Source organism: Rattus norvegicus, chromosome 11 (assembly GCF_021556685.1).
Source record: "Rattus norvegicus strain SHRSP/BbbUtx chromosome 11, alternate assembly SHRSP_T2T, whole genome shotgun sequence".
Lineage (NCBI taxonomy): Eukaryota > Metazoa > Chordata > Mammalia > Rodentia > Muridae > Rattus > Rattus norvegicus.
The window spans coordinates 30,858,486-30,927,774 of NC_141544.1; the positions used below are offsets into that span (position 1 = coordinate 30,858,486).

The 69,289-nt window shown below is 43.8% G+C and overlaps 1 protein-coding gene across 9 annotated transcripts; it reads right to left on the minus strand.

Moving 5' to 3' along the window:
* Nucleotides 1–27,669: 27,669 nt before the first annotated feature.
* C11h21orf91 (similar to human chromosome 21 open reading frame 91) lies at nucleotides 27,670–60,746 on the minus strand. 9 transcript variants are annotated; one of them, XM_087576490.1, is made up of 6 exons: nucleotides 60,700–60,746; nucleotides 59,994–60,127; nucleotides 55,225–55,364; nucleotides 34,832–35,347; nucleotides 33,785–33,847; nucleotides 28,553–32,534 (listed from the first exon to the last, which is right to left on the minus strand). In XM_087576490.1, exons 3-6 carry the CDS (start codon nucleotides 55,259–55,261, stop codon nucleotides 32,368–32,370), a joined length of 783 nt encoding a protein of 260 aa, XP_087432616.1. In that variant the 5' UTR covers nucleotides 55,262–55,364; nucleotides 59,994–60,127; nucleotides 60,700–60,746; the 3' UTR covers nucleotides 28,553–32,367.
* Nucleotides 60,747–69,289: the final 8,543 nt, after the last annotated feature.

The following is a 69,289-nucleotide window of genomic DNA, read 5'->3' on the forward strand; positions in this document are numbered from 1 at the left end:
GCATGGTGAAGGGCCATCCAATGGTGCATAGGCAACTACAGTCTTACTTAGGGTTTTACTGCTGTGAACAAACATCATGACCAAGGCAACTCTTATAAGGAAAATGTTTAACTGGTGCTGGCTTACAGGTTCAAAGGTTCAGTCCATTATCATCGAGGTGTGAACATGGCAGCATCCAAGTAGGCATGGTGCAGGAGGAGTTGAGAGTTCTACATCTTCATCTGAAGACTGCTCAGAGAAGACAGGCTTCCAGGCAGCTAGGAGGAGGGTCTTAAAGCCCACACCAAACAGTGACACACCTACTCCAAAAGGCCACACCCACTCCCGAAAGGCCACACCCACTCCAAAAAGGCCACACCTCCAAACAGTATCACTCCCTGGGCAAACATACTCAAATCACTACACTGACTTACAAGAAGCACAGTCTTAAAGAAAACTGACTACCTCTCCCAGCAGCCACATACCTCACTTAGGGCTCCTACAGTGTGGCAAACACTTTACTGACTGAACCATCTTTCTAGACCTGTATTTATTTTTAAAATAAATGAATACATGCATTAAACTAAGTGCCCACAAGATGACAAGCTGATTTGGAGCTAGGATCTGCTTCATCTGTCTTTGTTTTCCAGCACAAAGCCATGAATATTGACAGAGTGCAGTGGTGTGTGTGTGTGTGTGTGTGTGTGTGTGTGTGTGTGTGTGTGTATGTGTGTATTGAAACTGATGCCAAATGTTGTTAGCACTTGAACCAAGGCTTCAAATTCTCTTTATACCATTTAGCTGTGCTATAAATTCTAAAAGAAATAATAATTTCAAGCACACATTTGTGTTATGAAAATGTCTTGTCTAATTTTAGTATAGTTTCCTTTTTAAAATTTTTGGCTGGATTATGTACCCCTCACTTTAATATGTCCTTGGATTCTTTGTCTCTATGTATGCCTGTCAAGTCCAGAAAAGAAAAGTGGATCCCAAAGAACTGGAGTTATTAACAGTTGTGAGGTGTTATGGAATGGTTGGGAATCGAACTTGGATCCTTTGGAAGAGCAGCTGGTGTTCTTACTGAGCTGTCTCTCTAGTCCCCATATCTACATATTTCGGAAGTCCTTTGTGGATGTGGGTTGGGTGGGGGAGATTTACTTTCTATGAAGGGGCAGTGTGGTCTGGGTAATTTTAATTTGCTCACATTTTTATCACTTAATTGAACAGTCAATGAAGCATCACTTATTTATTGAGTCAGTTAAAGCAAAGGACCATCCTCCCATAGATAATTTGTTATAAACAGCAACATTTATTTTTCACAGTTCTAGAGAAGAGAAACTGAGATCAGAATGGTAAGATAGTCAAGTTCTAAGAGTCCTTTTCACAGTTGCTAGGGAGTTCTCAGAAGTGTGCTTTAAGATCACTGCTGCCACTCATGGGGCTTGCTCCATCATGTGACCCCTTCCTAAATGCCATCGCATGTCTTCTGGGCATGTCAAGGAAACAGGAAGAGCCTACAAGACTAAGGTCTTACAGAGCTAGTGAAAAGGTCAGGGCTGAAGGAAGGAAGTGGCTGATCTGATGAGTAAGCAGGACATGTTCTTCTTGCCCTATTTTCTTCCCTGAGACATCTGGCTCTCTCCTACCATAAGCCATATCTGTTTTGACCAATAGCTCTACCTGTATGAGCAACATACTGCCTTTAATATTTTAATTAAGTATAATTTCGGCACTCACACGTTCACTGGTTTATTTTTACTACTTGGTCATTTTTCTATGTTTGGAAAAGCCTTGCTCCATTGGATTCTCAAACAGGAGGCAATAGATTTATTTGGTAAGGTAAAACACAAACTGTCTTTGAAGTTACTATACCGCTACTGACCCTGCTTTCTCGAGTTTCCAGTAGGCTTCCCTCATCTCTTGATGAAAGCATCTGCTGATGAGAGTCTCGAGTATGACTAGCTTTCCTCGCCATCTCTCTAGGGTTTCTAAAGTCAGGCAGCACCAGTAGCTAAGGAAATGAGAACCTGAACTGGGACTCCAGCTCACCCATAAGGGAAATGCAGATGTGGTGGTCTACTTCTGCAGGATGGGGCCTGGATAAAGGCTGGCAGGTATATTTCTGGAGCTTACCATTGATGAAGCTTAGTTGAATCAGTGAGCTTCAGGTTTAGTGAGAGACCCTGTCTCAAAATATAAGATGGAGAGCAATTAAGAAAAACACCTAATATTGACCACTGGTCTCCACATACATGTGCACACATGCATACACCTGAACAAACACTTATGTACATCATAGATACTCTCACACAAAATGATCATGTAGTACTGAAAACTTTCATGGAAATTTTAATTTTGGGAGACAACTTCAAGGCTTTCATCCTTCGGGTACGTCAGTCTGAGAACTTGTTGCAGCTGGACATTCTTTAAGATCTAAACTTTGTGCAATGGGTAGTCTAAATTTCAGGTGGGAATCCTCTCAGTAAGTACCATAGAAATTCTGAAGAAGGTGGGCTGACAGAGATAAGGAACCTCGTAGCATGGGTTACATTGAGACGTGTAAGCATTTCTGAGCTCAACACCCCCAAGTTCTGTGTCCCCCCCTCCCCACTTTATCTTTTTAAACGTTTAGAAAAGGCATGCTTTAGAGAATTCTTAAATAGGAGGCAATTTATTTACTCAGCAAAATAAAAGAAAAACCATCCTTGAAACTGCCACACCTTTGCCCACCTCTGTTTCCGAGTGTCTACAAAGATTCCCTCATCTTCAGATGAATATAGCTGCTGACGGTTAGCATCTGTTAGTGACGCCTTGGCTCACTGAAGAAAGGCAGAGCATCTACTAAGTCCTTTTCTCTTAGACAGAGAGGTTTGAACTCTTACCTGTCAACTTCTTCTCCAGCAATGGGGACTGTTAAACTGTACAAATACGGTAATGAGCAGAGGAACTCCTACTGGTCTTCAGGTGGTATTCACACTACCTGTGTATCCTGGGTCTGTCTTATGGCATAAATGTGATTCTCTCTGTTTCCACCTCCTTCCGTAGAAAAATCTGAACTGTGACTCTTAGCAGTTCCAGGAACTCAGAGAGGATGGAAGTCTTTGAGTTTTATTCTTTCCCCTGCGTGCTTGCTCATCAATTAGAAAACACCAACATCCTAAGGAGTTAGAGAAATGGTATTTGAGGGTAGTCATTATAGCTGTTAGAGCACTCTTTTTTTCCAGGTTCCTTCCCCAAGTAGAAACACTTTCTCTCAAACATTGTTTCAGTTGCCAAACTAAAGGCAAAATAAAGATGAATTACAGTGACAAATCCCTAAGAGATCTTCCACTCTTTGCTAATTCAGACTAAGATGTGGCCATTCGCTTAAAAAAAAAAAATCACTCACTCAGCAGAATTCGCTCCAGTTTTCACCCTGTAATTTACTGCCTGTTATGGTTTAATAGCACAATATACTCTAGTTCACTGTCCTCGTAAAACCCTGCAGTCAGGAAATGGCTACACTTAGATACATCCTCATTCTGGGTGGAGAAATGAAATCTTGAAGTCAGGTCATGGCAGTGGAGCTGTGAAATTACAAAGGGAATTGCGTTTGCTGGGCATCTTTGCTGAGGTCAGGATGCTAGGATACAGGCTGGGCCTGCATAACTTCTGAGATCGTGGCTCACTGCTCTCAGTTTTCTGTTGGAACATCATCCATTTGTGTCAACTGTGCATGTCAATTCATACAATATCACAAGACTTACAATGAACCGGAAGAGTGTTTCCAGGGCTTTCCCAAAGAGAACAATTCTCAATAACAGAAGTGTTAAATCCACAACAGCGTTTGTTTTCAGTTTACAAAACAAACATTCGTCACATTAGCAGTAGTAGAAGGGCTGGTACAGAATCATTGACGTGTGGTTCAGGTGCTAGTTAATACATGGGAGTTTTAGTGATGTAGGTGTAGATTTGTGACTAGGTACTGCTGATAGCTGGGAATACAGCACTTCTGATTAGCTCCTGCTTTTTAAAATTAAAAAAAATCATTTATGGCCTGGGTCATTTAATTTCCCTTGACTGTACTGTCTAATTTCTTTAACAAGAGACATTCTAGTAGGAATGTTATTTAGGAAGCAAATTTGATGTTTAAAATCCTAAGCAATTGGACGATATAAGAGATTATGAGAATTGTATGTTTAATAAAGTACTACTATCCCTAAATATTAGGGTAAGTGACTAAGAATCTAAATCTCAGGTCTAGGGATGTTTCTCAGCGGCAGAACACTTCCTAGTATGCATAAAGCAACTTCAGATTCCCTCACTCCCACTAATACAAGTCCTGGTATCTGGGGTCCGGTCTCCTCTCCCGCTCTATTGGTTGTGGTTGCATGATGTGGACAACTCAGCACTGTGTTCTAGTTTCCCCTCTGTAGTAGCACTGACCTCTTATGATTGCTAACAAGACTAACTTATTCAGTAGTGTACAAAGCAACCCCATGATACTTTGTGATTACTTTACAGTTTATTTTGTTTTTTTTTTTTCTCAAAACAGAGTTTCAGTGTGTCATAGCCCTGGCTGTCCTGGAACTCCCTTTATAGACCAGGCTGGCCTCAAACTCACAGAGATATACCTGCCTCAAGGATTAAAAGAATGTACTACCACACCCATCAGTATTACCTCATAATTTTTATTATCATTAATTACAAAGTCCTCTTAGAAGTTTAGTCCAATGATCTTTCTTTAATAATTTCTTTAATTCTGCAACTCAGAAAAACATACAAGAACCTATCTTATATATTCAAATATATTATTGTGATTACAAATTTGTGTGTCTTTAAGTATCTTTAAATATACCAGTTTGTGGTTTAGATAAGGACAGAATAGCACCTTAGAGAAATCTGTCTCCATCTATTTTGGCTTGACATTTAGATCTTTCGGATTTTTCCTTAGGAGCGATCTTAGCTCAATCTGCTACTTGGTCAACTGGATACGAGCTAAAATCATCTGGGAAGAAGAAACCCCAACTAAGAAAATTAAGAAAATACCTTTAGCATATTGTCCTTCAGGCAAATCTGTGGCACATCTTCTTGATTGATTGATCGATTGATTGATTGATATAGGAGAGCCTAGCCTACCACAGGTTACTGTATCAAGGTTGACCTACATAGCAGATCACCCACCTGGATGGCCTTTCGTACAAGAGCTAGGGTCTGTCCTACTTTGATTTTTATTGCTATGGTAAATATCACAGTCTATCGTTGAGAAAAGTCAAAGCAAAAACTCAAGGCAAGAACCTGTTGGCAGGAGCTAAAACAGAAGACACAGAGGAATGCTAGTCACTGGCACACTCCCAGGATGGCATTCAGCTACCTTCCTTGTTTCCTAAGACCACCTGTCCAGGAGGGCACTGCCCGTAGTGGGCTAGGCCCTCCTACATCAATCAGTCAAGAAGATGCCTCACAGACTGAACTAATATGACAAATGCATTTTTCTTAGTGGAGGTTCTATCTTCCCAAGATTGTATTACATTGACCAAAAACTAGCCAAGACAGAGTCCCTTCTTAGGGCTTTCTCAGGTTACCAATGATGCTGCCAGAAGTTGAAGACTTCTCAAAAATGTGTATCAGGAAGACAGCTTATTGAACACTGCATACAAATCACTGATAGAATTTATATCTGACAGCTCTTTATAGCAATAATGGTCATAAACATCAGGCATAAGTTCAGAATAACACGCTCAGATGCTGTGTGCTTTTGCAAGTGACTAACTAGGTTTTAATAATGCACACTTAGCATGGGGTTTATTAATTTCGTGAATTTTACCCTGTTCTGGAAACCAAAAGGAACCTTTACCTAAAGGCCAAAATGTAAATGTGTGATTTTCCCTCAGGCAAGTGACTTGCTGAAAGTGCTGTGACAAGCTGTCTTCGGTTTGATCAGTGGCCGGGAAGTGGAGCTGCAGCAAATTTATAATGTAAGAAAATTGGATAAGCAAGATTATTTCTAAAATAAAACTATTTTAAATGAGCCACTACTCTAGCTAAAGTTAATAGTTATCAAAAATTGGAAAGAGTATAATTCATAAATTCAAGTCTTTCAACATTAATTTAATGGTATCTCCCATCATCCCTCTGTAGGGATGGAGGATAGAAAGGCAGGAGGTGTCCCCATGCTTAGGGCATTTTCAGTCTTTAGGTGAGCCCTAAACAAATGCTTTCCAAAGTAGTTATAGGTAAAGTATGACAGGATCACAGAAATTCAGAGAAGCTTCTTTTTTCAGAAAATTAGACTGTTAATATGGACCATACAAGAAAAAGACAGTATTCCAGAAACATCCATAGAGTTTACTTAAGGTTATAAAGAAATTGTTGCATAGGATGTTGCTGTAGTTCGAATGTGCCTTCTGAAAGTTCAAGTATTGGAGACAATGTCAGTGAATGTATATATTAGTGGCCTTTGAAGTTGGGGTCTTCTCAAAGTTATTAGATTGGTTGAGGTCATGGGTGGAAGTCCTTATGATGACATTAGTGTCTTGATACGAGAAGAAGAGTCAGGAACTTGTTTGCCTGCCTTGTCTTACCAGGTGTTGTTGTATAAATGTGCAATGTCTGATGAGTTTAAATACTTGATATAGTTAGTAGCGTGATTGGTAAAGAGTGTGGGACTTTGAAGATGTGGAGACTTGTTGGAGGAACTACATGACTTGGGGGTAGACCTTGAGGTTGTCAATAGCCTGGCTCCTCTTTCTATTCTGGCCTGGCTTCCTGAGGGGATACAGTGAGACCACTTACTCTGCTGCCCATGCTACTATGCCTTCCCTTGATTGCTGCCATGCCTTCTTTAAAATGATGAATTATATCCACCTTGAAATGTAAGGCAAAATAAATCCTTCTCCCTCAAGTTTTTTTGGCCAGTATCACAGCAGCCAGAAAGTAACCAAGAGAACAAGTAATGACCTTTGCTGCAGGTCATGGCATGCATAGTAAGAGGACCTCCGGAGAGGCTACTGCCATACTCTTAGACCTCTTAGCTCCCAGAACTATGATCCATTAAGCTTCCTCATAAGTTATCTGGTACATTTTGTGTAGCAATGGAATAAGAACTTAAGAGAGATATTTTTTCAGAGAAATGGTTGGAGGAAGTATTACAAAGGAAAATGTCACAATTGGACCCTGTGGTATTGAGCTTCAAATACTTTTCTAATAGAGAATGTATCCTGTCAACTAAATCTTCACCCCTATGTTTTCTTTTTCTCATCATTATGGTGCTGGCAATGCAGCCTGGAATCTTGCATGTGAGAAATGCTTCCTGAGTAGTCACAACTCTTAACTATCGATCCTTAATCTATGTGGGGAGCGGGTGTAGCAGCAATCCCAAAATGGCGCCCGGGACTGCTGCTGAGTCTTACGACTAGCACCTGAAAGTAAGCCACGCCCCGTCGTGAGAGCTGCGCAGGCGCACCATGTCAATAGATCAGGCCATGTGATGTGGATCTATGAATGGAGGTTACGCAGACTGGACGGTTGAGGCGGAGTTGAGGGAAGTTATAAGGGAGTGCGCTGGGGGCTGGAGGGAGATTGTTGCTGCTTGCATGCTAAAAGGTTCCTGAATAAACTGCTTTGAGAAGAATGTTGTGGTGTCCCTCCTTTCCTGCTGGTCGGGGTTGGAAGTGACAAATCTACTTGCAGACTGTGTGGACTCTTTATTCTTGGGGGCTGCATTTAGCATTTCAATACACAGTAAAAGACGAAACCTCAAATGGAGGGCACATTTGTGATCTAGATGATCTGAATCTTGGGACATATTAGTTGTGAAAAGCTTAGGCCCAGACATGGTGTTACATGCTTTTAAGCCCAGGAGACAGAGGCCAGTCTGATACACAGCAAGTTCCAAGTAAAGAAAAGCTAAGGTCCAGGCATGTTGGTATGTGCCTCTAGTCCCAGAACTCAGGAAACAGAGGCATGGAGAGCTCTGAGTTCAAGGTCAGTCTACAGAGAAAGTTCCAGGACAGCCAAGTTTAGGCAGTGAAGTTGGAAAACAGAAAGCCGATGATAACGTAATAGAACAAGGGGGTCATAGTCCAGCTCCGACAAGCTGCAGAACTCATCAGCTTCAGCCACGTGAAGCTTTAGAGTCAGGAATAGACTCTTTTGGACAATTGATGCTGGTCAGCTGGAGCTACAAAATTAGTGGTGATTAAGAAGACATCAGCATCACTGAGGTGAAATTTTCTGGGAAGAAGTGTTTTCTGAGAACACAACCAAGTTGTGTTCCAGAGATAGCCAAGGTTGTGCCTTGTGCTTCAGCTGGACCTGGTAATGTGTAAGAATCACTCAGGTGCTACTGGTTTTGAAGGCGTGAAGAAGTCACGGTGAGCAGCTGAGGTTTGGCATTGTGAGAGGCCAGGGAATGCTGTTGGTAGAAGTACAGCCTCGGTTGCAGTTGATGGCCCAGGACTGAAGAGGTCATGCAAAGAAGTTGAGGCTTGGCACCAGGAAGAGAATCTATGAGAGGCTATTGGTGAAACCTAGTTGCTGCAGAAGACACTAGTGTGTTGGAAATGCCAGTCCTAGGAATGACCACCCAGAACAGCAGCAGCAGAGCAGTGGAGTTAATCAGAGCCTAGAGTGCTACAGGGGGTGGGGCTGGAGGTGTGACCCAAGCTCTTTGGAGGAGCCCTGAAGATCATGTGTGGATCCCAGACACTGGAACAAGGAGCTATAATGCTGAAGTTTCCTTGGACACCCCAAGATGTTAGAAATGCTAGAGCCATGGGATAACTGCTGAGGAAAGCTACTATCATGAGTAGGAACAACCAAAGAGAAAGAATTGTGTTGATTATAGTCAACAAAACAGAAAGGAGTTGGAGATGGGAGGAGCACTTTGACATCAGTCATAGAGATGTGGAGTTTGGAGTTTGCCTCGCTGGTTTTTAGTCTTGTTTTGGTCCAGCATTTCTCCACTATGGCATTTACGAATGGTAATGTATCTTGTGATGTTTGAGGTATGTGATCTGCTTTTTGATTTTGAGTTTGATTTTATAGGGGATTACAGTTAAGTGATTAGATGAATCTCAGAAGAGATTTTGAACTTTCAATTTTTAAGCTTTGTTGAGACTGTGTTAAGTTCATGGGGACTTTTGAAGATGGACTAAATGCATTTTGCATTATGCTATGGTTTGGGATGGCCCCCAGAGACTCACGTGTTTGAACAAGCCTATGGCTGCCAGAGAGTGGAATGTGGTGGTTTGAGTATGCTTGGCCCAGGGCGTTGTACTATTAGGAGTTGTGGCCTTGTTGGAACAGATGTGGCCTTGTTGGAAGAAGTTTGCCACTGTGGTTGTGGGCTCTGAGACGCTGCTTCCTAACTGCCTAGAAGTAACTCCTCTTCTGGCTGCAGTTGAATCAAGATGCAGAGCTCTTTGCTCCTTCCCCAGCACCATGTCTGCCTGAAAGCTCCCCGGCTTCCTAACATGAAAATAATGTACTGAACTTATGGTACTGTAAGTCAGCACCAATGAAATGTTGTCCCAATATGAGTGTGCCTTGGTCATGGTGTCTCTTCACCGCAATGGAAACCATAACTAAGACAGTGAGTTACAGCATGGCCCTTCATACAACAGTTAGTGTCCCTTTTCATTGTGGACTTTTCAGGTCGTTAATGGTATACCCAGAATTTGAAACCTTTTCAAAACATATAAAGAAGTTGGCTTCTCACGGTTCTGTGATTAGATAGATGGACTTTAGATCTGACATTTCCTTGGTAGTAAAAATGGTCACAAATATCAGAGCTATCACAAATATAACCAGAAAAAAGATGTTCCAGACTTACCTGCTTGTACCAGTTCCCAAGGAGCTCTGATTCATGTATAGTTTTAAGAAACCTAGAGCTAGTGATCCCAGCACTGAATAGATGGAGTCAGGAAGTTTGGGAGTTTAAGGTAATTCTCACCTACACAGCAAGTCTGAGGTCTACACACAACCCTCTTTCAAAAGAGCAAAACGGGTTGGGGAGATGGCTCACTTGGTAAACTGCTTGCTATGCAATAATGAAGACTAGATGTAAACATCTGTATTGCGGCAGTGCTCCTGTTATCCTAGAACTGGGGAGGCAGAGGCAAGGAGATTCCTGGGTCATGCTGGTCAGAAAGTCTACAAGTTGGTGAGTTCCAGGTTCAGTGAGAGACTGTCTCAAAAATATTCGGTGGGGCAGTGAAATGCAAAGATACCCAGTGTTGAACATGAGCTACTGCTTTGGTAAAAATAAAAACTTTGGAACCAGTTCTTGCGTGTACCCTGGCAGTCACTAGTTCTGACTCCAATGGGCCATTGGAACTAGCACTAATCCATCTCAGATTAGTATCTCTCCCGGTGGCTCTCTGCTAGCTGCAAACTCTCTGGTTCCAGCCACTTGGTAAAGCAAGACTCAACAAACTGCAACCCAACAATCAGATTTACACATTAAATTCTCGAACTACAATACATCCACACAATAAACTTACGACCAATTGATAAGGAGATAAACACCTACCTAGATAAGATAGAATTGCCCATTTAGACAACACAAAATCCTGTACACATCCATCCCTTAAGAATAGTCATAACAACCTATAATATGTGGAGAGAGGAATCTTAACATCCGCTGTCATGTTCTCTCAGCTCTCTCTCTTTCGCTCTAGCCTCCTCTGCCTCTTTAAAAGTTTTCTCCCATCCATCCTTCCTTCTCGTCTGATGACGGGCCTCATTTTATCCTGTACCTGCCTTCACCTGCATAATGACATCAACCTACAGGCTATACATATCTATGCACATTTATACACACGAGTGATCTGCCCATATATACTCTCTACATACAAATATATTTAAAATAAGTCCATGTACAATCACAACAAAAACCAAAATAAAATAAAAAGGAGAAAATAAGGTAAGACTTGGGTTCTAGGTGATACTTGTTGGCTTCTCTTGGAGCCAGTTTCCCTGGCTCTCAGTGGAGAGGCACACAGGTGAGTCATGTCACGTATGTAGGCATTTCCATTATGTTTCATTTATTTAGGCGTTTACCTCATTGTTTCCTTTTTAGACACATAGGTTCATTTTAATTCCCCTTATGATCAAGATGCCAGATTCTATTATCCTTAATGTTTCCTTACTGACCAGCTTCTTATATGCAATCTACCTTCCTTTGGCTCCTCTGCCTCTTCTGTAGATGTTTTCTGGGACACTGACTTCCTATCGGCAGATCCCACCTCTCTCTGCTGCCTCCCCGCATGGGTACCCTCCTCAAAACACTCGAGAGCTGGCAGTCTGTGCCAAGGCTTCCCAGGTAAGACTTCCTGTTTGCACCAGACCTCTCCAAGACCCTGTGGACACCTATCTTGCTTACAATAAATAGTAGTTCTAGAATGGAATAGTTCTAGGAAAAAAGAAAGAGAGAGAGAGAGAGAGAGAGAGAGAGAGAGAGAGAGAGAGAGAGAGAGAGAGAAGCCCCATGGCCATCTGGGGTTGTCTCTGGGTATTTTTCTGATACTATCTCTAGTATTTTTACTGTTAGGTTGACAGATCAGAACACTCAGAGATGGGACCAAATCACAGGTCACTTGCAGATGATAATTCTTGCTCAGCAGAACTGTTTGTTCTCTTCTGTTCTTTGGCACTACAGGAAACCAAGCAGAGGGTAATTGGATAGAGCCTCCATTTCCTTCTAATTGGCATCCGGTTAGTGGTAATGACTCAGAAGAGGGCTACTTATGCCGAGGGTTTCAGATCATCTTCAGTTGTCTAACAGGGCTCCCATTTCAAATTCATTAACATGTGAAGATCAAATTTGGCTTTTCTCTTAACTTGCTTCTTGCTCAGCCTGTTCAGCCCTCTCATTGGTTCCAGCATGCAGTATAGAAATGTCTGATCTCTCGCATGAAAAATACTTGGACAGTGAGGGGCTCAGGCTTTTGCACACAGCATTCCACTTTTGTGCTGTGATAGGAATCTTAAACACATCACACACAAAACTTCAAATATCCAATTAGTAACTATATCTCCTCTACTTTAAGGAACCAGTCAGAATCAACAGTCAGAATCAAAGTCAGAATCGACAGTCAGAATCAACACGCCATCACCAGGGAACAGCTACAGATGTTATACAGGTTGAAATTTCACAGCAATGCATTTTTCTGGAAATGGAGTTTTGAGGTAAGGAGGATACATATTTATTTATGCTATACTCCTGTGAACTCAGTCGATCCTGATTGTCTTCCAAATTAAAAGAATGTTTAAGATACCCCCTTGATTCACTAAAAAGTTTGCCTTGTGTATTCCTTTCCCAATTACCTGTTCTCTGCTGGCTTGTTCTGTGATCCATCAGAGTGCAGAGAAATTTAATCAGAAATGGCTCTTGTGAGACAAAAGCAGCAAGAAAAGGAGAGGAAGAAAAGAAGATAGGAAGGAGCAAAAGAAGGAGCAGAAAAACGAGTAGTAGTAGTGGTAGAAGAGGAGGAGAAGGGGAGGAGGAGGGAGAGGAGGAGGAGGAGCAGCAGCAGCTGTCTAGGTGTCCCGGTAAAGGCAGCATATGCCATGAAAGCTATAGGGGAAAATCAGGGAACTGGGGGTGTGGGCCATGTCTGTGACTAACAAAATGTAGACTGCACGAGTATTTGTAAGTACCTGAGGAATCAGTTCATTGGCTTCAGGTCTCTCAGCATTGTCTCAGGGAATCTTGGTAGCAGATGAGGGAGAATTGCTGAGGTAGACTTGAAGGAGACTTTGCCCAATTGGTGTGACCTCTTTCAGATCAATCCACAGCAATTCTGCTCTTACATATGTTCTGTTATTCTTGAAAGGGTTTGTTATATGATTATTGTTTGTTTAAAACCTCAGTGACTTCCTAATAATAATGCTTTGTAAAAACTTTTTGATTCCTTGTTAATTTCCCATCATGCTCTCCAATCCCATCCATTTTCCCATCCCTCCATATTTGCCCTCTGCCCTTGCAACCTCCCCCACACAAAAAATAAAAATAAAAATGAAATCTTCCCATGGAAGCTATGATGTGGCACTGTGTGTCGCACAGTTTATTCCCTTTCCCAAGCAGTTTTACTTTCAAATATGGGTCCTTTCAGCCCCGATTAGGTGGCTCTGAAACTAGGAAAGGCCGAATTTGACTAAGAATGCTAAGTTTCTGTCAGCTGTTACTGCCAATCCACTTCACACAAAACCAGAAAGAAGGGTGGAGGAGGTGCGTGTGTCTGCCATAGATGGAAACACATGAAAGATGAAAAGCAGTGTGTCGATGGTCTTGAAGCAGTGAGGTCCCTGGCTTCTGCTACACTAACAGCCCTCCTCCTCGACTCCCTCTTGATATCCTGTTGGTACCCTGTGTCATGGAGATCCTGTAGCTTTGGTTCTACAGGACTGGCTTCTTCATGTGGTCTAGCAGTTCATAGATAGAACAGATGTTGGGGCGAGCAAACTCAAAACCCTGGATCTGGGCTTGGGAGGTAGCTGAGTTGGTCAACCCATCAGTGCTCTTGTGCCTGCCCACACCATACCTGGCTAGCTCTCTCATTTGCCCAGGTGAAGGACAGGGCCAGATCTCTTGCCTGTGGCAGCCAGCAAGAGGCAAGACCAGCTCTCCCACACCCATGCCATTGGGGCCAGCTGTCCTGTACCCACACCATCAGGGCCAACTCTCCAGCGCTGCCCCAGCAAGGGGAGGGGCCACCTTCCCAGAGTGCCACGGCTGGCCAGGGGCAGGACCAGCTCTGCACTCTAATGTTCTTGGGGTCAATTCATCCCCATCCATGCTACCAGGGCCAGCTCTACCTTCATTCTGAGGTGAGGAGCAGGTGGTGTGATGGTGATGGTGATGGTGGTGGTGGTAGTTTGTGTGAGTGTGTGTGTGTGTGTGTGTGTGTGTGTGTGTGTGTGTGTGTGTGTGTGTGATCTCTTCCACACCTATGCTGTTGAACAGCCAAAGATGGATGAGGCTACCTATCCTGACTGCCGCAGGCTTCAAAGAGCAGGGCTAGGTTCTGCAAAGTCCTTGTACATCAACATGGCCCCAGGTGGTAGCCCAGAACAGAGACATCTGTATGGCCTTTGGTGGTAACATGGACCACAGACATCCACACAGACTCCTGCTGGTCCAGGACCAGGGAAGCAGACACAGTGCTCATTAGCAGCATGGGCTGAGCCATTATCATGGTCTCAGGTGGCACTGCAGACTACTCAGATCAGGCCGTTCCTCACCACCCTCTCGTCATCTCCAGTTCCGCCTCTCTTCATAGTGCACAAACCGGTCTGACTCTCTCTCTCTCTCTCTCCTTTCTCTCTCTCTCTCTCTCTCTCTCTCTCTCTCTCTCTCTCTCTCTCTCCTCTCTCTCTCTTCTTCCTCTCTCTCTTTCTCTCTCTTCTTCCTCTCTCTCTTTCTCTCTCTTCTTCCTCTCTCTCCTCTCTCTCTTCTTCCTCTCTCTTTCCTTCCTCTCTCTCTCTCTCTCTCTCTCTCTCTCATCTCATCTCTCTCATCTCATCTCTCAACCACATACTTTGCTTGTCATAGCATAGCATCGTCTGCACCACATGTGCCCAGTTTACGATTATTGTAACTAAATGTCTCTGCTAGAAAACAAGATCAAATTAATTCTTAGCTCTTGAGACTCTAGAAAGTCTTTCTCCATATCAAACTGCCAGCTCTGGTAGTCAGACCCACACACTGGCTTATTTTGTCTTCTGAGAAAAGATCCCTCTGGAAGGGAATCCTTTCGGAAGTGGACGAAGTGCACAATCATCCTGAAGGCTGTGGGTCTCCGGCCTCTCAGTTTGTCCACACAAGTACGGAGCCAAAGAGGAAACAGAAGCTCGGGGCTTACATTTCTCTAGCTCGGCTGCTCCTCTGCACATGTGTGTAAGTGCAGGAAGCTTTTCAGTCTATGGCAGACACACATCCTCAACCCGTTTTTCTGTTTTCGTGTGAGGCAGAATGGCTGTAACAGCTGACAGAAACTTAACAGGAGGCCCAGATGCTGCCTTTCCTAGTTTCAGAGCCACCTAAAGAGGGCTGAAAGGAATAACAATTACCCCCACATCGAGAGAGCCAGCAATACAGTTTTTTTTATCTTGTCAGTCTTGAGGACCACTAGTGGTCTTCCAACACCCAGGACTATGTGAATTAGTTCAGATTCCCCATCCCCATCCACATCTAGAGCTTGCATGGAACTCCTACCCTACCTCGTCTTCCTGCTAAATTCCTGCCATGCTGTTTCTCCCATGTCAAGTCACACAAAAACAGCCTACCAGAGGTGGCTCTGCCTGTCTAGAGCTGGGCAAACAACTCTAGAAATGCCTTTACAGACTCGGCCAGCATTGTGCTTTACAGATCTCTCAGTTATCTTTCAATTCAACCATTCAACGAAACTAGTAAAACTAATCATCATAAAGATTCGAAACAAATAAAAAATAGCCAATAAACTAAAGGAAAATCCAAGCACCTTCCTGCCATCATCCTCTCCAGACAGAGCAGATGGTAGACAGTAGAGATGGTATTAGCCTAGAAGAAAAGACAATTGTTCTAAACCTGACCAAGTGCCTTTGCACTGCTGAGATGAAAGTGAATCCGCCTTTAGGGGATGTGCTCGTAGTGAATCAACTTCTTGAATAGTTACTCCACAATTGGTCCCACGAAAACATTCTTTTTCATTTGTTCTGCCAGACAGAGAAATGTGGAAGACTCACAAGGTGTTCAAGTCACAGACATTTTTTCTGTCTTTAACTTAAATGCTTTCAAATCATGCATAGAGAATCGCATAGCCGCTTACAAAGTAGCTTAATCTGGCCATCTTTTGCTTGCTTCCTTATAAAGGCTCCAGTTTCTTCTTGAATGACAGCACACTTCCTTTGTGGGTGCTCAGCTCCATTCTGCTGTGCACGCAGGGCCTGGGATGGTTTGCCATTTGTACTTAACATTCATCACAGCTGTAGGACACTGCATCCTTAAGGATCAAATTCACTCCCACTTTTGACAGGTGAGAAGACAAAAGCTCAAGAGAGGCTGATGGTTGCCCAGTAGTGGCAAAGGGGGCTTATCGACGAGCTTCTGAATGTCAGGTAGCAACCCCTCAAAACTCGAGCCCACGGGAACTTCCTCTTACTCCCTTATCACAGTTCAGTTCAGCTACCTTCTCCTATGAACTGCCTGTTCTTTGCTTTGAAACTACAGATATGAGACTTTGTGACATATGAGTTCCGTCTTGGTTATCTTTCACATCCTCTATGCTGACTTTTCTTATAAACCTACTTCATTCTAGGCCTAAAGCTACTGCATTCTAGGCCACAGACTCCCCAAATTTGAGAGAGAGAGAGAGAGAGCGAGTGAGAGAGAGAGAGAGACAGAGAGAGACAGAGAGAGACAGAGAGAGACACAGAGAATGGGTGCACACATGCATCCAAGGAGACAAGAGACAGAGAGAGAAGAAAGAAAAGAAAACTGGGCTGGCAACATGGCTTGGTTGGTAGTGTGGATTCTGCTGATTTTGTCTACTTAGCCCCCGATACAAAATCAAGAGTCTAGCTGTTGAGTCTAGCCAAGCAGTGAGCTCCAGGCTCAGTGAGAGACACTGTCTCAAAAAACAAGGTGAGACGGTAGACATTAACTGAGGAAAATATCTGAGGCCAACCCTGGCCTCCATGTGCACCCTGACACACATATGCATTCACATGAACAAACACACAAGTGCATATCCGTGAAAAAAAATAAGGGATGGAGAGATGGCTCAGAAGGAAGTTAAGAGTACTTGCTGCTCTTGCAGAAGACCTGAGTTCAGTTCCCAGCACCCACATGAAGGCTCATGACTGTCCACGTTCCAAGGGATCAGTGCTCTCTTCTGTTCTCTGTGGCACTGCTACAATGTGGTCTACACAAGCAAACACTAATACACATAAAAATAAATCCATCTGCAGAAAAGAATAAATTAAAGAACTCTCATTCCTCCCATATGGCATTTGCAGTAGCTTTAAAAGTTATTTTTTTTTATCCCACACTTGAAATTTCATCTGTTGAATAAGAGTTTTGTGAATTTTCTTCTTGAGAGACAGATGTATCAAATTTCAGATTTGTTCCAGTGGAGCTCAATTTAATCAGTTTACTTTACTTAATTATAAAAAAAACCCAAACCACCTTATGTGGTGAGAATCAGAGATCTACCTTACAGACTCCGGGCTATTTATTTGAACCCTCAGTCTCCTTGGCACTGTTTAGGGAAGTTGTGGAACCTTTAGGAGGCAGACCACTGTTGGAAGAAGTCCAGCAATGAGGGTTCGCTCTAAGCTTATATAGCCTTCTGGACTTCCAGTTCAAACTCTATCGAGCCTGTCAAATCCCACACTCCTTCGTTGGGATTGAACCCAGGGTCCTGTGCATACTAAGCGAGTATTCTGCCACTGACCTACATCTGCAGCATCGTGACCTATTTCTTTGATTGAAATAATTGAAATGGGAAACACGTGGATGTCAGATGAAGGCTTCACATGATCAAACCTAAGGGCCTTTGTTCTGCAGGCAACGTTAAGTAATCTTTCTCAAAGATCTTTGAGCTGAGAAGCAGCGTTATCAGTTATCACATTCCTTTGGGGAGAGAACTCTGGGACGGTGGAAAGCGTCTGACAGTAAGAAGCTCCGTGCAGCATCAGTGTCACATGGGAATTTGATAGGTGAAAAAAAAAAAAACCCTCCAGTTTCTCAAATGATTGAGAAACGATGGGGATGAGGCCTCACTTTGACAAAACTTGAAATTAAGAGAACCACCGATTTAGAGAATCAGTTTCCAGAGGCCCAAGATAGTCAGGGAGCTAGAGTGGAGAAGCCCTGTGGAAATAATGGTAGTGTGAGTGGCTACTATTGATTGTCAGCTAGACAGGATATGCAATTCCCTGTGCACAACTGAGAAAGGGTTTACCCAGACGAGGTTAACTGAGGCAGGAAGACACACCCTACTGGAGGGGGTCACCATGCCTTGGTCTTAAATCCTGAACTTAATCGCTACCAAATCCCACACTCCTTTACTGAGGATTAAACCCAGGGTCCTGTGCATGCTAACAAGTATTCTGCCACTGACCTACATCTCCAGCATGGTGACCTAATTCTTTGATGAAAGGGGAGAGGTAGCTGCATATAGAAGTTCATCACGTCCTGCTTCTTGGCTGTCGTGCACTGTGACCAACTTCCTCCTGCCTCCATGATTGTCTCACCACAGAGGACTGTATCTCTCAATCTGTAAGGTGCAATAAACCCTTCCTTCATTGAATTGTTTTTGAAAGGATGGGTAATTTATTACTGCAGCAGGAAAGGAAGCTAATTCATGTATTAAGCAGTCAGCTGAAGAGTGGCTTAGGCATTTTGCGTCTACACTTTTAGAAGACACTCAATCCTGGTTGTCTCTGAAATTTTTCTCTTATTCCACAGATACTCTACAAACTGGGAGCCATTTAGTTGTACCAAGGAGAACATAGGCCAATCTCTCCACGACCATTACTGGTTTTATTGAATCAGCCCTTTCCTGAGCTCAGAATGTAGAAACTGAATGCCTTTAGTTACTAGTGGATGTTGGTTTGTGTCATCTTGACACAAGCTACTCAGGTGGTAAGAGGGAACCTCAATTGAAAAAATGCCTCGGTAAGATTGGCTTGTAGTGGTGCATTTGTAAGATTAGTGATTGATGTGGGAGGGCCCAGACCATTGTGGTGGTGCCACCCCTGGGCTGGTGGTCCTGTGTTTTCTAAGAAGGCAGGCTGAGCAAGGCAGTAAGCAGCCCTCCTCTACAGCCTCTGAATCAGTTCCTGCCCCCAGGTTCCTGCTTTCCATAAGTGATAAAATGTAAGCTGAGACAAACCCTGTCCTCCCCAACTTGCTTTCGGTCATAGTGTCTTATCACAGAAGTAGAAAGCCTAACTGAGGAGCAGCTCTCTGCTCCCAGACCCGGCGAGAGAGAGACCCAACCGCCTGGTCAGGTGGGCACTCCTGAGGCTGCAGAGCAGAAGAGACCACCAACACTGCTCACCCCTGCCCACATCCCTGGCCCAAGAAGAAACTGTATAAGGCCTCTGGGCTCCCGTGGGGGAGGGCCCAGGAGCGGCAGGACCCCGCCGGACCCTGAAGGAAACAGACCGGATAAACAGTTCTCTGCACCCAAATCCCGTGGGAGGGAGAGCTAAACCTTCAGAGAGGCGGACAAGCCTGGGAAACCAAAAGAGACTGCTCCCTGCACACACATCTCGGACACCAGAGGAAAAAGCCAAAGACCATCTGGAACCCTGGTGCACTGAAGCTCCCGGAAACGGCGGCACAGGTCTTCCTGGTTGCTGCCGCTGCAGAGAGCCCCTGGGCAGAACCCCACGAGCGAACCTGAGCCTCGGGACCACAGGTAAGACCAAATTTTCTGCTGCAAGAAAGCTGCCTGGTGAACTCAAGACACAGGCCCACAGGAACAGCTGAAGACCTGTAGAGAGGAAAAACTACACGCCAAAAAGCAGAACACTCTGTCCCCATAACTGACTGAAAGAGAGGAAAACAGGTCTACAGCACTCCTGACACACAGGCTTATAGGACAGTCTAGCCACTGTCAGAAACAGCAGAACAAAGTAACACTAGAGATAATCTGATGGCGAGAGGCAAGCGCAGGAACCCAAGCAACAGAAACCAAGACTACATGCCATCATCGGAGCCCAATTCTCCCACCAAAACAAACATGGAATATCCAAACACACCAGAAAAGCAAGATCTAGTTTCAAAATCATATTTGATCATGATGCTGGAGGACTTCAAGAAAGACATGAACACACTTAGGGAAGCACAGGAAAACATTAATAAACAAGTAAAAGCCTACAGAGAGGAATCGCAAAAATCCCTGAAAGAATTCCAGGAAAACACAATCAAACAGTTGAAGGAATTAAAAGTGGAAATAGAAGCAATCAAGAAAGAACACATGGAAACAACCCTGGATATAGAAAATAAAAAGAAGAGACAAGGAGCTGTAGATAGAAGCCTCACCAACAGAATACAAGAGATGGAAGAGAGAATCTCAGGAGCAGAAGATTCCCTAGAAATCATTGACTCAACTGTCAAAGATAATGTAAAGCGGAAAAAGCTACTGGTCCAAAACATACAGGAAATCCAGGACTCAATGAGAAGATCAAACCTAAGGATAATAGGTATAGAAGAGAGTGAAGACTCCCAGCTCAAAGGACCAGTAAATATCTTCAACAAAATCATAGAAGAAAACTTCCCTAACCTAAAAAAAGAGATACCCATAGACATACAAGAAGCCTACAGAACTCCAAATAGATTGGACCAGAAAAGAAACACCTCCCGTCACATAATTGTCAAAACACCAAACGCACAAAATAAAGAAAGAATATTAAAAGCAGTAAGGGAAAAAGGTCAAGTAACATATAAAGGGAGACCTATCAGAATCACACCAGACTTCTCGCCAGAAACTATGAAGGCCAGAAGATCCTGGACTGATGTCATACAGACCCTAAGAGAACACAAATGCCAGCCCAGGTTACTGTATCCAGCAAAACTCTCAATTAACATTGATGGAGAAACCAAGATATTCCATGACAAAACCAAATTTACACAATATCTTTCTACAAATCCAGCACTACAAAGGATAATAAATGGTAAAGCCCAACATAAGGAGGCAAGCTATACCCTAGAAGAAGCAAGAAACTAATCGTCTTGGCAACAAAACAAAGAGAATGAAAGCACACAAACATAACCTCACATCCAAATATGAATATAACGGGAAGCAATAATCACTATTCCTTAATATCTCTCAATATCAATGGCCTCAACTCCCCAATAAAAAGACATAGATTAACAAACTGGATACGCAACGAGGACCCTACATTCTGCTGCCTACAGGAAACACACCTCAGACACAAAGACAGACACTACCTCAGAGTGAAAGGCTGGAAAACAACTTTCCAAGCAAATGGTCAGAAGAAGCAAGCTGGAGTAGCCATTCTAATATCAAATAAAATCAATTTCCAACTAAAAGTCATCAAAAAAGATAAGGAAGGACACTTCATATTCATCAAAGGAAAAATCAACCAAGATGAACTCTCAATCCTAAATATCTATGCCCCAAATACAAGGGCACCTACATACGTAAAAGAAACCTTACTAAAGCTCAAAACACACATTGCACCTCACACAATAATAGTGGGAGATTTCAACACCCCACTCTCATCAATGGACAGATCATGGAAACAGAAATTAAACAGTGATGTAGACAGACTAAGAGAAGTCATGAGCCAAATGGACTTAACGGATATTTATAGAACATTCTATCCTAAAGCAAAAGGATATACCTTCTTCTCAGCTCCTCATGGTACTTTCTCCAAAATTGACCATATAATTGGTCAAAAAACGGGCCTCAACAGGTACAGAAAGATAGAAATAATCCCATGCGTGCTATCGGACCACCACGGCCTAAAACTGGTCTTCAATAACAATAAGGGAAGAATGCCCACATATACGTGGAAATTGAACAATGCTCTACTCAATGATAACCTGGTCAAGGAAGAAATAAAGAAAGAAATTAAAAACTTTTTAGAATTTAATGAAAATAAAGATACAACATACTCAAACTTATGGGACACAATGAAAGTTGTGCTAAGAGGAAAACTCATAGCGCTGAGTGCCTGCAGAAAGAAACAGGAAAGAGCATATGTCAGCAGCTTGACAGCACACCTAAAAGCTCTAGAACAAAAAGAAGCAAATACACCCAGGAGGAGTAGAAGGCAGGAAATAATCAAACTCAGAGCTGAAATCAACCAAGTAGAAACAAAAAGGACCATAGAAAGAATCAACAGAACCAAAAGTTGGTTCTTTGAGAAAATCAACAAGATAGATAAACCCTTAGCCAGACTAACGAGAGGACACAGAGAGTGTGTCCAAATTAACAAAATCAGAAATGAAAAGGGAGACATAACTACAGATTCGGAGGAAATTCAAAAAATCATCAGATCTTACTATAAAAACCTATATTCAACAAAATTTGAAAATCTTCAGGAAATGGACAATTTCCTAGACAGATACCAGGTATCGAAGTTAAATCAGGAACAGATAAACCAGTTAAACAACCCCATAACTCCTAAGGAAATAGAAGCAGTCATTAAAGGTCTCCCAACCAAAAAGAGCCCAGGTCCAGACGGGTTTAGTGCAGAATTCTATCAAACCTTCATAGAAGACCTCATACCAATATTATCCAAACTATTCCACAAAATTGAAACAGATGGAGCCCTACCGAATTCCTTCTACGAAGCCACAATTACTCTTATACCTAAACCACACAAAGACCCAACAAAGAAAGAGAACTTCAGACCAATTTCCCTTATGAATATCGACGCAAAAATACTCAATAAAATTCTGGCAAACCGAATTCAAGAGCACATCAAAACAATCATCCACCATGATCAAGTAGGCTTCATCCCAGGCATGCAGGGATGGTTTAATATACGGAAAACCATCAACGTGATCCATTATATAAACAAACTGAAAGAACAGAACCACATGATCATTTCATTAGATGCTGAAAAAGCATTTGACAAAATTCAACACCCCTTCATGATAAAAGTCCTGGAAAGAATAGGAATTCAAGGCCCATACCTAAACATAGTAAAAGCCATATACAGCAAACCAGTTGCTAACATTAAACTAAATGGAGAGAAACTTGAAACAATCCCACTAAAATCAGGGACTAGACAAGGCTGCCCACTCTCTCCCTACTTATTCAATATAGTTCTTGAAGTTCTAGCCAGAGCAATCAGACAACAAAAGGAGATCAAAGGGATACAGATCGGAAAAGAAGAGGTCAAAATATCACTATTTGCAGATGACATGATAGTATATTTAAGTGATCCCAAAAGTTCCACCAGAGAACTACTAAAGCTGATAAACAACTTCAGCAAAGTGGCTGGGTATAAAATTAACTCAAATAAATCAGTAGCCTTCCTCTATACAAAAGAGAAACAAGCCGAGAAAGAAAATAGGGAAACGACACCCTTCATAATAGACCCAAATAATATAAAGTACCTCGGTGTGACTTTAACCAAGCAAGTAAAAGATCTGTACAATAAGAACTTCAAGACACTGAGGAAAGAAATTGAAGAAGACCTCAGAAGATGGAAAGATCTCCCATGCTCATGGATTGGCAGGATTAATATAGTAAAAATGGCCATTTTACCAAAAGCAATCTACAGATTCAATGCAATCCCCATCAAAATACCAATCCAATTCTTCAAAAAGTTAGACAGAACAATTTGCAAATTCATCTGGAATAACAAAAAACCCAGGATAGCTAAAGCTATCCTCAACAATAAAAGGACTTCCGGGGGAATCACTATCCCTGAACTCAAGCAGTATTACAGAGCAATAGTGATAAAAACTGCATGGTATTGGTACAGAGACAGACAGATAGACCAATGGAATAGAATTGAAGACCCAGAAATGAACCCACACACCTATGGGCACTTGATTTTTGACAAAGGAGCCAAAACCATCCAATGGAAAAAAGATAGCATTTTCAGCAAATGGTGCTGGTTCAACTGGAGGTCAACATGTAGAAGAATGCAGATCGATCCATGCTTATCACCCTGTACAAAGCTTAAGTCCAAGTGGATCAAGGACCTCCACATCAAACCAGACACACTCAAACTAATAGAAGAAAAACTAGGGAAGCATCTGGAACACATGGGCACTGGAAAAAATTTCCTGAACAAAACACCAATGGCTTATGCTCTAAGATCAAGAATCGACAAATGGGATCTCATAAAACTGCAAAGCTTCTGTAAGGCAAAGGAAACTGTGGTTAGGACAAAACGGCAACCAACAGATTGGGAAAAGATCTTTACCAATCCTACAACAGATAGAGGGCTTATATCCAAAATATACAAAGAACTCAAGAAGTTAGATCGCAGGGAAACAAATAACCCTATTAAAAAATGGGGTTCAGAGCTAAACAAAGAATTCACAGCTGAGGAATGCCGAATGGCTGAGAAACACCTAAAGAAATGTTCAACATCTTTAGTCATAAGGGAAATGCAAATCAAAACAACCCTGAGATTTCACCTCACACCAGTGCGATTGGCTAAGATCAAAAACTCAGGTGACAGCAGATGCTGGCGAGGATGTGGAGAAAGAGGAACACTCCTCCATTGTTGGTGGGATTGCAGACTGGTAAAACCATTCTGGAAATCAGTCTGGAGGTTCCTCAGAAAATTGGACATTGAACTGCCTGAGGATCCAGCTATACCTCTCTTGGGCATATACCCAAAAGATGCCTCAACATATAAAAGAGACACGTGCTCCACTATGTTCATCGCAGCCTTATTTATAATAGCCAGAAAATGGAAAGAACCCAGATGCCCTTCAACAGAGGAATGGATACAGAAAATGTGGTACATCTACACAATGGAATATTACTCAGCTATCAAAAACAACGAGTTTATGAAATTCGTAGGCAAATGGTTGGAACTGGAAAATATCATCCTGAGTGAGCTAACCCAATCACAGAAAGACATACATGGTATGCACTCATTGATAAGTGGCTATTAGCCCAAATGCTTGAATTACCCTAGATCCCTAGAACAAACGAAACTCAAGACGGATGATCAAAATGTGAATGCTTCACTCCTTCTTTAAAGGAGGAAAAAGAATACCCTTGGCAGGGAAGGGAGAGGCAAAGATTAAAACAGAGACTGAAGGAACACCCATTCAGAGCCTGCCCCACATGTGGCCCATACATATGCAGCCACCCAAGTAGACAAGATGGATGAAGCAAAGAAGTGCAGACCGACAGGAGCCGGATGTAGATCGCTCCTGAGAGACACAGCCAGAATACAGCAAATATAGAGGCGAATGCCAGCAGCAAACCACTGAACTGAGAATAGGTCCCCTATTGAAGGAATCAGAGAAAGAACTGGAAGAGCTTGAAGGTACTCGAGACCCCAAAAGTACAACAATGCCAAGCAACCAGAGCTTCCAGGGACTTAGCCACTACCTAAAGACTATACATGGACTGACCCTGGACTCTGACCCCATAGGTAGCAATGAATATCCTAGTAAGAGCACCAGTGGAAGGGGAAGCCCTGGGTCCTGCTAAGACTGAACCCCCAGTGAACTAGACTGGTGGGGGGAGGGCGGCAATGGGGGGAGGGTTGGGAGGGGAACACCCATAAGGAAGGGGAGGGGGGAGGGGGATGTTTGCCCGGAAACCGGGAAAGGGAATAAGGGAATAACAGTCGAAATGTATATAAGAAATACTCAAGTTAATAAAAAAAAAAATGTAAAAAAAAAAAAAAAAGAAAGCCTAACTGAGACAGCAGCAGGTCTCCAAAGTCCTCCTCCTGGTAACCAAGAACACCTTTAATGGTCAAACTGGCATACTCATCGTCAAGAGATTCAACCCCTTAGAAATTCCTGTCACTTTTACTTGACTCAACAAGTAGCCATGTAATCCTGAGCCACAGTTTACACAACTCCAGCGGTTCTTAGCGGTTTACTCTCAGAATAAAACAATTCCATTAAGATTTCTAAGTAGGAGAGTACCAGGCAGAAGGGACCAGAGGTAGGTGTAGGAGAGCCTCTGTTGTAGGGAAAAGAGTAGTAGTGTAGTCAGCACTAGTGGCTTTAAGGTGGGAAGAATTTAGGCACTGTAAGATCACCTAGAATGCTCAGAAGCACGGCAAGCCAAAAGTCAAGTGGTGAGTTCAATCAGATTCATAGCAAGGACTACTTAACAGCTGGTGGGAGTGGCTTATGTCTCCTTCTACTGCCTAAGGATGCCAGATGTTTCTACTGATGACACTTGTCCTGTAGGGGAATCCCCTTAGGCAGTATCGCTGCTTCAAAAGCTGGGGTGGGGAAACTTAGATGCAAAGTGGTCAGGAGAGCAAGTATCTAGAGATAAACTTGGTACCCTATGCCACATTCCCCCAAATAGCACAACAAAAAAGGAAATTTTACTGTTATAGAACTGCAATTTCAAGGTGGTAAGAACCTCAGAAATAATTTAGACCTGATTGTAAACGTGGAGCCTTTGAACGACTTCCTATTTAGAATTCATTTACATAAGAAGGGCGCCGCTCTGCCCTCAGGTTCCCCTCCTGTTTTATCCACAGTGTTTAGAGGTCCTTGCCAGGCTCCAAGACTTCTGTAAAGATTTCTAAGATCTAACAGGTCACTGAGGAAATACCGGAGAACAATGTCATAGCTAGTTCGAAATGAGGCAGTTTGGGCAACTGAGTACGAATAGAATTTAGTTAACTCAGGCTGGGAGAAGTCAAGATGAATTTCTTTTGATGTCTCAAAGTAGAGGCTAAACAGGAAAACTTCGCTTGTGGTTTAGTACTCTTCCTGGTAACTTTTACAAACTCCACTCTCTGTCTCTATTTTCTCTCCTGATGTAGTACTATGACTCAAGAATATTAAATATTAATTAATGGAGTTATCTTTTAGATAGTCTTATGTAGCAGTCTGGCTCCCAACTTGGTAGAAAGTCCAGGGATGACCTTGTGTTCCTGGGCCTTCAGCCTCCCAAGTGCTAGACTACCAGCATGCTTCTCTAAACTGTGTTTAGGGCTAGATTTCTGAGTCTTCCAAGGGTGATTAACATTTTCCCAACCCATTCAGTGTTTCAATTCTTAGATATTACTTACCGTGTAATCTACTTCTGATCTCTTAAACAATTGTGTTTCCTAGTTTTAAATTATCACCATATAAGCATCATATAAATTACTTTAAAAGTCACTGATGAAGGACTGGTGGGATGCCTTAGTGGGTAAAGGTAGACTGACTTCATAAAGCTGTCCTCCAGTCTCCACCTGCACACCACAGCCAGTGAGATTGGTCCTCTGCTCCTATTCAAGAGCCATCTCTTCAGTCCTAAGAAAATGCAATCATGAATGCGAAAAGGCTAATTTAATACTGATTCATTACGTTAACCACCAGGATGATGATGATGATGATAGTTGAATAATGCTGTTTCCTTGTTTCAAATATTCTTTAAAAAGCCAACCGAAATATATATGTTGTTTTATTCATTTTTACAAAATTTTTATTTTGTGTAAATGAATATTTTGCTTGCTTAGATATCTGTACACCATCTGTGTGCCTGATCCCCATGGAGGACAAAAGAAGGTACTGGGTCCACTGGGACCTGCAGTCACAGATAGTTATTAGCAGCCACGGGGATGTGGGGAATTGAACCTGTGTCCTCTGGGAGAACAGTCAGGGCTCTTAATGGGAGCCATCTCTCCAGCCCCCTAAGGTTTTATTCTTAGTAGCTCAACTTGGAAAAAAACCCAACTAAACTGGATAGAGAGTAAGATTATATGAAAGTTTCAATGTAGGCAAGCTATTTGATTAAAAAGAAGAAAGGAGAAGTGGGGAGGAGGAAGAAAGGGAGGAGAGGAGGAAGAAGGAAGGAAGGAAGAAGGCAGGCAGGCCTTTTAAACATTGACTGGGGCTGGAAAGATGGCTCAGCAGGTAAAGAGGCTTGCCGTCAAGTCTCAGAACCTGAGTTTGATCCCTGAGACCACATGCTAGGAGGCCAGAACTGACTCTTGAAGCTTCTGATCTCCACAAGCCAAATGTGACCTGGTGCACCCCACCTCCAATAAACAAATGTAAGAAAAAAAAAAAAATCAACCAAGGCAAGGAGATAGCTACCAAAATATTTTATTCTTGTAAAGTTAAAAATAGTAGACAGACTTATCTAGTTACAGTTTCAAAGCAGAATACAAATATATAAATTGCATATAACCCAGACGATGACTCAATAAATGGTTTTTTTTTTTTTTTTTTTTTGAGACAAACTTAGCTTTGACCACGGCAGCTTCATTTTCGCTTTCTAAATGTCAGCAGAGTTCATGGACTGTTGCTTATGCAGCCAGGTTTAGAGCAACATTTCTCTCTCTCTCTCTCTCTCTCTCTCTCTCTCTCTCTCTCTCTCTCTCTCTCTCTCTCTCGCACGCACGCACGCACGCACTCACGCACGCACCACTACTAAACACTTTTCAAAACCATGTCTTCTGGAGGCAGCAGGACAGAGAGAAGAAAAAAGGAAATCAAACCGATCCAAACATCAATGCTAAAGCCACTACACGTGGCAGCACGGGCAGCCGGTGCGGCTAGCTTTAAACAAGCACATCTCCAGGACACTTTTGCTTCACGCTGGTAAACTTGAAATTGAGGGAGAACTACTAAATAATTATAGCTTTATTCAAGCTAAAAATATCAGTGAAAGCATTTACAAACTAAATGTTAAAAATCTTAAGGTTCTGCACCCACGTGATTGGTTCCTATCTAGGTGGGCGTGGCTTGGGGTTGCTCAGGCGACCGATGACATCAGCAGGGGCATGGAATGAAATTAGGGAAATGCGAGGCAAAGGTCACAGTCTTTCTGGTCCAGCACGAACTTCTCTTCCCCACAGAGTCCTATTACTCCAGCAGACAAACTCTTCTATACCCGGCACCACAAAGCTTAACTCGGCAAGGGTGTTTTATTTAGGGCTCTGTCCTTCAGGGCTTTTTATTTAAAAAAAAAAACAAATTTTCTCAGAAAAAAATTCCGTTCAAGGTAAAACTGGAATCAGACCCAAATCAAATCACATCTCCACTTTAAGGTCATATCTTAATAGAGGGTATATAAAATTTTCATACACAGGAAGTTTTAAAAGAGCCACACATCTTGCTGTAGCTTGAACAATGGTAACAGTTGTCAGTGAATGAACTTGCAAAAAGTAAAACAACTCCTCCAAACAGTCAAAACAAAACGTGAGGAAAGGAACATTCTACCATTAAAATAGGTCATGTCCATGTAATTATTTTGCATGGTCACACATCTGAACCCTTTAAAATCCTTTAAAGGGCAAGATCTTTAAGATTCCTACTGAAGTTTGGAGCACTTTCGTTCCACATGATGTTAACAAACATGTTAAGCACAAACTGGTACACATTAACACCTACTGATCCAAAGGATGACTTCAAAAATTAACAAAAACCTGACAGGTCTCAACAGAATAAACACCAGGGTAGGTTTTTATATAGACAAACAAAAAGGTAAAAGCCATTTCTCAAGGGTAGGCAAGAGACCAAGAAATCACAAGCTACCTTTCAAGAAGGCAACCATGTTTCAACTGTGTTTCCGAAATCACTTGCCAGCATGCACACATTTTGAAATATAATCATTAAATGTTTCTGAGAATGGGCACTCTAGGGCGAAACAAACATGGTGGGCACCTGGAACATAAGGGCTTCCCTTAGGCCAATACTACATGCAATAATCACACAGAGAAGAAAGTGGACCGTTTAGACCACCAGCATGGTGTGTCAAATGAATGCCTGTTCCAAAGACCTAACTGAGAAATTAATACGAGAGTAAGGCGGTAGTTTCCGGAGAAATGCTACAAGGATGGACAATACGAAAACTGAAGCCAGCCATGGCAGTATACATCAACAACCCCCCACCCCCACCCCATTCAGACCTGGGCAACATGATAAAACCAATACCAGGAGCAAAACCTTTGTATATTTACTATGGTGACAGGAATTAATAGCCCAGGGCCTGATAGACGCTAGGCACATAAGAACACTACTCTTTAAAGAAAATAAATCGTGTTAAAATCACATTTGACTTCTGATTTTAAAAAAATACGCAACTTGTTTAACTATGACATCTAGTGTGACAAAATTTCACTTCGCTCCTCATAGAAGCCCTCAGATGTACGAGCTCACTAGCAGTACATCTTAAATTGTTTTTAAGAAATGAAATCATGTGTGAAGTTTCTTCTGAACTTGCCCAAAACACACAGAACTAAACATAGAAACCAGTACTTGTATAAGTTCATATTCCCTAAATTGGACCTCAACTCCAAGCCCATCCTTATTTTTGCATATCTGACAATTGCATATTCAATCAAGAGAGCATAGCAAGCTAGGAGTAGGAGATTACACCTGAATCACAGTACTAGATCTCCTCCTGAGGCAGGAGAATTGCTACAAATTCCAGGCTAGTCTGGTCTACAAAGAGAATGCTAGGCTAGCCAAAGCTATGTAGCAAGACCCTGTGTCAAAACAAGCAAGCAAGCAAACCACCACCAACAAAAAAAATCCAAACAACGGGTAGTTAAATTATACAAAGTAGTATACTCCAGCAAAATCCATGTGAATGAGTACTAGTGTTACCACCGCACCAGAGATCGACTTAGCACCATTCCTTTGGTGTTCCCAGTGAAATATCTAAAAGAAATGAGTCGGAGGTCCCAGTTAAGACCTTAGAGTACGCGGGAGAAACCCCAGTTATTCCAAACTCATTAGTAAACTAAATGTTTGCCAGAGAACTCCTTAAGAGATAAGCACACGTTTTTCTTTGGGTATCACTGGTTTTTAGGACTGCACCGTATGTCTCCTATGATAGAAATACACTGAGCACTGCATGTACCCAAAACTGAATGTCACACACTTCTATGGCTGCCCAAGAACGACCTTTCCATCATCCAGACAGCTGCTCCTCTTAATGAGTTATGCCAGGCAAGAGTACAGCGCAGTTAAACTTGAAAACAGGACGGTAACAACTGAGCACTGAAACGCTTACCGGCACAACCAGGACACGCCCCCTCAGGACACGCCCCCAGCTGCTACACGTGGAACCTTCCATATTGCACACGTTCAATTTAAAGCTTCTCAAAACTAAGGCAACGCACTCACCTCCGCCCTCCGGATTTCAAATTCATCTTGGATGGCTCCAAGAACTGAGAGAAGCTAAAAAGCATTTTTCTTTTTTCAAAAGCTCCTTCCAAAAAGCTTCAAAAGCTTCTTCGGACAAAGCAAAAACAACGGGATATTGACTAGCCAAGCTGGCTTAATACATCTTAGCATTAGGAAAGGTGCTTTTTCTACAGTGACGCAGTCATCTGTTTAGTCAAATATCATGTATGCTCCATATTAAAGTCTGACCCTTGCCCAGATACAGGCTGCCAACTTCAAGGCAGAAACCATCTTTACGTATGAGGCTTTCTTTCCTTAGATTTCTGCAAGCCAAAAAATATCTACCGCACAAATACATTCTAAGCACCAGCTAAAGAGTCCATTTTAACTTTGGACTAGTTATAGCTTTTATTTTATCATTAAAACTTATCTAACATTTTGAAATAACTTATTAGTTAAGAATCTGAAATCAAAGTAGCTTATATTATGCTTTTTACTGAATTGATTTTTTTTTTTTTTTGGTTCTGTAATCTTCTCTCCCTTTAGATTTTAAAACTTAGAAAGTACCTTTAAAATGCTTTTTCTTCTTTCTTTCTTTCTTTAGTCTTTTATTTTTATTTCTTGGATCAACTTCAGTGATGTGGATGGCAGAATTTGGACAGTTAACAGATTATTGGAACTCCATGTGAAGTGGCACGCCTAATAATTTTATCTCCCCCTCCCCCAAAAGGGGGACAGGTACAGTTTGAAGATCGTATTTACAGTGGACTGGGAGCAGAGAGTTGACCTACTTTGTCCAAAACTAACACATCACAGGAAGTCACGAGAGTTAAGAGGCGGGGCTTTTACTGTTACGGAGACTGACACATAAAAAATAGGCTAGTATTTTCCTCCTAAGCTAATTGAGCATTGCTTTCCTTAGAAAACAATAATGTGCTTTACTCATTTGGACATATGCTTTAAAGAGCAGTAAATTCCCCTTTCCTATGCTGTTAGTAGTGCAAACACCTCAGCTATGTAGATTGCTTCTCCAAATACTAGCCAGAACACATTTATCTTTGGAAAGAAAGACAACAGTTATAAAAACACTGTATCGCCAAGATGCAGCGATCTTCACAGAGGTGAACATATTCACACAACGAAGTGCAAATACACACGGCCATTCAAATACAAAATTATAAAGACGATGAAAAATACCCAAAATAGCAATTTTATATATAAAATTTTATATTAAAATATTGCTCATAAATAAGGTGATATTATGAATTCTATTTCCCTCTTTAAAATTATCTCTAGTAGTTTAGGCTAATGCAAGACCTTATTAATTAGGCTTCTGTTGTCTTGACAGCTGAGTTACAATAAAAAATTGGTCAATAGAAACACTGTAACAGTGGATTTAAGTAGTCAAACACTGTAAAAGTTAGGGACGGGCATTTAGTAATTATAAGAAAAAGCCCCCCGAATGTAGCCAAATGATTAACCCTGGACTAGAGTGATCTGCTTTATTAGATAAAGATAATGAATATTATCTTATGTTTTGCAAGTACAACAACCATGAAAATGGACCATGACGTTCTTCAAATGCTTTCTCGGTCCAGATGCTTAGCAGAGCGACAGAGATGAAGAGCGCGGGAGCTGTGCTCAGCTCAGTTGTTAGTGGATAGGTGTGGCCTTGTTCCGGTCCGTCCCACTTGGAGGCAGGGCAACTTGGAACAGTTCTTGAGGAGCTGCTCGATAGCCACGTGACGGACGTGGAGCTCGGATGCCAGGGAGTCCTTTTCTTGCACCTGGTGTGTCAACTCTTCAAAAACTTCTGTGAGGATTTAAAAGGCAGTTTCACTTTTAGTACGCGGAAGGCTAATGGCTATGACTCCATCTTAAGTAAACACAGGTATGAGTTAAGTTTTAGCAAGAAACGGATTTGATACTGAAGAAAACGGCTGTTTCCTTCTGAGCCTATCAGTGTTGAGCACTCTATCACACTTCCCACAGGAAACTGTGATACCCAGTGGTGTCCACCGGGTGCAAGTTTAGAAAGACTATAAGTACATACAGCAGAAAGAGTGGCCACCACTTGAGTCACGTCTCCATTACAACCTATAAATAGGTTCAATCAATACATAATGACCTGTGGCATAAACGTTCATTAATATCCAGGTCTAGAAACTCCTCAGAGACTTGGAACAGACTTTCAAAACCCTGGCCCCTACTGGTGGTTATGTGACGGCCTCAGACAATCCAGACCTCGGGCTTGAATTTTCTTTTACGGGTAAGATCAGTAATAAATGTGACCATCTCACAGAAGCACGGTCAGAGTTGAGTGCGGCCCCATTTGTGACGAACAGAAGGCCGCAGTGGGTGTGGACTGGGAATATCAGTGCCATGTTTAACGGTTTTCAGAAGCTGTGTGCTTAAAGCTTTGCACTTCAGTCTGCTACTGACTGATTGCATACTCTGCAAGCGACTTAAAGGCCTCCAAAGAATAACTATTTGTTTTACCTAAATGGACGGAAGCTGGAAGAAATGACAAAGGCAGACTTTGTTTTTTTTTTTTTAGAAAACCCTCATGTATTTATGGACAAAACAATGTTTTGTTGGGGAATCTCAAAAATAATCCATGCAGTGTGCTGAGGTGGGCCCACAGGGATAGAAATGGGATATTTAGTAACAGTTGCAGCTGATGACCACAGGAAGTGGTCGGCACACTTGTCTCACTATTTTTTATGGGTTTCAAATGTTCGTAGTTTATGTGGATAACCAGGGCTAGTACCATGGCCCTAAGGAACTATCAGGATGTAAACCCCAGACTGCCCAGTGCTATGACTGGCCCTCGATGAAGACAACAGTGGCAAAAGGCAGAGGTTAGCTCTCCATTCTACTTAGATTACTTTTCCTGAAGGCCCCAAAGAGATCTACCCATTGCTGTTTTGGCTCCCAAACCTCAACAGGTCTCAATGTCTAATTCCCAGATTTAAACGCTGTAGACTCTAACAGTGTCCAGTCACAGGGGATGGGTGGTATCAACATTTTTACACATGACAAGCATTGAGACTGAGTCTTTACCCTGGATTTGCTGTCGGAGCTTTGTACTCAGTTGAACTACTTCAGCAAGCGTCATCGAATTCACTGAAATAGGAAAACACAGTAACTGTTACCACACACAGCCTTGGACAGCAAGCTGCTGCCAGGTTCTTAGGTAGAGGACGGGCAGATAATTCACCAATTCAACATTCAACAGAACCCCATTTCCTTCATTGGTTCTTAAAAGTGTAGCAAATCTTAACTACAAAACCCTCAGGCGAGACACATTTATACTAGCACTGTAACACCTCCATCTTCCACAGGAAACAGGGAGTTTGAACAAAAAAGGTAGAAGTACTAGTGACTTCTAGTAAGCATTAATTACGTCATGCAGTAGGGCTTTAAAATATCTGTCTAGCAAAACAACTTTACATGAAGGATCGAGGACCTGTCTAAAGACATCGTCAAGGCCCCTTCTGGATCTAAAATAATTTCATCTAAGCCAATCAGAATCACCTTGGTGAGACTTTGTAGGAAAGGGGCAGGCAAAAGTCATTTTAAAATTTAAAATAAATGCCCATGTTACACCTTTTAGCGTTCAGTAAATTGTCAGATGTCTGTTTTAAAATCGACTCCTGTGGCTGATTAGTCATATAAGGGGTTAGTAACATGACAGTGTGTACTGGGCAATAGTTCCAGTTACATAAGCAGAAAGAACCCTGAACTTTCAATTCATTTTGATGATTTCTGCTCTATTTGGTCACTAATAAGGGCAAAATAAATGACAGTGGCAATGAAATTTGGTGTGTAATAAATAGTATATATTCAAGAACCCTCCAAAGAAGTTTTTAAGATGTCTCACTATTGTTGAGGTCAATCTGTCACTTAAATATTATGTCCACCAAATCTGTCATCCTACATTGTAATTCTGAACACACACACACACACACACACACACACACACACACACACACACACACAAACGTGTGCATAGAAGAAAAAAAACCAGACCAACTACCACCCAACCTTCCCTCAATAAAGGTCAAACTATATACTTATTCTTCACCTTCATTCTCACACACTACTTACGCTCTTCTCGGCTGTAGCGAGGACTCTGGGTCTGCACACTCCGCTCCGGAACAGAGCTCGTCTCTTCTGTTTTCTGTGCCTGGTTGTGACTGTGAGTCCACAATGCATCCGCGTCTTCCAGGATACCAAGCCCGAAGTCCGTGTCCTCCCTGTGGTCCAGGATTCTCTGCGTATAGCTTGAGATGCCGACTGCGCTTCCTGCTAACCCCTTGGCTGAGTACTTGGGCACCTGAGAGTCAAACTGTGGGAGTAATTTCTTCTCTGGCTTATGCCTGAAATTAAACAGGTGATGCTGGGAAGTTTTGGAACACTCCGAGTCCAAATCCAGATTCTTATTTTGGGCATACTGCACAATCCAGTTTATCTTCTTACTCAGGATGGTTTTAACTCCTTCGTAAGTACTTTTGGAGAGCTTGGATCGAGAACAATCCTGGTTGGCAATTAAATGGTATTTTTCAAAGCAGTCTTTGTGGCCTCTCAATGATTTGGTGTGTAAAAGATTAGACTTTGGTACTCCTAAAATGACAAGAGGACAATGAAAACTCAAAAAGGGTTCACAGGTTCTTGACAAAACATCAGTGTAGTGAAGTCTTGATAGAATTCATTTGCAAACTTGAAGCCTGTAAATGCTAAATGTAGCCCGATCTGTTTCCGTTTGGCTTTATATCCAAACTGTTTTTATTGATTTGCTGTATTTGTGCATGTGCATGTGTATGTATGTTTACATAGACTAGCATGTGTCCTCATGGAGGCCCAAGTTCAACCAAGTGTGTCTCTCTTGGATTGCTCTCTGTTCCCACTTAAGACAGAATCTTACTGAACTTGGATTCAGTGGAGAGTTGGTCTGGCCCATGCCCTGCCCCCATCTTTGAATTCTAGGCACTAGGATCAGGTCCCCATACTTGACTGAGCCACATTTCCAGCTCAACAGCAATGTCTGCATGTTTAGAAAAGAGTTTTGAAAAATGTAATAATTCAATTGGAATCTTAGTCTAGTGGCATATGAACATACAATATAGAAATACAGAGCATCACTGTATCTTCATGAAATACATATTTACAAAGCTTTCATTTATAATATTCAATGTCCCGCGCGCGACCTCTCGCCAGCAAGGAAACACGCCGGGGCATACGAATCCTTGCTGCAGCCAAAACTTTTATTCAATCTTAAGGAGAAGCCCCGCGCGCCCGAGTATCCGGGACAAATGCCTCACCATCGCCGGCGCCGAAGGAGAGCCTCCATTCACGGAAAGGATCCAGAAGCTGCGGGACGCGGGTGAGACTCTGAGAGACAATGTTTAGCCTTGATCTGTTCCACCTCACTCCTCTGCTAGATGCAGCGGAAGCCTCTATGGTGGTTGTAGCAGCCCTCGGGCTTTCTCTATTGGCCTTTGAGCTTCTAGCTACCGTCAGAAGGCGTCAGAGGGGGTTGGGGATTTAGCTCAGTGGTAGAGCGCTTGCCTAGGAAGCGCAAGGCCCTGGGTTCGGTCCCCAGCTCCGAAAAAAAGAACCAAAAAAAAAAAAAAAAGAAGGCGTCAGAGGTCACATGGGAGCCGCCCAGTTGTAACAGCAAAGCGGAGAGCGTTGGGGGAAGGGCAAGGCAGCATGTCAGAAACAGAGTGAGGTGAAAGATTAGAAGCTTTAAGAAGGAAAGGTGCACCTAAGAAAAAAGGCCCTTCCAAGGACCTTGGATCCGAGGAAGCGAGAGAGTGGGGAAAAAACGCCCCGGGAGAGAAAAAGGGAGGAGATAAAAGGAACACAGTATTTTGGGAGAAAAACTTTGTCTTTGTGCTTGTAAAAGGTGTGATTAGGCTCTGGAAGCTTTGCAGAGTCATACTGATTAGACTTGATAGAGGCAGACCGCCTGAAAATTTATTCAGGAGAATCAAACAAAAGGACATCTCAATGCCCATGCACAGCTTGATGGAGTTAATGTAATTGGGTTGTGAGTGAAAATACTCAGGACTGTGTTTCACTTCCATACCATTTGTGAATGTCAGTTGTGCTGCTCAGATATCCCGTAATATATCTCAGTATCTTACAGGAACTTGGTTTCAACACGTTGATGGACTAGTCCAGGAATTGAGACAATCCATTGTCCATATCGACTACACTCAAGTGCATAGTCACCATGGACACCATCTGGTTTTTTCCCTCTTTGTCTATTGTCTGTCCTTGGTGCACCAAGATATCCCCATGTCTGTCAGTTTATGTCTGTGGTTTTTGTTTCTCGTTGTTTAAATGTTTTATGTTTCATGTTCAAAAGAAAAAATGGTAAAAACTTTATCTGCTGGTCGTTCACACCTTGACTTGGTTTTAACTCGCTTCAAGAAGGGAACAAATGAATAAAAAACAGTTTCAATCAGGCCTTTAGAGCCCTGCACCTGCAGCCAGGAGTCTGGGTCAGCTGGAGAAGCTGCCCAGGAGCTAAGCGTCTGCACGAGCTGATCTTAAAGGCGCCAGCAGCTTCTCAGCTTCTATGGTAATAAAACTGACAGCTGTTTCTCTTAGAGAAATCCCTGACTTATTATTTGACTCAACAGGTGATAAGGTGCTTCTCTTAAAATCATAACTAAAAAGGTAAAAATGGTGTTTGGTCTAAATATTAAAGATATGTGTAGCCACTTCAATTTGTTTCTGATTGGTTTTAAATGTATAAATATGCTCTACTTGCCTTGGTCATAGATTGTTGGTTTTTAAGTTATTGGATATGGTTAAAAAGGTATAATATTGGTAACAGAAAGTTGACATAAAGCTGGTAATTTGGATGGAGTCATTCTAGACAACATGTGGCATGAGCCAACCTAGGGAAACAGGTCTAAATTGAGATAATATTTTTATGGAATTCTTATTCTAGAAACCAGGCTTCTAAAAGAATTTAGGACAATGTCTCTTTGTTGAGGTACTGGAGACTACACCATCGTGCGTTCATATGTAGGAATTGGCAGTCAAACTTTGTACTAGATTGTTGGAGGTCGAATTTTGCTTTCCTAGTTGTGGTTTGCCCTGAAGCTATCTATATTTTAATGCTAATTCCACTGCTCCAAGAACAGCTGCCTAGTCATGTACTCAGAAGTCAGGTGACTTTCCAAAATTGTGACTGTGCTCTGGTGTTACAAGGAGAACTTAAAGATTGTGATTAAGGATTGCCAGTGTTACATTGACTAACTCAAACTTATTTTTAATTAAGAAAAAAATCAAACAGGTAGAGATTGTTACAAGATTTATGAAAGATTGATGAGGTTTTAGAACTTGTGAGAACATTACAGCCAAAACTTTTATTCAATCTTAAGGAGAAGCCCCACGCGCCCGCATGGCGCGGCTTATATACACCCTGGCGTAGCGCATCCACACCTGATTGGTCGCTTACCCATGATCTCATTAGGCACGCCCCGGAGTGGGCAAAGACCTGGCACGAAGGCACTCTTGCACATGCGCACAGTTAACTTCCTGAAAGGAAGTCGGCTGGCGCAGCAGAGGCCAGCGCCATCTTGTAATGGCGGAAGCTATCCTGGCCTTCCACGTGGGGCGCAGTGGAAGCCAGCGCCATCTTGTGGTGGCGAATGTTATAGCGGCCCTCTACAATTCAATGACAAAAATGCTTGTTCAATGACAAAAATGCTCAATGACAAAACCGTTCAAGGGTTGGGGAGATGCTTAGTGAACACGCGCAACCTAGAGTTCAGATTCCCAGAGCACACAGCGAGCTCTGTGCACATCAGGAGACCTGGCTTAGTAAACAAAGAGTGATCTCAGAAAACACAGAACATAGACCTCAAGCTTCCGCCTGATACACTTAGGAATCTGCAGACATGTGGACCCATGAACACAATTATATACATGTGCCTCCCCACCAAGATTCTTTTTTGTTGTTAAGTATAACAAAAACATAGGTTAACCCAGGTGGGGAGCTGGCCCTAGAGTTCGGAGAGTAGGAGAATTGGCCATGTTCGTCACTGGCTGTAACACTCAGGAGAGCAGGCCCTGCACCTTGCCCAGGCAGCATAGTGGTGCTGGCCCTGGTGTGGGTGAGGATGAGCCAGCCCTGAGAGTAGGAGATTGGCAGAGCTGGCTCTGCCCCTTGCTGTGGTGGCATTGGATGGGCCAGCCCGGGCAAGGCAGGAGAGCTTGCACTGGTGGTGTGTTTGTGGGAAAGCCGGTGGGACAACCTGCTCAGATAGTTCTTAGTTCCAAATCTAGGGCTTTGAATGGATCCACCCCAACATCTACCCCATTATGGAACTGGCTGGAGTGTGTGGAGTCCCACAGATTCAAAACTACACAATCTCCACGACACAGGGCAACAACAGCTTATCTGAGAGCCCCAGTGAGGTTTCAGTATTGACGGTGTAGCAGAAGCCAGAGGCCTCGTACCAGACCAGCAACTCATTGCAATGAATATTTGCAAGCAAAGAAGTGTGGACAGAAGAGCGCACTGCCACACTACACTACACACCACAGCTTCCACAACCAGATTTTTCCTTCTCTGTTGGAAGGGAGGGTGGTTACAAGGGGAGGGGGAGATGAGTGGACTTGGGGGAATGATGGGAAACTCACAAAGAAGCAATAAAAAGTTAAAAAAGAAAACTAAAGAGGAAGATATGTGTTAACCATATTCCTTATAAAAAGTATATTTTCAAATCCACACTAATGCCCCATTCCCTCGTTTCCAATCCCCACCCTCCTACCCCTATTCCACTATTCCTCCCCAAATTTTCTTTTTAAACTCCCGTCAAGCCCCACTTAGTACTTCTAATAAATGCGTGGGCATGGCCTTTCTTCATGTGAAGAAACGGCCTCTGCAGCAGTCATCAATTGCTAATAGTTCTTCCGCTATGAAAGAGATACCATGACACCGTCTCCCCTCTCCCACCCACATGGACGTTGGTTTAATCTTGTGCATGTTGTCATGGCTGCTGTGAGTTCATGGGTTGAACTCTTATGCCCCAAACCAACCAAACAAACAAACAATAAAAGAAGACAAAGACACCATTGTACTACAGGCATCCAGTACCTCTAGCTTTGACCCTGTTTCCATCCATCTTCTGAAATGATGAAATGATCATTGATTGACATGTGACGTAGACATCTCGCTGGGACTGAGATGTCTGGTCTCTTGCTCTCTGTATTCTGACAGGTTTTGGGTCTCTGGGTTAAACAAACCTCTCTGATGAGGGTTGACAGATTACTGATCTATAGGTAGAAAGGGGGGTCTAATACTATGTTCCTTTAGCAGATAGTAGAAGCTTCACCTCTAGGACCTAGAATCTACCAGTCACAGGCCTATAACTTACCCAGCCACAGGCCTATGACTTAAGCAGTCACAGGTTCTTGGCCCAGGGTATGAGCTTTGGTACCAGGCATGAATTCTGTCTTATAATAAGGCAGAATTGTTACTCTAACAACACTACTGCCGCTGTTATAACAGTGGGGACCATCATGCCAGGGCAGCTGTTACAGCTGGACGAGAGTATTCAATACTCTTCTCCTCCAATAGCATGCACCGTGCCTTCTCGCACTAGGATGAGAGCCAATAGGGATGAAGCCTTGGGGTTGGTACCAGACGGATGGTAACCATATTCTACAACTCAAGTGTGTGTTATCTTTAGCAATGGCATCTTACCATCAAGGTTTTGAGGGTGACCAAGAGCAATGGCGATATCCTGTAATGTCTGAGGGTCTATAGGACTTCAATGACTAGTCACATTCTCAATTGGAAGATATAAACCAGAATCAGAATATATAGATCTCTCTCTCTCTCTCTCTCTCTCTCTCTCTCTCTCTCTCTCTCTCTATCTATCTATATATATATATATATCTACATCTACCTTACTAATGTGCTGAACTGTTCAACTTACTTGTAAGAAAAACAAAATGTCTATACTTTCCACAGTTCAATTTAACACTTAATAAAACTTAAAAAGGTAACTATCTTCTAGAAGAAATAAGTCACACCCAATTATCACTTGTACAGCACTAAATACATTAGCTGGTATAAATTTAACTCACAGGTACTCGTGACACACTAATAATAATGGAAATATTTTGACTCCCTTTCCAGAGGGTTTTTTTTTTTTTTTGTAGTTTTCTGAAATATAGGATAGGTTTTTCAAATTCAAAATGTGTTTCAAATTAGTCGTATATTTTTATAATTCAAGACATATTATTAAAGTCAAACAGTGCTCCCTCTCTCTATCATGCATGTGGAGTTTTAAATGAATGCCTGCCAGAATGCTTCTGTCTAAATCTGCATGAGAATAGAGTTGGGAGACCCACCGAGGTGCTAGGTTTCAAAACAAAAAATGGATAAAACACATTTCAAGAACCAAGAAAAGTTATGCTCCTTTGTCTCTCTGAAGTTCAAAAGCTCAAGCTGTAGCTGTTTGAATTGAACTTGAAAGTCTAGTGAGTAGTAAGACAATGGGAAGTTTGCGTTTCAGTGGTAAAGGACTAGAAGTGTAATGCTAGCCAATACCAGGACCTGATCTCCTCCATACCCTGAATACAACTTTTGCTTGTTGATGGTCCTGTAGGCTCCCAGAATTCATTGTGTGGAAATGCAACTCCTCTGCTTCCATTCTCAACACTTGAACCACACTCACTCTGGGAGAGTGGAAACCTCTGATTGCAAAGGAAAGAAATGGGAGCATTTGCCCTGAGAGCTGTGCCTGTCCCATGGTTAAACTCATCTTAAGGGGGTTTCCTCTTCCTCCTCTTCATCCCAAAACATCTTAAACCCTGCTTCACTATTGCAAACCTGGGGATTATCCACATCTCGCTATACCCCCTTCCTCTACGAGGCTTTCTCTAACCACCACGCCCTAGGTTAGCTTATTACATGTGATTTTACAACTGCCTCTTCATTGCTTTTATTTCTTGCCAGGTAAGTTCTGTGTAGAAAGGGGCCATTATCCAGCTTACTCATAGGCATTCGGAGCCTTAGTGTCTGGCACTCCATAAAACGTAGTTAAGTGCACCAGGGAAAGTTAAGAGTATTTAAAACGCAGCAGCAACAATGCTACCCATATAAGCCTAATTTCACCAATTGTCACGTATAGACTACTTGACTGCCGTCTTACCCATTTAACTTAAAGGGCACTGGGAAGTGTGGGCAGCTTACTCAGAGGACAATGAAGGGCATCTTTCAGTGAAGCCATTCCTATACTTAAGTCCAGGGGGCTGGCAGTCTAAGCAAGTAGTGAATGGCATTAACACACATACAGATTCCCATGCTGTCCGTCTGCCAAGGAAATTGGAAGGTTTACTTCATTCTACATTTTAAATAGCAACTTGCGTTAAGTTTACGACAAGGGCTGATTCACAGGCACTACCACTTATCCAGGGACGTCTGATCCTTTAACAGTTTAGGTCAAATTATAATAAAAAGTTAACGTCACCAAGTTTTAAAATTCGATTTGAAAATGTTTGTAAACTTACTTCAACTATCCCATTTAATAGCGAGCTGAAAAGTAAAACAATACCATGACTACCTTATACAGTTAATTTTTAATATTGAAAAATGTCTCAATATAATAGCAATATGCCTGCCATCTTAGATAAAACTCTTAAGTGATTATGTTTTTTCAAATTTAGCCTTTTAAATTAGCATCGGAGACGTAGTCATTTCTGTTGTGAGAAGTCTCAGGATTGAAGATGTCATGGAGAGAAACTGAGGCAGTCCTTTTGAAAGGCCACCGAGGCCCTTGGTAAAGGTATAACCTTGCTTGCAGTGGAGATCCCAGGATATTGGAGGATAGCAGGAAGCATGGAATGCAGTACTGCCCCTATGCACATTGGTGAAGGGCCATCTAACGGTGCATAGTCAACTACTGTCTTACTTAGGTTTTTACTGCTGTAAACAGACACCATGACCAAGGCAACTCTTAATTGGGGCTGGCTTACAGGTTCAGAGATACAGTCCATCCTCATCAAGGAGGGAACATGGCAGCATCCGGGCAGGCATGGTGCAGGAGCAGCTGAGAGTTTTACATCTTCATCTGGAGGCTGCTAGGAAAATGCAGACTTCCAGGCAGCTAGGACAAGGGTCTTAAAGCCCATGCCCTCAGTGACACACCTCCTCCAACAAGGTTACGCTTCCTAATAGTGCCACTCCCAGGCAAAGCATAAACCATCGTACATGCTGTGGATGCAAAGTCGGAGAAGTGGAGCTGCCGAAGCCCTTTGGTGCCACGGTCAAGAGTGAGTCCCGGATGTCAGGCGCTGAGCTGCCAGGTTTTGGAATGACACTGCTGGACTTTGGTTTTACTTTGGGGTTTTCAGGAGCCCAAACTTAAAAGAGACTGCAATTTTAAAGAGAATCTGAACTTTTAAGTGATGGGAATTTATTTAAAAACAACAAAACAAAACAAAACTATACGACTTTTAAGGCTGTACTGTATTTTATACCATGATATTAACAAAAGATCTTGGGGACAAACAAGAAGGGAAAGGTTACAGTTTAAAGTGCTGCGTCAAAGCTGACAAGGAATAGGCTGTTACTGCTTCAGCTGCCAGCTTGACAGAGTTGACAAAGCAACAGAAAACAAACCACAACACAGAACTTTTACTTAAGCCTTTCTTCTAGGTTCTGAAAACTCTCCCAATAACCCATCTGGCAGGCTGTCCTCACAGTTACATCCTGCGATTCTCCCTTTAAAATAAAATTGCCCATATCAAAGCCCACAGAGGGCCCCAAACTACTCAAATGTGAGTATTTACCCATTGCTCTTAAATTTGAGAGTATCCCTGGGCTTTTATTTAATCTGCTTACTGTGGGAATACAATGCTTCTTTCTAACAGAGACAATTTACCAAAAGTCATTTTTTAAAAAGCCATAATTGACAAAGCTCTTTATGAGCTGTCCATCCGTCCACCTGTCCATCCGTCCATCCACCCAATCCATCCTTACGTATTGCAGATCCTATTTATGGTTAACTCATAGTGAAATCAACTAAGCAAGTGGTCTGGGAGGTTTGCCAGCTGGCCCAGTCAAGAATCCTGGTCTTGTTCCCACAGCTTTTCCTCATGAATTCTTCAATCACATTATCTGTCCACCTCCTGCTCATTTATTTACCAACTGGACCCTGTTTTGCTTTTGTGGGGTTTCCTATTAGCAGGACTGTGAACTTTTTATTTTTCTTTTTCTTAATCAGATGAGAGAGTTTAGTAATGACTTAAGTTCCAGGTTACTAATATTCATTAAAATAATTTAAGCCTTCAAATAAAAACATCATTTGTGCAGTAAAAGTCAGTAGCATTGCTTCCAAATAGTTTTTTTTTTTTTAAATGGCAGTTCATATTGTGCCCAGCTTAGATAATTTCCGGGATTTAGAGTGATTTGTTTTGATAAATTCACCTTGGTTGCTAAGAGAGAAGGGCTCGCACATGTTAAATAATACCATGCTTGTTTAAGCAACTGTTAATTATAAAGATGAGTGGATGTGCCTACAGTTGCAATAGAAGAGATTAGCATGAATCAAAGGCCACTTCTTTGTTTTTGAGGAGCAGGTAACTCTTTTTGATAAGTGGAATGGAAGAGAAGCCGTATCTGGAGAGGTAGTACACTCGGGGTCCACAGCACACACATTTTGTTTGGTCTCCAAATATCTTAAGGAAAAAAAAAACCCCACTACATTCACATACAATTCCTGATCGCCGTTGTTAAATGAGGTCTCTCAGTCACCGGCTTATAGAGAAGGCAGGCAACTTCGTGGAAACAGAGAACATGTTCTTCAAATCAAAACAGTCCACACCAACGCCTGACTGGATTCACATATATCTGGGACCTCAAAGGCTCTCAAGCCAGGTGAGGTCACTTTAACGTATGTTACAACTGTATTTTTCTGGATTGACTGGTTAGAACAATGCTTTGACACACCTAGTCTGACTATATTGCCATGCATCCGTTGAGCAAGCATTGGGCAAGCTATGGTTCAAAAAGATATTACCATTTTATTGTTGCTGAGCATTGCCGGAAGTGGAGGGGTGTTCAGGCTGTCTATCCCGTCATGGAAAAAAAAAAGGTGAGAAGGCTGGCCTGGATCTGAATAGGTCCTTCCTTGGAAAGCTTTAGCAGTTGCTCATGGTGCCTGCAGAATAGTGCGACAAAGGACAACCCCACTCTTTGACCTCTCTGATGTTTAGCTAACCCAAGTGTCACTTAGATGACTAAATAAAGCCTGCCGTGTTCAAGGTCTTTACGTTTGAAAGCGAGGCAACCCAGCATCTCTGCACTGGGTGGCAGGAATTATTGGTGATCACGTTGAGTATCACGCAGATGGGCCCCACAACCGTCCCATGTATTTGAGAACCATGTATCTGAGGAGAGACATGTAACAGGTGGTCTTGTAAGGTAGCAGATTTCAGCTCAGGGCTGGCTACCCAGGCTCAAGTTCTTGTGCGCTAAGAGGATTAAGCTGACAATCGAATCAGCCTGCTTCAATAAACGAACTATGAGGAAGAACTCGAGCAAGCCAAGAGTTCAGAGAAGTCATGTTAAAATACACCCGCGACATCAAGTACCCGAGAAGCCGTAGCAGAAGTGCGTTCACATATTGACGGCATGCGACAATTTCAAAACCAAATCAAACAGAAAAAAATCCTCTCTCCCAGTGAAGTTTACTTTTTCATCTTAACAGTTGGGAAGTTAGGAAAACACACCTACATAACAACTGCTTATTACTAAAAGAGCACCAAAAAAAAAAAAAAAAATCCCATATTCGATGCTACTCTCTAATTTGGATACTTTTTTTTTTTTTAACCAGTGACATCCAACAGATCTTTCTGTGACGGTGGTTAGGCTCCATCCAGGCTACAAAATAAATACTCTAACCACCAGCCACATCGATATTTAATATTAGAGATGAGGTTAGTGTGACCTGGGAACTCAACTCTGAATTGGATTTCATTCTCACTTATTGAAATTAAACCATGCTGGTCAGGCTGCTGACCTGGCCAGGAAGACTCACCTACAGTCAACTGATTAAGGAAAGAAAGGGACTCAGAAAGAGAACGTGCGTGGAAGCCACCGCCATCTCTTTGAAAGCCTCCCTGTAATGAAGGACACCATGTTTGGAACTGCACAGGATAAAAAAAAAAAAATACTAGGTCTGCTTTTCAAGAACATTAAGACACACCACATTCAGATAATTTGAAGTGGCACGATTAAATAAAATTAAACGCTGCGAAGTTTTAAGCCAGCAGTCAGCTTTTTTCAATCCTCCGTACATGTTTTCTACTAAGTACACTTAATTCATTGTTCTAACATTTATGCCATTTTTCTATGTGAGGTGATCATATAAAACAAAATTAAGTCATTAAGCAACAGAGCATAGCTATGGGTACAACAGACTGGGCAGTTCCTACCATCCACTGACGTGGTGTGCAGGGACAGTGACTTTCAGCAAGGTTGACAGTGTCTCAATGGTAACGTTATAAAGACGAATGTTACCTGAAGACACTCTGAAAGACACTTTTATAGTAGTGACCACACGAATGGGTACAAGTCAGCCAGACCCAGAAGCGGATCTGAAACTGTGATGGTTTGTATATGTTTGTGCCAGGTAGTGGCACTATGAGGGGGTGTGACCTTGTTGGAGTAGGTGTGTCACTGTGGGTGTGGGCTTTCACACCCTTGTCCTTGCTGCCTGGAAGCCAGTGTTCTGCTAGAAGCCTTCGGATGAAGGTGTAGAACTCTCAGCTCCTCCTGCACCATGCCTGCCTGGATGCTGCCATGTTACCACCTTAATGATATTGGATGGAACCTCTGAACCTGTAAGCCAGACGCAATTAAATGATGTCCTTCAAAGAGTTGCTTTGGTCATGGTGCCTGCTCACAGCAGCAAGACCCTAACTAAGACAGAAACTAAGATGAACCGTGGTTCGGCTCCTCAGTCACTGTCTCCCCAGACAACGTTTGGACTGAGAAACTGATTTGCTTACAGGTAAGAGAGACAAAGTGACCTCAGACTACCATAAAACATACAACTCCGTATCTTTGCTGACATTTGAACCACAGACCCTCATGTTCCAGGAAAGTAATTTTAAGTGTTTTGTAACATCCTTCAATCACGCTGTTGAAAGCTAAAACTATAACCTGTGTTTCAGACCAACTCAAGCACACGCATGTGACATTTTGGCAGCAGACAATTCAGCTTCCCTTTACTTTGCTCCCAGTCATATAAATATTTCTTTTTATATTATTTCTCAATGAAGGTGAACACAGGAACCTATTCATGTCGGAGCAGTAACCTTCTGATATATATTTTATCTTCGGTGGAATAACCACATGTACGTGGTGGCTCTCTGTCATAACTACCTCACCATAATTCTAGTGTAAATTGAGCTAAATGAATAGGTTAGAAAACTACGGAAACCAACTGTTTGCCCAATGAAACAAGAACGAGTTTTAAATGACAGAGTACATGGCATCAATTCAGTAGCGTGGGAAGACATTAGAGCACATGATAAGCCTACCTTTGGGGCCTACAGCTTCTGGGAGTTTAAGCTGCATCACGGCAGGACATTAGGAAGGCAAGTGAAGGAAGGCAGTTTCAGTACCGCTAAACCAGAAACTAACCACACAGTTCTCCAGAAGACGCTTGCACTTTAAGAATGCTGAAGTGTTAAAGAGTCACCCACTGACAAGAAAGAATGCTCCTAATGTAGCAAATGAGAATACTGGATGGTAATGGCGTGGGCACTAACTTTTCTTTAAAGTACAATTCCCCTCCCCACATGCCTTCGCCCCAGAAAACTCAGCAGTAGAAACACAGATTAGTAAACACATTGGGTGATTATGAACCCCTTGACTCCTTTTGCTTTCTGTATTTTGACTATTTTGTTTGAGGAAAACAAAGCCGCTTACATTTTCAGTAGGAAAGATTCGAAACACCACGGAAATTTCCGCAGAGAAATATAATTTAGTCTGAATATGATCCCCAGCGTTCCTTAGTTCAAGACAAATTAGGCTTAGGTTCTGTGCCATGTTTCAATCGACTAAGTAAACCAAGAAAGCTGGAGGCACTGGAAGTAACAGACACATTCACAAAGCATAGTAAAACTTTCCTGACTGCTTTCTTTGCTGACATTGCATCTAGCAGAACATTTAACTTCAAGGGAATAGAGGCGACCCCATTCCCCATAAAAGTAAAATCATAACCCAAACAGAGTTTTATTCACCTGTCAATCCTTTGTGGAGAACCAAGAAATACGAGGGGCACCTGGGAAAAGTTGCTAAGTGAACAAAGCATACATGGATGCTTTCGGCTTAAAACCACCAACACTCCTGGCCCTGCAGCAGGAGGAGGGGGGTGGGGGGGACAGATGCAGAGGTGGAACACCTAGGACAGAAAGGCCAACTTCTCAGCTCTCCAAACTTCGACATCCACAGAACATGAAGCTACGGTGTTAACGGAAGAGGGGCCCTAGTAACCCAGTAACAGCAATGGCTAGGGGAAAACGGACTCCTTCAGCCCAAATCACTCTGTTAGCACTTCGTCATATACTACGCTCTCCTACTTAACTCACACACCAGACCCATCACTTCTCCTCAGCCCTAGCTAGCACGGCTTTCTCCTCATGATCTTATTCACCATTCTTCCTCATTTAACACATACTGCAAGGGCTCAGCAATTACCATTCAAGGAGGAGAGATCCATAGCATTTAGGACACAGGGCATGAAGAGACCAAGGCATAAATAAGACTAACACAGGACGAAGGGAATGGAGTCTAGAGTTACTTTGGAGGGGGAATGAGAGGCAGGGGTGAGCAGTTAAGAAGGCTCCTAGAATCCTGGGTTTGGTAGTACAGGGCATCTATCTATCTATCTATCTATCTATCTATCTATCTATCTATCTATCTATCCATCCATCCATCCATCCATCCATCCATCACATCATCCATCCATCCATCATCTATCCATCCATCTCAGTTATAGAAGAGGTTGCCAAGTTGCCTTAGGAGGACAGCAAGTTCAGTCAGCTTCATTTAATGGAAGTTCAAGGCCTGCCTGAAAAAATTAGTGAGACCTCGCCTGGAACAAACCGACCACCCAACAAACCAACCAACCAAAAACCACTAAAAAACAAGGGGTGGGATACAGTTCAGCAATAGAACACTTACCTGGCCCAAGTCAGGTTTAGTTCCAACACTTAAAAAAAAGGACCAGGCATGTGGTGGGGAATGGGGTATAAGAAGAATACTCTCTATGCAATAGTGATAAAAACTGCATGGTATTGGTACAGAGACAGACAGATAGACCAATGGAACAGAATTGAAGACCCAGAAATGAACCCACACACTTATGGGCACTTGATTTTTGACAAAGGAGCCAAAACCATCCAATGGAAAAAAGATAGCATTTTCAGCAAATGGTGCTGGTTCAACTGGAGGTCAGCATGTAGAAGAATGCAGATCGATCCATGCTTATCACCCTGTACAAAGCTTAAGTCCAAGTGGATCAAGGACCTCCACATCAAACCAGACACACTCAAACTAATAGAAGAAAAACTAGGGAAGCATCTGGAACACATGGGCACTGGAAAAAAATTTCCTGAACAAAACACCAATGGCTTACGCTCTAAGATCAAGAATCGACAAATGGGATCTCATAAAACTACAAAGCTTCTGTAAGGCAAAGGACACTGTGGTTAGGACAAATCGGCAACCAACAGATTGGGAAAAGATCTTTACCAATCCTACAACAGATAGAGGCCTTATATCCAAAATATACAAAGAACTCAAGAAGTTAGACCGCAGGGAGACAAATAACCCTATTAAAAATGGGGTTCAAAGCTAAACAAAGAATTCACAGCTGAGGAATGCCGAATGGCTGAGAAACACCTAAAGAAATGTTCAACATCTTTAGTCATAAGGGAAATGCAAATCAAAACAACCCTGAGATTTCACCTCACACCAGTGAGAATGGCTAAGATCAAAAACTCAGGTGACAGCAGATGCTGGCGAGGATGCGGAGAAAGAGGAACACTCCTCCATTGTTGGTGGGATTGCAGACTGGTACAACCATTCTGGAAATCAGTCTGGAGGTTCCTCAGAAAATTGGACATTGAACTGCCTGAGGATCCAGCTATACCTCTCTTGGGCATATACCCAAAAGATGCCACAACATATAAAAAAGTCATGTGCTCCACTATGTTCATCGCAGCCTTATTTATAATAGCCAGAAGCTGGAAAGAACCCAGATGCCCTTCAACAGAGGAATGGATAAAGAAAATGTGGTACACCTACACAATGGAATATTACTCAGCTATCAAAAACAATGACCTTATGAAATTCGTAGGCAAATGGTTGGAACTGGAAAATATCATCCTGAGTGAGCTAACCCAATCACAGAAAAACACACATGGTATGCACTCATTGATAAGTGGCTATTAGCCCAAATGCTTGAATTACCCTAGATGCCTAGAACAAACGAAACTCAAGACGGATGATCAAAATGTGAATCCTTCACTCCTTCTTTAAAAGGGGAACAAGAATACCCTTGGCAGGGAATAGAGAGGCAAAGATTAAAACAGACACAGAACGAACACCCATTCAGAGCCTGCCCCACATGTGGCCCATACATATACAGCCACCCAATTAGACAAGATGGATGAAGCAAAGAAGTGCAGGCCGACAGGAGCCGGATGTAGATCTCTCCCGAGAGACACAGCCAGAATACAGCAAACACAGAGGCGAATGCCAGCAGCAATCCACTGAACTGAGAATAGGACCCCCGTTGAAGGAATTAAAGAACTGGAAGAGCTTGAAGGGGCTCGAGACCCCATATGTACAACAATGCCAAGCAACCAGAGCTTCCAGGGACTAAGCCACTACCTAAAGACTATACATGGACTGACCCTGGACTCTGACTTCATAGGTAGCAATGAATATCCTAGTAAGAGCACCAGTGGAAGGGGAAGCCCTGGGTCCTGCTAAGACTGAACCCCCAGTGAACTAGACTGGTGGGGGGAGGGCGGCAATGGGGGGAGGGTTGGGAGGGGAACACCCATAAGGAAGGGGAGGGGGGAGGGGGATGTTTTCCCGGAAACCGGGAAAGGGAATAACACTTGAAATGTATATAAGAAATACTCAATAAAAAATAAAAAAAAAGAGAAAGAAAGAAAAAAAAAAGAATACTCTCTATGAAATTCTCAGAATTAATTAAAGAGGCTAATCAAGTCTAGCATGCTACATCCAAGAGCTAAGAGCTTGACCCGGAAGAAATGGCAAGAGCAGGCTCACTGGTCATACTGAGGGAGACGCCACGGTGTCAGTGTAGTGGTGAGCGAGAGAGGAAATAAATGGTTTCTGAAGGAAAACCCACGGAGTAATGCCCTGACGGAGGAGCAGTGGTAGAGAAGTGGAGCGGAAGTGAGAGGCCGGCTTCCGGCCTGCAGCTGACTTGCCTTTGCAAATGAGAGGTACGGCTGAGAGAGCACAGCCCAAACTCTTCATTTCCTGTCCTCATTTTCCTCAGAGGCCATGATTCTGTGCATGTAATACGGAAATCACCTTTTGATCCTGGGTGGTTGGCTTTTATCTACGATCTGCGAAAAGTTGTTCATGATTTCAACCAGGACGCCTGTATCTTCGGCTGGAAGTAATTATGTCCCAGGTATTGAGTACTTTCAACTTAGATTTACTATTTCTGTACGTCTCATAACACATTTCACTCCTGGCTACTGGGATGAATCAACTACGATTTTGAGCTAGAGAGTCATTTTATGCATGTTATTAATAATTGTAATAATATTAACAGGATGCTCTGGGGTGCATGGTCCACGTGCTCGTTTTGATCACAGATTTCAACGCAGTCAAGATCAAATGTGCAGTGAGTGCCCACCTGTCTGTGGCTGCATCCAGACTCAGTGTTTGCCTGTGTCACAGGAACCTAAAAGAGTGTTCTGAGACAGCCTGCTCAAACGCACCTTTTATACTTCTAGTTGACTAAGATAACTAGACACGACTGTTAGTGCTAGCTGTACTGTGCTATTATTCTGAAGGGAAGATAAAGCTCTTTGGTTGTATTAGTTAAGACTCACTGCTGTGAGTAGATTCCAGAAAGACCTTATGTACTTTGGTAAATACAGCAACGTTTCCTTGTGGGTCAGTTTAGAAGGGAAGTCTTAAAGGCAATTCTCTAAGTTCTTCTGACATGGCCTTAGTAGGGATAGAATGACAACGTTCCTGCCCCTGGGACAGGGCCAGCATGTGTGGGTGTAGGGCTTGTTTGTGTAATAACATACTTACTTTCACGGTCCTCCTTCAAGAAATGCCCTCCCAGTTAACGTTAATGATGCCCATGATAAGCCGAGATATAGTGAGTCCAGGAGGCAAAGGTGTGGCTAATGTTTTAGCAAAATGGTAAATGCTAGGACCTTCAGGTCAGCCTTAACTAAAAACATGAGTTTGAAAATACAAAATTTCTCAACTATGCAAAAATAGAAGGATGCAATATGAATTGTATAAGGGGTTTCACAGATCTAAAGAAACAGAGGCAGCTACACTATGAGCCAGCTTGTCAGAAAGATACAAAGACAGGCAGATTCCTGAGCTCAAGGTCAACCTGGGAGAGAGGGAATTTAGTGTGGTAGAAATGGTAATTTCAGGACAAGGTTCCACCTAGCTGGTTTATACTGTTTAACAGAGGCAGGCAGATCTTTGAATTATTCTGCAATGTTAAAAAGAAAATGTGTGCTTGCTGTCTCCTAAGAATTAAGGGGCTGGGGTCACCGGATACTGATTCACAGGACAACCAAAGGGAAATCTGGAGTAAATGACTGAATTGATATGTAAAATAAAAAGATTGGGCTTATGATATGCAAGAGATGAGCTATCTAGAGAACTTTTTTTTTTAGAATAGCTAGAAAGAACTACTTGGAGAAGTGTCTCGAGCAGAACAGAGAGAGAGAGCAGATCAGAGGGAAAGCAGTCTCCAGCAGAGCAGAGGCCATCAAAGCTAAGACCCACGATCTGATTTCGAGCCCTTTGTTTTACTGCTCCCAGACACCAGAACCTGTCCAAGCCGAGGCTGGTCCTTGGCATTCTTCCCTGTTAATTCACCAATTGAATACTTATCCATGCTTCTGCTAGTCCTTCTGTGATGGCTGAACATTCCCTGGTCGTTATGGTATCACATGGGGAAAGAAAATGGAACAGGAGGCAAACACACCATCACTGAGGCCCTGCGGCAGTAGGGTGGAAAGATTTCCATGAAGGAGAGGGTGTGAGGGAAGGTTAATGCTGAGACTGGGGCAGTGATACACACACCTTTCATCCCAGTAGGGGGGAAGCAGAGGCAGGTGCCATCAGGCCTGCCAAACCTACATAGCAAAGTCCTGCCCCGAAACAAGAGCAAAGAATAAAACAGAAAGGGAGGCATGGCAAACAGTCCGCTCATCTGAAGGAACTTTTTTGTTTCTGTGAGACAGGGTACGGGTCTGTGTCTTAGGCTGGTCTCAAACACACCACAGTCTTCCCACTTCCGACTGCTGTGTTTGGAAAAATCGTCTTCACGAGCCACAAAGCTCACCTGAGAAATTTAACTTTTTAAAATGACTTTGACCGCACAGTCTTTTTGTGAAGTCATTCCTGCGTCATCCTGCAAGGTGTATAAATCTTTACCCTCTCCGTGCTTCGTCTCCAACCGCAGACGGGAGGGAGGATTCCCGTCCAAAATGACATATGGCGCAGAATAATTTACGTTCAGACATGCGGTCTCAGGTGCCCACAGATTACATAAGTGAAGATGTCTAAAATTAGCTGCAAGTACAGGCAGTCGGAGGGGAGGGAGAGAAACAGAAGGCAATCTGCTAGATACGTACGTCGAATGTACAAGGTCACAAAAAAGACCAGGGGTGAGGCTAGATGGGCTTGGGCAAAACATGCCAATGTAGTTTTACCAAACAAAACGAATGCAACGCGGTGGGAAGCAGCCTGTGGGACCAATTAGAGGCACGGGGAAAACCCGACGGGGAGTGACACTCAATAAGGAGTACCACTCAGTATCACAGAAAGGAATCTCCATCACGGGGAAGGTGCCACTGCCCTGTCAGAGGGTGTGGTCTATGGTTAATGCGGTGCGACTCTAAGGAAAGTCTAAGACACATCCTTTGCCCGGTGGCTGCAGCTGTATTAGCACTGGCCTCAGAGACCTACCTGGGTCCAAGCTCCTGTGTGTCTTTTTACTGTGTGACTGGAGGGCGACTCCACTCATTTGGGTCCCCTTCATTTTATCACACACAGATAAAGATAAAATTATTTCTGCTTGGCTAAGATGGATGAAATCTACATGTTTGCTACAACTGCTAGACCCACTTAAGAACAGTTCATAACATTAAAGGTTTCCGATTTCCCCACTTTTTTTCTTTTTTTTTGGCTGCAGCTTATAACGGAGTGGGAGGAGGTGTTACTCATTTCCTGTTGCGGACGTAGATGAGCATGAACCTCTCCACACACTGAGCGAAGAGTGCAGATGAGGAACTTGCCCGTCTCAGGGCGGCTGGGGATTCCCACCTGCTGGTCTAGCTCTGGACTGTCTATCACCGTGTACTTGAAATGGTTTTGTTTGCAGACGAGAGTGGAAAGTGAGTTTCACTGGCGATGAGCTGAAATTACAGGATGTTTCCAAAGAAAAGCTGCTGCAATTAGAAAGGCTTGTCTGAACTGAACCCCATGTGGGCGGGGCTAGGTTCAAATTCTTACCCCTGACCCACTTACAGTAGCCTATTTTCGTAAACTTTTCTCCTCAGTCTCTGTTATTTAAAAGTCTACGTTAAGCTTTAAAGTTTGGGTCACCCACGGATGTTGGTCATGGTTATTTATTGAGATTTGATGTGGGCCTATATAACAGTTTCCTGAACTATAAAGAGTGGGTATTTGTCATGTAAAAAGAAGTTGGGGGTAAGGGACATGGCTGTGTCCCGTAAAGTGCTTACGAGAAGTGTTTGAACACTATTGTAAAAGCTAGGCTTGGTGGCGTGGTCCTGAGACCTGGCACTGGAGAGGCAGACATGAGAAGCCCATGTCCCACTGGTCGGTCAGTACAGCTAGTCAGTGAGCTCCACGTAACAGTATCCTCAGGGAAAGTACATTCAGTGAAAGGTCCTATCAAGGTCCTATCTCCAAAAATCAAAAATAAGGTAGAGAGAGACTGAGGAAAGCCCTGGGTCTCAACCCTTAGCCTGTACCTGCCCACATGTGTAACCCAACGTGTACAGACACATGGCCGGAAAGAAGCTGAGTTGGAAGTCTGGGGTTGATAGCTCTCCTCCTTGTGCAGAAAGACCCAAGCATTTGTTTATTTCTGCTTTACTTCGCTTGACGCATAGTTCCCAATCTCAGGCTTATGTCACAAGCTGGGAAGGCTGGGGTTACTCCAGCCATTACTTACTTATTCCGGAATAGAAGAGAAAGGCCTCTGTCAACATTGCCTCCCGTGTGGGAAGGGAGCTTTCTCTTAGTTCACCGAGCCATCTCCTGTCCTTCCGGTCATCACGTTTGAGAGTTGCTGCTCTGCATAAGATCCATGTTCTACGAAGGTACAGTGTGTACTGAGGAGGCAGTAATAAGATTGGCTATACAAATACTTTCCCCTCCCAACGTTACAGGTTGTGTCACACGGAAGGCAAAACTTTTCATTATAGTCGACAGCAATTGGTGCTCAGATCAATCTTCCCGCATTGGGGTGGAAGTCCCTAGAATAATGGTTGCTTTGTGAAGACCAGAATGCAGCCATCCTTGAAGTGGGCTTGTCAAAAAGCTGTCAAGGATTTTCAATTTTTCTTTTTCTTTTTTCAGCCTAGCTCAGTCCATAAAACATCATAATTAATCGAACTCCCAAGGAGGAGTGCCCCAGAAATTTATTATTGGGTGAGAACAAATGAAATTAAACCTAAGTAATTTGGTGGTATATTTTAAGCTTGGGACTATTCCCTGGTTTCTCTCTCTGCCTCTGTTCAGGAGACACTAATGGCTCCCCTCTCCCTTGGTATCTCTTCAGAGATGGTCAGCCGCCAAGATGGTCATCAGCCACTTTTGAGGCCAATTTTTTTTTTCAGGGATTAAAAAAAAAAAAAGCAGTTAAGAGGGAAAGATCACCGAAAGTTCAGAGACAGCAGTAGGCTTTACACTGAGATGAACTAAAAAATGGCATTTTAAGTTGATCTTTTAAACGTGTACTTGTTTTGGTTTTACGTGTATGGGCTTTTGCCTGCAAGTATGTGTGTGTCCTGTGTGTGTGCCTGGTGCCCACGGAGGCTAGAACACAGCCTCAGGTCCCCTAGAGTTGGAGTTTGAGATGGTTGCGAGGCATCTTGCAGGTGTGGGCAATCAAAAACCTGCACTCTCTGGCTTTCTGGTTGAGTAACTTAAGCTCTCGTCCCTATGGTGAACAATGGTTAGGTAAGTAAACCAGCAAGCAGCAAGGGCTCTGAAGGGCTCTCCAGACCGTTTTTACTTGACTCTAATACACGGTGTGGCCACTACGGGATGGGACCAAGAGGAAGAGGCAGTGGTCAGCTGAAGTTCGTTGTTTCCCAGTCCCGAGCAGTCGATCTGTCTGAGCAGAAAGATGCTGGCATTCAGAATAGGGTATGGAGTAAGAACAGAAGACCTTCATCAATAAACACCACTTGTGGCTTTTAAGTGGAGACAAGGACTTTATACCAACCAGTGATGAAACAAAGATGGTAGAAAACCTCAGGACGGAGGAGCGGTAAAGGCAGTCATGGGGCTCGCCTATGCTTTATAGGAGAAAATACACCTTTTCCTGTTAGAAAGATTCTAACGGAATTTACCTGTTTCCATGAAACAAGAAGAAATTAGGGAGAATTGAGACTACATGGAGGAGCCATACACACGCTCAAGCCAGCCTTGATGGAAACCAAACTGCTTTAGTTATCTAACAGCTGTATCTGTCGCTGTAAGAGAGAAAGCTTAAGTTACTTATCTGGGAAGCAGAGTAGCCACTGCGGATCACTCCCAAGACTGTTGTCGCCTTTTGTACATTATGGCTGTTTCACTGCAGGCCCCAAAGACCTGGCTTCAGGTCAGAGCATCTACCACAGTAAACTAGACGCCCGTCAGTGTACTAATCACTAAGACTGTATGCTAAACCTCAGAGTGCCTTAGGACTAGATCAGGCCCTAGGCCTCTGCTTGTGCACCTGTCTCCTTAGCTTACGAGTGCATAAGTCGTCCTGCTGGTGAGTTACGGGCTACGAATGCCACCCTTGGGGACAGTTAATGACCGAAGCCCTTGGAATACATTTTTAGGTTTCTGAAGAACAGGACCACACTTTGGAAACCTAAAAGTCTTGTCAGTACCCACCTTCCTTTTTAAATACTGTGAAACCACAGGAAAAAAGAGAACTCAGAGCCACGCCCAGAAACAGAGTTGCTCGCAAGATCGGCCTGTGTGAGGTCCGTTCCCTTTCATCCTTTGTCTTCGTTGCAGAAATACATGCAAGCTCGTGGCTCTCAAACAAGAGGCTCATTATCACGAGGCCAGCGCTCACTCGTGTAAACAATCTAAGTACACAAAATGGCGTTTTATTCCAAATGTGTGAACTAAAACCTGGCCCAACTGTAGTGGTCCTCCCCCACTTGGGCTCTTTGCAGAAAAAAAGAAAGAGAAAAAAGGGGAAAAAAAAACTGGTTGAGAGAAAATGTACAATTTCACAGTTAACAGCATCATCACCATGCTCCAGACAAAACCATACTAAACCAGGGATGTTCTATTCAAATGCCCATCTTACCTCCCTGTTATAGAAAGAAAACTACAATACCTCAAGACACCAACAAAGGTGAAGAATTACAGACCCCATCTTCACTTTTTCCCCACTGATTTTAAAAACATGTGGAATGTGTATGTGTGTGTGTGGAGTGTGCCACAACTCACACACGGTGGTTGGAGGACAACTTGAGGGAGCTGGTTCTTTCCTTCCACCCTGTGAGATCCAGGAATTAAACTCAGGTCCTGAGGCATGGCCTAAAGTGTCTTTCTCCGAATTAAAGCCATCTTGCCAACCCTCCACTGATTTCCTCTACTTTTTTTTTTTTTTTTTTTTTTTTTAACAAGACCTGGTTGGGCCTTGATATAAAAACTGACATTGGTGGAAATCTTTTCCCCATCTTCCCACAGCAATATGACAACATTAAACTAAACAAATGCTTATAACAAACATCTCATCAGTGCAGTAAAAATGGAAGTAGATTTGAGAGCAAGTAACTGACACTCTACACAAACTGAGAAGGCTTTTAAACTCCACCTTTGAAACACACAGAGGATGAAACAGTTCTAATCCAGGTTGAGAACCGTTTTTGTCCTTTGGACTAATAGACAACTATTATTTCAGAAACACAGGACTAGGGTCGTGTTTACACATCAAGAGCTAAAATGCTCACACGCTGTTAAAAGGCCTCTTCAGAAAGCTAGGAAAGTAACTGTGAGAACCGGGGTCTCTGTAGTAAAATCTGTTATGGCACGATGGTTCACTTATCAGAAGCACCAACTAGGGAAACCTGGCTGAACCAAAACCCAATTGGGATTCGGGAGGGGGAGGAACTCCCAGCATCTATCCCACAATTAACTACCTACTGACAGTAGATCAATGGGATTGAGGTCACAACCACAAGAACTACATGGCCTAGCTTCGAAGCCCAGGATTATCAATTAACTAGTGATGTCCCTTCAAAGTGGACTTCTTAGGTCTCTCGGTTTCCATTCCATCACATTCAAACCAGCAGTAACAGCGGGCATCCCAGAGCTATTTTGAATGACGATAATCCAGTAAGACGCTTAGTGCCATGCTTGGCACAGATGTGCTCCCAGCAAACATTTGCCTGGAGTATAACAACAGCCTGATGTCACCACACCAGCAACGGGGAGCAGGTCACCCGCCAGGCCTCAGTTTCTTCCACAGAAAACAGAGGCTGCAGTTGATCACTTCTGATGCCTCTGCCCTTCTAAAATGTAAACTTCTAGGAGGTGTCAGAACACACAGGGCAAACTGTGTTTCTGAAGAGCGGAAGTGTGCCCCCTCACTGCAGCCCGGAGAGCACGAACATCAACTCCACACAAAAATCATACTTCCAAGTCATGCTTTTAAAACTACCTGTAATCACGACATTTACTAAAGCCAAAGTTACAAGCATTCTACTTAACCCACAGAAATTTCACGGTGCTCCAAGGCACACTATTTAGAAGCTACGTTTCTGAGTAACAAGTCCTAACAGGAATGCCAAAGTCTTTGATCATGGTACATGAGTGAATGTGTTTAGCAATAGGGATATTTTGTACCTAACAGGAAAAAAAAAGACCGTGAAAATCTTTAAAGACAAAATGAAATGTTTTGAAAATAAGACCTCAAGCATCTAGATATTTCAAAATACCAAGTATCTAGTAAGGTCTTCCTTCACTGACACCTTAGTTATAAGCAGATTTTATTTTGGGGGGAATTTTAAGATTTCTCTTTAGTGTGATTCACAGATACCCCCAAAAATTTGAGGCTTCACTGTGACAGTGTGAAAAGTAAGGTTACACCCCATGTTTCTTGGAAACAAGAAACTAGTACCCAGGGCCCAATTAACTGGTACCCCACCTTCAACAAAAGGTTTAATTTCCAAAGAGTTTTCTTTTATACATTCTAACAATTCTCACCGGTATTAAGAAAATTTAAAAGTCCTTTTTTTTTTTTTAAGATTACTAAAAGTAAAGGCAGCTAATTAAAATTTATATAAAAGACTTAAGAGAAATTTAAAAAGTTAATTAAAATTCACCATATGATGGGAAAATAGAGACTAAGTTAGGTGGAAAGGAATGAAATTACATCTGCCCATGTAAACGGTCATGTTGATTCTTAATACCAGAGAGAGAGAGAGAGACTGACTAAAAATATGTTTACCAGACAATACCTGCATTTACTTCATATTAGTCAGAGTGTGCTTAACATTGTGTTTTAGAGACAAAAGTTTTCCTCGATTCATAACTATGTTAACTCTGACTTCATTTCCAGAAAACCTTAGCAGATCCTCACATTGCCACAATCTCTAGGCTTTCAAACAATTTCAGTGTTACTTTCAAGCATCTCGGCGTAATCAAGCATCTCGGCGTAAGTTGTACGAAGTACATGGTATGCAGTTAAAACCGCAGTATCCTTACCCTCGAGATTTAGCTCAAAGCAAATGTGGCAGAAGGAGAGTGTGTCTTTGTCTGTTCCCAGTTTACAAACACTGCAAATGTTGTCATCATTCAAATCAATGTTTACAAACTGCTCCTCTTCGTTCATAGTGCCCCTATGAGGAAAGAGAAAAAGGCAAGTTACACAACAGCAAGCAAGAACTTGCTTATGGCCTGCAGTACCGACAAAAAACCAAAAAAGGAGGCGTTTGCAACAGCCCCATCAGGCAAGCATCGCCATGCTTGGGAATTATAGCATCACAGTTTTACTGCGAAAAAAACACAGGAACATAAAAAGGGCTGCCCATAGCAGACACTAGTCGCCCGGGTTGCGCCGGCAGACACTGGGTCTGTCAACCAACTTCAGGCCGGTCGCCGTGGCCAGAAGGAGCCGCTGGGACGCGGCTTTGCCAACTTCTGGGGAGCGCCTGGAGGCGTTCCGCTAACTCGGTTACCCGGCTCCCGGGCTCCCCAGCGGAAAGACGCACGTGGGGACGGGGACACCCGGGAAGGGTCCGCTCACGTCGGAGACTCCGCAGCCACGGACCGGAGGGTCCCGAGGACTCCACTCGAGGATCGTGGGCTGTCGGCGCGGCGTGGGATCCGCCTCGTCTGTCCGTCCGTCCGTCCGTCCGTCCGTCCCGGCACCGGTCCGACGCACTAGAGCGGCTCAGAGAAGGACCTTTACCGTCCGGCTCCGCGGGACGCTGTTCGCGCGCCACGATCCGCACTATTGTTTCCGCCGCCGCCGCAGCGCAGACGGCATCGCGCTCCGCCCCGCCCCGGCCGCCTGCGCCACCCCGAGCCGCCCACGGGGAGAGCGGCCGGGCCAGCCCACCCGGGACCCCACGTGCCCACCCCGCCACGAGGAGTGCGGCCACCCTCCGCCCTCCTGCGCTCGCTCTGCGACCCCCTCCCCTGTGCGAACTCTCCACCCCTTCGCCTCCGCGGCGAGCATCTCGCGCCCCTCCGCGTGGCGCACATGGACCCGTCCGACCCGCCTCCCTCCAGCCCCTGCAAACTCTAGGCACTCGCGGTTTGCAGGAGTGGGCCCACGGCAAATGCTGGGGGTGTGGTGTGGTGTGGTGTGGTGGGGGTGGGGATGGGGTGGGGGTAGGGGTGAGGGAGAAAGGCACACACACGAGTGGGGAACGGATTGCTTCGAAACTAGGAGCCTGAACCACGTCCTATCTCTGAACTCCAGTTTCATGTTGGCTGACTTCCTGAATGAGATAAAGTTGATAATTCAGTTATCCCGATTTAGGTATAATCCTAGAAGCAGAGCGTCTTTTCGTTCTGATTGTGTCTTGATGAGGCGCCCCTCACCACGACGTGGTACATCCCATGCTCATCCTCCAGGCTCCGCCTCTTGTTTTTATGTCCACCCATTCCTTAAACTTTTTTAGTATGTAAATATACTTTCATCCTCTGCTGACTCCTTAAGCCCTGCCTAGGCCACAGGTCTACGCAATGCTTTCAGTTACGTTTGCTGTAGTAAGTAGTCTTTCTCAACAGCCCACAGAAGAAAAACAGGAAACTCTCATCTTGCACTTCGGTGGTGACTAACCCTTTATCGCAGTTTCTTAGAAACAAAAACTGGAGCTTGAACTTGAAAGACCCCAGCTTAGCAACAGTAACGCCATTTTGCAAGGCTGTACTTAAGATGACTGGTTCAGAAAAAGGTTAGAACACTGAGTACACAGCGGCTGCCAAGCAGGATGTGTTTGGTTGAAGGCCTGGCAACAGGACGACTTTGGTTGAGCACCTGACAATGAAAAAAAAGCCCCGAGAGAAGTCCCACACCCTGGTGGGGGGCTGAGTCAGTTGTTATGTTCCAGAAAGGTAGCTAAGAAACTTGCCCCCGGGCTAAACCCTTGGGGGGCCGAGTCAGCCGTTATGTTTCTAAAAGGTAGCTAGGAAACTTGCCCCCGGGCTAAACCCTTGCCATATTAGAATCCACCAATTATATCCCTGTAACCATACATCTGCTTCTGTATGCTTGCTTCTGCTCCCCAAAATCCTATAAAAGCCCATCCTTGGTTCCGTGGGGCGCGCCAGTCCCCCGAGTGACTGAAGCGCCCGCAGGTGCCTGTGCCTGTGTATCCCATCAATAAACCAAATCCTCTTGCTGATTACATCCTGTGGTGTCTCGGTCTGGTCTTTGGAGTTGGAGGGTCTCCATCCCGAGGGAAAGTTCTCCATGAGAGCTTTTCATTTGGTGCATTGGCCGGGAAAGGAGATCCTCCACCCAGGGACCACCGACCACCCACTGGGAGGTAAGCCGGCCGGCGTCTGTCTGTCTGTCTGATTTTGTCTCGTTCTGCCTTATTCTGTCTGTTCTGTGAGCGCTCAGCCAGGTCTGTTCTGTGAGCGCTCAGCCAGGTCTGTTCTGTGAGCGCTCAGCCAGGTCTGTTCTGTGAGCGCTCAGCCAGGTTGTTTAGAATTTGGGCAGGACGAAGAAGGAGCTGACGAGCTCGGACTTCTCGCCCCGCAGCCCTGGAAGACGTTCCAAGGGTGTTAGGGGCCCGACTTTTCGGGGCCCAATCTGGGAGGAGAAAGATCCGGACTAACGGCACCTCTGTCTGTATTTTTGGCTTTCAGAGGGCCCCGGACCTTTGCCACCTCCATCTGACTTTTTGCTTTCAGTTTGGTACCAAAGCCGTGCAGCACGCCTGTCTGTTGTTTGTTTGACTGTTGGTGTTGTTTGTTTTCTCTGTGTTCTAATCTTCCTTAGAACTAACATGGGACAGTCCCTAACAATGCCCCTAAGTCTCACTCTTGATCATTGGGAAGACGTCCACGACCGGGCACACAACCAGTCCGTCGAGGTTAAAAAAAAAAAAAAGGAAAATGGCAGACTCTCTGCACATCCGAGTGGCCCACTTTCGGAGCGGGATGGCCAGTGAATGGCACATTTAATAAGATCATTATTTTACAGGTTAAAGATCGGGCCGTCCACGGACATCCTGACCAGGTTTCTTATATTATCACTTGAGAGAGTCTCGCCTTAACCCCCCCCCCCCAGGCGGAACCCTTCGTGGACCCGAATTGGCCTCCCCTCAACCCCCAGCCTGTCCCCTCGGCCCCGCCCGGTCCGCCGGCCATGTCTTCCTCTCTCTACCTTTGTGAAATCAGAGCCTTCTAAGAAACCTGTCCTCCCGGCAGACCCAAACTCCCCTCTCATAGATCTTCTCTCTGACAGGCCCGGCTGAAACGGAGGAGGCAGAGCCGCCGGCCAGATCAGTTGCCGGGCCACAGTCTGATAAGGGTTTCTCCCCTGTCGCAGGGAGATTGCGCAATAAGCTCGAGGTGATGCCAGATTCAACCTCCCAGGCTTTCCCACTTAGACAGGGAACCGGTGGCCAGACCCAATACTGGCCGTTTTCAGCAGCTGACATTTACAATTGGAAACAACACAACCCTTCTTTCTCCAAAGATCCGGTGGCACTCACCGACCTAATAGAATCTGTTTTACTTCCAACAGCTCTTACAGGCCCTCTTAACCTCAAGAAAAAAAAAAAAAAAACAAAAAAAACAAAGAGTGTTCCTAGAGGCCAGAAAGCATGTTCTGGGAGATGATGGGCGTCCCACCCAGCTGCCTGAGGACCAAACTGGGATTTTAATACAGCTGAAGGTAAGGGACACCTACGCCTTTATCGCCAGTTGCTTCTAGCGGGTCTCCGAGGGGCTATACGATGCCCTACTAATTTGGCTCAGGTAAAACAGGTATTACAGGAAGCAGGGGAAACTCCCTCCGCCTTTCTAGAGAGACTTAAGGAGGCCTACCGTATGTACACTCCCTATGACCCAGATGACCCAGGACAAATGACGAGTGTCTCTATGTCCTTCATCTGGCAGGCTGCTCCAGATATCAGGACTAAGTTACAGAGGTTAGAAAATTTACAGGGCTATACATTACAGGATTTACTTAAAGAAGCTGAAAAGATTTTTAATAAGAGAGAGAATTGAGTCGAATCTTGGCCGCCGTAGTTCAGGGCCAAGAAAGGAAGGGAGATAGGGGGGAGCTCGAAAGGGGCTGAAGCTAGATAAAGATCAATGTGCCTATTACAAAGAGAAAGGGCACCGGGCCAGAGAGTGCCCCAAGAAGCCTGGCGGACCCCGAAAGCCTCGACCACGAACCTCCCTCTTGGCTCTAGATAAAGATTAGGGAGGTCAGGGCCAGGAGCCCCCCCTGAGCCCAGGGTAACGCTTAAAGTTGGGGGGCAGCCGGTTGCTTTCCTGATAGACACAGGAGCCCAACATTCAGTCCTCACTCAAGCTTCAGGACAACTCAGCGACCGGACGGCCTGGGTACAAGGAGCTACTGGTGAGAAACAATACCGATGGACTACGGACCGCCGGGTTCAGCTGGCTACTGGTAAGGTGACCCATTCCTTCTTACATGTTCCGGACTGCCCGTACCCTCTGCTGGGCCGTGACCTGCTCACCAAGCTAAAAGCACAAATTCATTTTGAGGAAGGAGGGGCCCAAATAATTGGCCCCCACGGAACTCCCCTTCAAGTTCTAACCCTATGAACTGGGACAGGACACTGGCTTGGACAGAGACTGGTGGGATGGGGTTGGCGCTCCAACAGCCCCCCTTAATTACAACTCCAGTCTCCATAAAACAATACCCCCTGTCCCATGAAGCTTATCAAGGTATAAGGCCTCACATTACGAGGCTTCTGGATCAAGGCATCCTAGTCCCCTGCCGGTCGCCTTGGAATACGCCTCTTCTGCCTGTTAAGAAACCCAGCACTGGAGATTATAGGCCAGTACAAGACTTGAGAGAGGTCAACAAGAGGGTAGAAGATATTCATCCGACTGTTCCAAACCCTTACAATTTGCTCCTGACTTTAGGGTTCAACATCCCACCCTCATACTCCTACAAACCTTTTGAACTGTTCATCGATGAGAAACAGGGGTATGCTAAAGGGGTCCTAACACAAAGGTTGGGACCCTGAAAACGCCCTGTGGCCTACCTGTCTAAGAAATTGGACCCTGTGGCCTCCGGCTGGCCACCGTGCCTAAAGATGGTGGCTGCTATTGCTGTCCTGATCAAGGACGCTGGAAAATTGACTTTGGGACAGCCACTCACCATCCTAGCACCCCACGCAGTGGAGGCCTTGGTAAAGCAGCCCCCAGACCGCTGGCTCTCTAATTCTCACACCAAGCCTTGTTACTGGATGCAGAACGGGTTCAGTTTGGGCCTGTAGTTGCCCTCAATCCTGCCACCTTGCTTCCTCTACCAGAGGAGGCAGAACAGCATGACTGCCTACAAATCCTCACAGAAGTACATGGAACCAGGCTGGACCTATCGGACCAGCCTCTTCAGAATGCTGACCACACATGGTACACGGATGATAACAGCTTCTTGGCAGAGGGAGAGCGAAAGGCTAGAGCTGCGGTCACTACGGAGGACAAAGTGATTTGGGCGAAAGCCCTGCCTGCTGGTACCTCCGCACAACGGGCTGAACTCATCGCCTTGACTCAGGCGCTCAAGATGACAAAAGGTAAGAGGCTAAATATATATACAGACAGCCGTTATGCCTTTGCCACGGCACACATCCACGGGGAGATCTACCGGAGGCGGGGGCTGCTCACATCTGAGGGTAAAGATATGGCTAAAATTCTGGCCCTCTTAGAAGCCCTATTCTTGCCCAAAAGACTGAGTATTATACATTGTCCAGGACACCAAAAAGGACACAACCCAGAGGCACGAAGAAACCGGCTGGCCGATGCCACGGCGCGAGAAGCAGCCATGAACAAACAAATCTTGACCTTAAATAGCCCAGACCAACCCACGCCCCCACCAGTGGGACAAACCAGTTGGGTTTATGCCCATGAGGACATAGAGCTCCTAGAAAAAAAAAATGGGGGCCATCTACCACCCTCAACTAAAACAGTGGGTCTACAAAGGAAAGACAGTTATGCCAATAAAAATGACTTTTAAATTGATCTCCTTTTTACATAAATTAACCCATTTGGGGTTTAAGAAGATAAAAACCTTACTAGATCGAGAAGAGATAAATCTGTGTTTTTTTTTGAATCGGGACAAAGCGATACAAAAGGTAACTGAGAGTTACAAAGCGTGCGCTCAGGTTAACCCGGGAAAGACCATGATTGGACAAGGAGTTCGTCCTAGGGGACACCGTCCCGACATCCATTGGGAAATTGATTTTACTAAAATTAAACCAGGTATATATGGATACAAGTATCTCCTAGTGTTTATAGACACCTTCTCAGGATGGGTCGAAGCCTTCCCCACAAAACACGAGACTACAAAAATGGTCACCAAGAAGCTCCTCGAGGAAATCTTTCCCAGGTATGACATGCCTCAAGTGTTGGGGTCGGACAACGGGCCCGCTTTCGTCTCCCAAGTAAGTCAGTTGGTGGCCAAATTGCTGGGGATTGATTAGAAATTACATTGTGCCTATAGACCCCAGAGTTCAGGTCAGGTAGAACACATAAATAAAACAATTAAAGAGACTTTATCCAAACTTACGCTTACAACTGGCTCAAAGGATTGGGTGGCCCTCCTTCCCCTAGTTCTATATCGGGCCCAGAATACCCCGGGCCCCCATGGTCTAACTCCTTTTGAAATAATATATGGAACACCACCCCCATTTGTCCATTTCTTTGATTCAAACATTGCTGATTTTGCTGACAGCCCTTCTCTGAGGGCCCATTTACAGGCCCTACAGATTGTGCAGAGAGACGTCTAGAGACCTTTGGCCGCTGCTTACCAGGACAAGCTTGAGCATCCGGTGGTGCCACACCCGTTCCAGATTGGAGACACCGTGTGGGTACACAGACACCAGACCAAGAATCTCGAGCCACGGTGAAAAGGACCCTACACCGTCCTCCTGACTACCCCGACCGCCCTAAAGGTAGACAGAGTCTCGGCTTAGATCCACACACCACACGTCAAGGCAGTCCGGTCTGAGGAATTGACTAATCACAACACTACACCCCAGACATGGAGAGTTCAGCGCACTCCAAACCCCTTAAAGTTAAAACTCCTACGTGGCTCCTCCTAGCCCTTTTGTGGCCTAGAGTCAGTGGGGGAATAAGCCCCCACCAGACAGAAATTTCTTGACCAAGTCGAGTGAAAGATTTCACTCAAAGTTAGCAAAAAAAATGGGGGAATGAAAGACCCCAGCTTAGCAACAGTAACGCCATTTTGCAAGGCTGTACTTAAGATGACTGGTTCAGAAAAAGGTTAGAACACTGAGTACACAGCGGCTGCCAAGCAGGATGTGTTTGGTTGAAGGCCTGGCAACAGGACGACTTTGGTTGAGCACCTGACAATGAAAAAAAAGCCCCGAGAGAAGTCCCACACCCTGGTGGGGGGCTGAGTCAGTTGTTATGTTCCAGAAAGGTAGCTAAGAAACTTGCCCCCGGGCTAAACCCTTGCCATATTAGAATCCACCAATTATATCCCTGTAACCATACATCTGCTTCTGTATGCTTGCTTCTGCTCCCCAAAATCCTATAAAAGCCCATCCTTGGTTCCGTGGGGCGCGCCAGTCCCCCGAGTGACTGAAGCGCCCGCAGGTGCCTGTGCCTGTGTATCCCATCAATAAACCAAATCCTCTTGCTGATTACATCCTGTGGTGTCTCGGTCTGGTCTTTGGAGTTGGAGGGTCTCCATCCCGAGGGAAAGTTCTCCATGAGAGCTTTTCAGAACTCAAGGCTGCGGAAGCAAAAGCTCTAATCAACGTCTCAGAAAGGTCATCTATGCCCATGCTACTGAAGTGTGGTAGATGACTCAAAGACTCCGTGTGGCATTATTACAGAGGCAGAGTCCCTAAATCAGTACCTTGCTCCGAGCAAGACCCCCAGATTCCATTGGACCTGAAGTATCTCAGTGAGTGAAGTGTTTGTTATGGCAAACCTGGTAACCTGAGCTCTATTCTGACTGAGTCCACAAAGCTGTCCTCACTCACCATGACACATGTCCCCCCTAATAATAATAACAATAATAAATATTTTAAAGATCCCAGGCCCCTGTGCACTTTAAAATCTGGGGTGTGCTAGGTATCTTGCCTTTGGATTCTACTCACCTATTTAATAAAAGTGATTTTTAAAAAGTGTGCATGCGCATGTTTGTGCATGTGGTGGTGTATGATGCGTGTATGCTCATACCCTGGCGTGTGTGTGGAGGCAACTTCAGATGTCTGTCCTCATTTTTTATCTTGTTTGAGAAAGGGTCTCTTTGCTGTTCATGGCTGTGTCGTCCAGGCAAGCTGGCCAGCGGGTTTCTAATGATCTAGTGAATTCATACCTGCTAGGGCTTAAGATGAGCTCCCCATATGTTCATGATCTGAAGGCTTATGGGCCTTTTCAGTTGGTACTGTTTTAGGGGCCATGAAAACTTCTGGAGGTAGAGCCCAGTGAGTAGAAATGGATTACTGGGAGTGTGTCTTTGAAAATTATCAGCCTGGTCTCTAGTGCTGGCTGCCTTCTGCTTCCTACTCTTCCAGTATGTAAAACACCCACTGCCACCTGCATTCACACCAGCTTCCAAGAGGTGCGCCACCTCCCTGTTCCTTCCCTGCCATGGGATGAGCTGAAATTCTTCTGAAGTCCTGAGACCAAATAAACCTACATTGTTTTAGGTCTGGTGCTTTTGCTACTGTGATACAAAAATCATGAATACAACGATTTCTCTTTGAAAATGGAAGGGGGGTTTTTCTGTTGTTGCGAAGAGTATCTCTGAAAGGAAACCATCACAGGGCAGGTTTGAAAACTGACCAGACACTGCAGAAGAAAAGATCTGTGCTCAGAAGGAAGAGTACAGAGAGGAAACACAGGACAAAACACAGAGTGTTAGCAATCTCAGATATGACAGCACTCAAGCTAACACACATGTATGACTGCAGTACTGCGGTAGGAATAGATTTGATGAAAAGTATCAGCCATGTCCAGGAGGCTCAACAAACGTGAAGCTGGACAAAAGAACCCTAACCACATGATCAAATGAAAAATAAAAAGGAAGAGAGAAAAGTCATCAAATCAACTGATAAAAGAGATGTATTTAAGGAGAAGGAGTTGAGAGACTGATACTGGCTTCTCATTAGAAATCATACAAACCCGAAAAACCTGGAATAAAGGCCTTCAGAGGTGGAAACAGAGCTGGGCTCCTAAAATTCTGTCAAAAAAACAATTGGTAGAATCCCAGAGATGTAAGTCAACATTAGGGATTGTCTTAGTCAGGGTTCTCTAGAGTCACAGAACTTAATGGGTAGTCTCCATATTGTAAGGGAATTTGTTGA

Bases quoted from the DNA above. Each gene is read 5' to 3' on its own strand.
- C11h21orf91 (XM_087576484.1), bottom strand. From the start codon at position 60,120: ATGAACGAAGAGGAGCAGTTTGTAAACATTGATTTGAATGATGACAAC. The intron at 35,348-59,993 runs GTAAGGATACTG...TTGTCATTTTAG, and splicing joins CTTTGAGCTAAATCTCGAGG to GAGTACCAAAGTCTAATCTT. The intron at 32,535-33,784 runs GTAAAGACTCAG...AAATCCTCACAG, and splicing joins GCTCCGACAGCAAATCCAGG to AAGTTTTTGAAGAGTTGACA.